Source organism: Elaeis guineensis, chromosome 11 (genome assembly GCF_000442705.2).
Source record: "Elaeis guineensis isolate ETL-2024a chromosome 11, EG11, whole genome shotgun sequence".
Taxonomy (NCBI): domain Eukaryota; kingdom Viridiplantae; phylum Streptophyta; class Magnoliopsida; order Arecales; family Arecaceae; genus Elaeis; species Elaeis guineensis.
In genome coordinates, this window is record NC_026003.2 from 112,399,938 (window position 1) to 112,469,890 (window position 69,953).

General features: G+C 37.1%; 1 protein-coding gene and 1 long non-coding RNA gene across 5 annotated transcripts; one reads left to right on the forward strand and one right to left on the reverse strand.

Annotated features, from left to right (window-relative positions):
- Positions 1–31,817: 31,817 nt before the first annotated feature.
- Positions 31,818–37,965, forward strand: LOC105054138 (uncharacterized). Of its 4 annotated transcripts, none has more exons than XR_012135310.1 (6): positions 31,818–31,997; positions 32,624–32,828; positions 32,932–33,063; positions 34,507–34,719; positions 34,826–34,890; positions 36,075–36,422. It is a non-coding gene; the product is annotated as an uncharacterized lncRNA (long non-coding RNA). The 4 variants fall into 4 exon arrangements; XR_833559.4 differs by adding an exon at positions 37,714–37,965 and having other exon boundaries at positions 31,831–32,828; positions 36,075–36,189; XR_833557.4 differs by having other exon boundaries at positions 31,835–32,828.
- Positions 37,966–38,015: 50 nt separating this feature from the next.
- LOC105054136 (F-box protein At4g00755) lies at positions 38,016–48,738 on the reverse strand. Its single transcript, XM_010935578.4, has 6 exons — positions 48,554–48,738; positions 48,288–48,424; positions 41,121–41,537; positions 40,851–41,029; positions 39,494–39,612; positions 38,016–38,904 (listed from the first exon to the last, which is right to left on the reverse strand). The coding sequence occupies exons 2-6, from the start codon at positions 48,412–48,414 to the stop codon at positions 38,691–38,693; spliced, it is 1,056 nt and encodes a 351-aa protein (XP_010933880.1). The 5' UTR covers positions 48,415–48,424; positions 48,554–48,738; the 3' UTR covers positions 38,016–38,690.
- Positions 48,739–69,953: the final 21,215 nt, after the last annotated feature.

Below are 69,953 nucleotides of genomic sequence, written 5' to 3' on the forward strand. Positions count from 1 at the left end.
AAATGGGGATATTGGTGGCATTGGATGTAATATTTGTCGACTGGGATGGGTTTTTTCTGCCTCCACTAGCGGGGACGCTCTCCTGGTCCCGGATACCGGACCGAGGCTGGGACCCCGCTGCATTCTAGGATTAGGAAATGCCAACGGTAAATATTTATGACAGAATTCTCGTTGATCTCGCAATATCTGCCGTGTAACTACTAATAAATGTAAAACAGGAGTTGTACCCCAAAAAAAAAAAAAAATAAAGAGGGGGGGGTGTGGGGGGTTGTAAAATAGAAGATAGAGAGACGAATAACATGCACGTGTCCCTACGAGGTGTACAAATGATGTACACGAGACGCAGAACGATCTCGTATTATTAGTACTTATCCTGGATCTGGGTTTTGATTGCAGCCCCAGAGTACAAAAAATCCATAACTTTTCCGTGGAAAAAATCTTTTATAAAATCGATATAAGGAGTGGACTAAAGAGTCTTGATAGAAAAAAAGATATATAAAGCGCAAGGAGAAAAGTTTGAATTATGTCACTGCGCATGTTAGAAATTTGGGTGGGCGGGAGGGAGGAGGGGGACTTTCTGAGAACTTTTGAGCTCTGCCATAACAGAAAAAGGGAGAAGAGAAAGTGGACTTCAGAGACAAAGAGCCCAGAAAAAAAGAACAAATGCTGATATAGAAAGAGAATAAGAATTTTAGAAGAAATTAGATGGCAAGAGATTTATGAAAAATTTTAAATTTAAAAAAAATAAAAAATAATTTATAAATAATTTATAATCTATATTATATATAAAATATATTTTTTATTATTTTAATTATTTTTTAATATATATAAAATAGATATTAATAAATCAATAAAATAAAATATTTTTTAAAAAAAAATTATATACTATGCATGATACAAGATTATAAGCTAGTTTTGTTGTCTGCCTTCTTCTCACGAGATGGGACAAAAGGATCCTACCACCGATTGATTTTTCAAGAGGTGCTATTTTTTGCGAAAAAAAAAAAAAGTAGCAGCTATGAAATTATCCTATGATTTAATATCTGAAAAGTAAAATAGATAAAAGTATATAAAAGATAAAATAAATGAATTGATGACTTGTGATTGGTGAAAAGCTCTTTCTCTAAATTATATTCTAATATTCAAGCGATTCATCATTAACCACCAGATGGTTGTTTGCTTATTCATGTTCATATTTCTCGCCATTCGTCCTTCCACTTTCTTATAATGGTTGCAACAGTCAGTCCTAGCTATTCATTCCACTTTTCATGTCATGTTACCTTGAAAGTCATCTATGTTTAATATCTATGTTATAGCTCTTTTGCTGGACCAGTGGTTTAACGTATATAAGTTGGAAAATATGATTAGCCTCAAGTCCTAAGTTTCACCTTTCAAAACTCGATCTTTTCATCTTTTAAAACTCAATCTGTACTTTGATCGACCTCTCAGCATGATTCATCAATGCTTTTGTAGATGCACTTAGCCTGTTAGGCATCCATGAGAGCTTGATTAGAATTTTCAATCATTTTCTTTAGCCTATTCAACTTATCCATGTGGCGTAGTTTGAACACAATGTAATTCTAACATTTCGACCATCTATGCTTGTCCTCCTTAATCAATTTTAAATGCTCGATCTATCTTTTTTTATTATGATCAGAATCTTTAATCATTATTGGACTTTGGTACCACCACGTGGCTGCAAGTGCATTGGCTCTTGAGCTTCGTTGTATATTAGGATGAGATATAAATAATAACTAAGTTGTAATAAGAATTATAAAGGATCAATTGCTATCGGAGGATTTATAAAGCATAAGAGTTTTATTTTATTAGAGAAAACAAATGGTTTAGCATGTTGATACGGGGCTAGGTGTGTCTTGTTACGACCAACTCCCTATCATATGTCGTCGGTGAAGAGTATCTGTAAAACAAAGTCTTCATATATTGGAGTTATGTCTGACGGAGACCCTCCGATACTTAAGTCAGAGAGGGATTGGTGAACAACAAATAAAAATGTGTAGTGTAGCAGAATCTTGATCCAGAATTTTTTTATCCATGCTGCTCGTTTATCTTTCTTTTTATAGATGATTCTGATGTAACCGTTGAGCACGTGGTCTCACTTTTTATGGCGCTAGATTATCGGGCTATAATCGCAGAGTTAGTGGACCGTTTATTCTCATTAATGGCCGTAACACGTAGTCGATAACCGTTCATAACGGTTAGAGTATGTTGAGCAGATAGGCCGACTATATGTCGGTAATACTGATACGTCGGTAGAGGTAAGTTGGTAGAAGATCCGAATGATCATCAGCTAGTAACTCTGATATGCTGATGGTCTTCGGTAGGAGGTTGATCAAGTCATTTGTTGTTGGTTGACAATAGCCGACTGTCGGTTGGTCAATCGATTATGAGTCGGAGTAATATGTTTATTCGACTGATGTAGAGTCGGAGTCGGGGGTCGGTTGATTTGCTTCAATAGTTACCCCCCACTCCCAAGTCCAAGGTGGTCTGATGTGTATATATCATGTGGTTTGTCACGTCGGATGAAGGGAGTCGTCACATACTATCTCGAGCTCCGACTCAGCTGTTGTCCTCTATGGATTTTTTGAAATACGAGAGTTCTTCGGCTGTTTTATCGTTTCAGTGGCTACAAAATCATTATTAGACTGTCATGTCAATAGGACAATTCGGTATCAGACGTCCGTATCGGACATTATTTCAGAAAGATAATTCGGCATCGAACGATATGATTCTGACTAGTAGATTTTATCCACGTGTTCGAATGTCATTGGGTCGGAACTGTTCACACAGATGACGGTGAGGTGGCACGATTATAAGCAGGTGCGTCGAACCGTCCGACCAATGGTCGGTCCGGATGTTACCATGTGTCATTGTCTGATGAGACTCTAATTTGATCGCTTCCATCCTGGCCATTGAGGGATTATATATATATAGGGTCGCTTTCGGCCAAATTTTTATTTTTCATTCTCTACTACAGAAACTCTATCGGAAGGTCGCCCCAGTGCCAAAAGACCAGGGTTCCTTCTCCACCTTCTTGCTTTTAGCTTTCAGGTTAGGTGTTTTTGTCCTTCCTTTTTGGGTCCATCTCCTTTTTGTTCTCTTTAGTCTTCTTCTCCCATAGCTAGGGCTTCTTCTTCTCGGGATAGTCGGTCTAGGAATCTGACCGACGACTCTCCATCAGGTCCGAAAGTGGAAGCTTCTTCACTATTCCAATCCAATGTTGAGTGGCTCCGAAAACAGTATCGTATCTCGGAGCAGTATCAACTCTTTGTGCCTGGTGCCCATGGTTGGGTGAACTCTCCTCCTTCGGATCAGGTTACTTTCTATGTCGAAGACCTTAGGATTAATCTTCGATTTTCAATTTTAGAGTTTATCCGAAATCTTTTAGACTATTATGGTCTCTGTCTCGCTCAACTGGCATCGAACTCGATCCGGCTTATAATTAGCTTTGTCTTGTTGTGTCAGTTAATATTGATCGAGCCTCATCCTTCTCTTTTCCGTTCTTTCTTTGTTCTCCACCCCCATCCTAAGGCCAAGGGTTGGTGGCTTTTCAATCCAAAAAAAGGCATTTTCTTCATCACCGATCCTCCATCGTCTATTTATGGATGGAAAAATCAATTCTTTTTTGTTGCTTTTTCTCTTCCCTAGGGCTTCTCTTTGCGCTGGGGTGATCCAAGGATCGGCCCCAACGAGAACAATCGGATGGAGGTCAACGATCGGGAAGACTTCCATCGATTGAAGGATATGGCGGTCCCGTCGCAGAGAGAGCTAATGATCGAACAATCTCTCTACGATGTCGATCTTAGTTCGGTCACCACTTTAAATATAGCCTAGTCGATCACTTTCATTTTTATTTTATTTGTTTCTGAACTGTGCAAATTTTTTGTTCTGATTGTAGCTATACAGCCGAGGGTATGAGTATCGTCCTCCGATATTCGTCAACATGCTGCTAAAAAAAGGGCAACATCTGAAGCTGGACCTTTCCAACCACCGAAGAAGGGTCGGACAACTACATCTGCACCGGCAGGGGAACCTGACATACCATCAGCATCGGTTCCTAAGCCGGTTCTGGCACTGTCAGCCCCGACAGTGCTTCCGGAAGTGCCATCTACCAAAGATGGGATGGTAAGAGAAGACAGAGTTGCTGCAGCACCATCGACGGCTCAATCAACAGAGGTTCGGGTCAAGGCAGAAGTCACGGCCGAACCTAAACAGTCTGCAACTGCGCTGGTCATTCCTTCAGTGGAACTTTCTCGAGCACAATCAAGCTCTAGTTTCCTCGCATTCTCAAGTGCGGGACTGTCGACAGAAGATCGATGGAAGGCGATGGTGACTTCGGTTGACGACGTATCACCGTCAGGGCACACCGTTCACTTCGACATCAGGCTTTCTGATGATGAGTCGGCCTTGGCCAATCCAGAGTTGGCCAAATGGCTCATTCAAGCTGCCTTTCTCCTGGCTGATCGGGAGAATAGGAAAAGCCATACCGTCGCTGAAATATTTTTCTCTTTTTATCCGTTGATACTCGAGATAAGTTTTCCTTCACACATTTTTTTTGATTGATCTGACTTATCTTCTGCTTTCAGTTGGCATATGATATGTTTGACCTGGAAGCTGGCTACCGAAAGATTGTAGACTTCTATCGGACATGGATGGATAAAGTAGCGGCTGCCAATGCTGAAAAGGCGGCTGCCCTTGAACAACTTCGGGTGGCGATCGAGTGGGAGGTGAAGCTTCAGGAGGAAGTCTCCTGTCTGACCGCTGACCTTGAATCTTCTGGAGCCGAACTTAAGTTGACTCGTCAAGGCATCTTGTCTCTTGAGATAAAGATCAAGAGCAAGAAGCATTCTATCCATCGGCTTCGAAGGGAAAGAGACGGATGCATCATCAAACTTGAAGCCGAATGTGTAAGACATCGGGCCAGCCTAAAAAGGTTGGTACTGGCCAATGACGAATCGACTTCTGCAAGGGCTGATGCAGAGTTGGTGAGAGCGAAAGTAGAGTCGGTGAGTGAGGCTTTGAACCATGCCATTGAGAACTTCAAGAATTCAGAGGAGTTTAAGGAAGAGATTCTCAAAGGTGGGTTTTCCTACTATGTCGGGTACGAGGATGGTCGAGATGCGATCAAGAAGTTGTACCCAAATTTTGACTTGAGTAGCATCATCCCTCTTGCACCAGAAGATGGAGCTGCTGAAGAAGAAAAAGATGCGCCGACTCAAGATGGAGCACCGACAGCATCAGAAGTTGTCCAAATCATCGATGCTACACTAGAGCAAGGAGATAGGGACGACGAGTTATGATCGATGTAATTTTTTATTTTTCTTTTTGTAATCAAAATATTTTATAATTGAACTTCAATCTAATTTTGTAATCTTCTTTTCAATGAATGAAAAAAAATTTTATCCAAGTGTAGACCTTTTCTTTGTATATCTGCAATGTCGTAGTATTATTTTTCAATTACCGAATATCGATCGGTAAGTCAAACATCCGAAGATAATTATAGGATTCATTCATTAGTTGAACATCTATTGACATACTTAGGTATTAGGATAAATGATAATAAGCCGAATATCCTTCGTCTGATCTTAGTCAGGTTTAGTACATTAGGTTATTTGATAATCGATGGCAAGCTGAATACCTTCGACTGACCGTAGTCAAGTCAGTATAATTTTAATCCGATCTTGATCGTATTGGCATAGCATTCCGCTTAGTTAAGACTAAGTCTGCATAATAATCATTTGACTATGGTCGGCTTTTATAGTGAAAAGTCGAGATATGTTCGATATCGAGACACAGTCGGTATTGTGGTTTTTACAGTGAAAGCCAAAGTATAATTGATATGTCAATTTTTACATTAAAAAATTAAAATATAGTCGATAGTCGATGAATTGACCATCCATCTGTCGGTCCATTATCACTTTATAGTTGACTGAAACTTATGATTCTGAAATTCAATATTTCATTCTGAATGATGTATACACGGATAACTTTATTGATAATACATTTTTAAGTTATCAGCATTCCATGTTTGGGGAATGGTTATTCCCTTCAGAGTTTTTAGTCGATATGCGTCGGGTCAAAATATTTTCATTATTCTGTAGGGTCCTTCCCAGTTTGGAGATAACTTTTTTTGGTCAAGAGATCTTGAGACTTTCACTTTTCTTAGGACAAGGTCTCCTGGACGGAAGATCTTCGGTTTAATTTTTGTATTATAATATCGGATTATCTTTTGCCGATATATTGCCATCTGAACTTAAGCTTACTGTCGGACTTTTGGAAGTAAATCTAGATTGGCTCTTTGACATTCGGAATTGCTCAGCTCACTGTATTACTCAACTCTTGTTGAAGGTAATTCGATCTCAAGTGGGATCATTGCTTTTGTTCCATAGGCTAAATTGAATGACGATTCTTCTGTTGGTAAACGAAAAGTCGTTTGGTATGCCCATAAGATCGGATATAGTTTTTCTACCCAGAGGCCTTTAGCTTCATTCAGTTTGATTTTGAGTCCATGCAGAATTATTCGGTTGGTTACTTTCACCTCTCCATTGGATTATGGATAGCCGACTGATGTGAGTTTATATGTAATATGAAATTTTGCACAGAATTCTTTAAAGTTCTGATTGTCGAATTGCTGACCATTATCAGTGATGATGGTGTGTGGCAAATCAAATATGTATATGATTAATTTCTGAATAAAATCTTCTATCTTACTCTCAGTGATTTGTGCTAGAGGTTCAGCTTCCACCCACTTAGTGAAGTAATCGATGGTGACCACTATGAACTTTCTCTTACCAGATGTCAGAGGGAAAGGATCAAGTATATCAATCTCCCATTGTGCGAAGGGCCATGGTGCGATAATTGATGTTAACTAACTTGTCGGTTGGTGTTGTATATTTGTATATTTCTGACATAGTTCACACTTTCGGACAAGTTCAACCGTATCTTTCTTCATGGTGGTCAATAATATCCTTGTCGTAGGATCTTGTAAGCTAGAGCTTTGCCCCCCAAGTGATTTCTATAAATCCCTTCATGAACCTCCCTGAGTGTATAATCGGCATCTGTTGGTCCTAAACACTTCAGTAAGGAAAGAGAGAATTATATTTTGTATAGATGATCATTCATTAAAATATATTGAGAGGCCGTCCATCTGAGTCGTTTGACTTCTGAGGGATCCATAGGGAGAGTCCCATAAGTCAAGTACTGGACAATCAAATCTATCTAGCTTGGTTCATTAGTGAGTTGTAACACTTTCTCGACTTTATCAATACTCGACTATTCAAGGTATTTGACGAATATCCGACCCAGCGAGTTGAAGAAAGTAGTTGCGAGTCGTGAAAGTGCATCAGCACGAGCATTCTCTATTCTGGAGATGTGAAAGATTTCAAAATACTTTAATATTGAAGTTAGATCTTTCATCTTCTGAAGATACTTCATCATAATAGGGTCTCGGGCTTCAAACTCATCCTTAATCTATCCAGCAATCAATTGTGAATCGGTGAAGATTTTTAGGCTGTCGATATCAAGCTCCTTGATAATTTTTAAGCCGGCTAAGAGTGCTTCATACTCGGCTTAATTATTCGAAGTTTTGAAATTAAATCGAAGGGCGTATTCGGTAATAACCTCTTCAAAGTTTATGAGAATGAGACCAGCTCCGCTGTCCTGTGCATTAGATGTTCCATCAATATGTAGCACCCATATCGACACTAAGTTGGGTTCGAGAGTTGTGGCCTGCTTTATTTTGTCCTTAGCTTTATCCTCAGATTTATTATCTGGTATTGTATATTCAGTGATGAAGTCGGCTAAAATTTATACCTTCATTGATGGACATGGATGATATTGTATAATAAATTCACAGAGTTTTATTGTCCACTTTACCATTCGACCCAATGTATCAAGTCGATGCAAGATTGCCTTCAACAACTAGTCTGTCAAGACAACGATAAGGTGTGCTTGAAAGTATGGATGAGGTCGTTGTGATGATATAATTAGAGTGTAGATCATTTTCTCTGCTCTTGAATATCTCATTTCAGTATTGTGAAGTATCTTGCTGGTGTAGTAGATCGATCATTGAATTAGATTTTTATCTTCTTGGATGAGTACCGAACTGATCGCTTTCATTGAAATTGCCAAGTAGAGATACAGAGTTTCTCCCATCTTCGATTTTGTTAGTAGTGGCAGGGATACAAAGTATTTTTTTAGATCTTCAAAGGACTGTCGGCATTCATCCAACCATGAGAAATTCTTTGTCTGCCGCAGGGTCTTGAAAAAAGATAAGCATCTTTTGGTCGATCTCGAAATGAATCGATAAAGTATGACGATCCTTCCATTGAGTTGCTGTATCTTTTTCTTTGAGTTCGGATGTTTCATGTTGATGAGAGCCTTTATCTTCTCAAGATTGACCTCGATTCTTTGTTGTGATATAAAAAATCTAAAAAAAAATTTGAAAGTCACTCCAAATGCAAACTTAGTCCGATTTAACTTCATCTGATGTCATCAAAGTGTGCTGAAAGCTTCCTCCAGATTTCGAACATAATATGAGATTTGAGGACTTTTCACTAATATGTCGTCCACATAAACTTTCATGTTTTGCCCAATCTATGCTTTGAAGATCTTATTAACAAGCTGTTGATAAGTGGCTTCGATATTTTTTAAATTGAAAGGCATTACTTTATAATAGTAGATATCTTTATCGGTTACGAAGGCTGTATGTTCCTCATCTTCGGATGTCATTTTAAATTTGATTGTAGCTTGTAAAGATATCCATGAAACTTAAGAGTCGATGACTCGAAGTCACATCAATTAGTTGATCAATCTTCAGCAAAGAAAAACTGTCCTTTAGATAAGCTTCATTCAGATTTGTGGTCGATGCAGATTCATCATTTTTTATTGATCTTTCTCACCATCACTACATTGGCGAGCCAATTGGGATAAGTAGCTTTCCTGATGAAGTCAGCTATGATGAGTTTGTCGACTTCTTCGTCGATGACCTTCTATCTTTCAGGAGCAAAAGACCTTTTCTTCTGTCTCATCGGCTTGACCTTTGGATCAATATTGAGTCGGTGAGTTATTACTTCTGAAAAAATTTCTGACATGTCGGTTGCCGACCAAGTAAAAATATCGGTATTTGCTTTCAGTAGATTTATTAATTACTGCCACTCCAGATCAGACAGCTGTGATCCAATTTGGACTATCTTCTCAGGATTTTCTTCTTTTAATGGGATGAAAACCAGTTGTTCGACTGGTTCATCTCTCTGTTTATTTTTTTTGACATAATTTATCAACAGATAAAGAGTTTTCAGATTTATTATTTTGTGTAAAAATTAGGAAGCAGCATCGAGCAAGTTGTTGATCTTCATGCATCTCTCCGACTCTATTTTTTGTCAGAAATCAGACTAACAGATAATATATCGAGACTACTACTCTCAAGCATTAAGTTTAGGTCATCCGAGTATGGCATTATAAGTTGAAAGAATTTGGACAATCGTGAATATCACGAGAACAGTTCTCCATTGTAGTTCAGTTTCTGCAGTTAAGAAAAGAGTGATTTCTCCTTCTATAGTAACAGCATCTCTAGTGAAACCGATCAATATCGTCGAGACTCTTCTGAGTCGATCAATCGGTAGTCACATTCGAAAAAAAATTGAGTAAAACAAAACATCCATCGAGCTTCTATTATCTACAAAAAAAATTTTTATATCATAATTATTTATCATTGCCGAGACAATGACAACATTATTATGGATGAATTCTTCGAACATCTTTTTTCGAAAACATAATTACATTGTCAATTCTTCATTTCTTCGCCGACTCTTCTTCGGAAGTTGCCCTCCAATTTGGTCGCTCGGAGATCATATTGATTACTATTACAGTCGATCGATTGTTGATAGTCTCCTCAGTTTGTGGCTGAGGTTGTCGGTCAGCAGGAGGTTGAGTCAGTTAATCCCTTTGAAACTTTTCAAGGTAGCCTCATCGAATCAGAACTTCTATCACGTCTCTGAGCTGAATACACTGTTCAATATCGTGACCATGATCACGATGGAACCGATAATACTTCTTCCTATCTCGGCTCCTCGATGGTGCTTTCATTGGTGGGGGGTGTCATAAGTATTCTGCCCCTTCAATCTCCATTAGGATCTACATACGAGGAGCAGAAAAAGGAGTATAGAAGTCATACCTACCATAGTTTGACTTCAGACTCTGTCATCTAGGTGAAGCTCTTTTGTTGACAGTCGACCTACTTGATTCGGTTGGAGCTTCACTTTTTTTTTGTTTCTTCTTCTGACCTTTTTCATCTATTTGGCATTGGTCAGAAGTAGCTTCATCCATACGAATGTACTTATACATGCGCTCCAGAAGTTCAGCATAGGTCCGGAGGAGAATTTTATCAAGAGAATAAGTAAATCTGGATCCCTTCATACCCTTTTTCATGGCCGATATAGCCATATCTTTATTGAGGTCCCTGATCTTAAGTGTGGCTGTATTGAAATGAGCCACAAAGTCTCTTAGTGTCTCTGTCTCACCTTACTTGATTGAGAAGAGACCGTCGGATGTCCATAGCAGCCTTCGACTTATGCTGAAGTGGGCCACGAAAGAATATTCAAGCTGCTCGAAAGAGTTAATGCTCCTCGATCGAAGTCCAGAATATCAGGCTCAAGCAGCCTTCTGAAGAGTTGTCAGAAAGTCAATGCATAAGAGGGCATCAATTGCCCTCTGAATCATCATGAGAGTCTTATAGCTCTCCAAATGATCGATCAGATCGGTAGAGTCATTATATGACTCCATCTGCGGTATCTTGAATTGAGAAAAAATTGATTCATCCAAAATACGTCGGGAGAGAGGCTGGGCAATGTGAAAGTTGTAGTCATTAGAAGACTTCCGACCTTCCACCTGAAGTTGGACGAACTGACGATCAATTTTTTAAAATTTATGTTCATAATCGTCAAGCCGTCGTTGCTGAAAAAATCTCAGGGTGGAACCCCCTGAAGAGCTCAAAAAAGGAAAAGTAGAAGGTGTCTGTGGTCATTTCTCCTTCTTAATACTGTGTGCACGAGAAGGAGAGGAAGAACATCACGAATGGTAGGTGGCATGGTGAGAATGTCGAGAATGTGGTTGTCCATCTCGATGGGAGTGTCAAGACGGTCGCTCCGGAGATGAGGAGGGTGAGCGCTGCAGAGGACGGCGGCTATACCTAGACGGCACTGATTGAGCCATCGATTGCTCTACTGGCGGCTGCTGTTGCTGCTAGATTTGCTGCTGTTGAAGGCTTTGAATTGCCTCCGTCAAAATTTTTATTTGCTGCATGAGGGCAGCAATCTGTGCATCCGTGGTATCACAGGATGTGAAGAACTAGGCTCTGCTACTGGAGGTGGAGGAGGAACATCTTTTTGATGGAAAGACTATCTTACTGATCCAATCGAGTGTTGAGCTCTATTTCTCAACATGGTTGGCTGTATTCTCCCCCTACCTAGTGCGTCAATCTATTGCGGCCAACTCTCTGTCGTCTGTCCTCGGTGAAGAGCACCTGCAAGATAAAATCCTCACAGACTAGAGTTGTATCCGGCAGAGACCCTCCAATGCTTAAGTTAGAAAGAGACTGATGAACAGCAGATAAGAATGTGTAGTGTAGCAGAGTCTTAGCCCAAAATTATCTTACTCATATTGCTCATTTACCTCTCCTTTTATAGATGATTCTGATGTAACCGTCGAGCACATGGTTTCACTTTTTATAGTGCTAGATTATCGAGCCATAATCGTGGAGTTAGTGGATCATTTATTTCCATTAGTGGCCATAACACGTAGTCGATAATCGTTCATAACAGCTAGAATATGTTGAACAGATAGGCCGACTATATGTCGGTAATACTGATACATCGGTAGAAGTAAGTCGGTAGAAGATTCGAATGACCATCGGCTGGTAACTCTGATATATCGATGGTCTTTGATCAGAGGTTGATCAAGTCATTTGTTGTTGGTTGATAATAGCCAACTGTCGGTCGATCAACCGATTATGAGTCGGAGTAATATGTTCATTCGATTGATATAGAGTCAGAGTCGGGGGTCGGTTGATTTGCCCCAACATGTCTAAAAGCCCAAGCTTACACTATGAGTAGCAGATCCTCTACCATCCAAATTATGTCAATAGGCATATAAAGAATTTTGATATACCAACGAAAAGAATCAAATTAAATTCTTAGACAATTGGAAGAAAAGTGAATTTGTTTTCTTTTGATTTTAAATTGATCTATCACATAAATCAAAAACCTTTTTATTTTTGATACAGGTAGGCCATCACATCATTCTAATATGAGTATAGCTCAAAAAATGAGAGTACAAAATACTTCACGGGGCCTGAGAGCAATCATCATTTGATATCAGGTCCAATCTCTGATATACTCACAACAAAACATATGATCTAATCTATAGCATTGTTCATCTCCCAAAATATGTGCCCGACAAATGTCGCGGTGGTATGACGAAGGGACCTCTAAATATCGTAGAGCAGTCGATGAACCTCCAGATGTTTTGTCTAGTTTTGGATCCATCTGATAACTATGGTCGAGTCGCTCTCATCGAAGACCCTCTCTGCTCGAAGCTCATGTCTCATGCAGATGATGTCTACCCAAGCAACATGGAGCTCCACTTCAGAAACAAACAGCTTGAAGAGATGAGAACCCCAAGCAGCCAATAGCCTAACGTTCGAGCCCCGGATGACATAGCCGCACCATTCCTGCCATCCCTAACACTCCCAAGACCTTGATAAATTCAGGAGAGTAAGAGCTCTCAAAAAATCAAAAGAACCCTCTAGATCCCAAAAACTGGAGGTGATAAGGGATATGGCAATAGTATCAAAGCAGTAGTACTCCTTAGCTAAGTAGCATGCTCTCTCCAACACCCGATGCACAGGTGCAACCTTAACTTTGAAAATTAGGCTGTTCCTGGATAACCAAATATGATAGGCAATGTACGCTATCTTAATGCCATAGGGTGAGCCCTCAATCATAATCTGATGGACCATACCTAGGAAGGATGAAAGCAAAGGATCACTATCAACCCCCCAAGGTTGGCCACCAGCCATGCCCTAGATCAAATATGCCCTTGGGCAACATAACAGAGCATGCTCCATCAACTCATCCTCCTGTCTGTAGATCAGACAGGCAATTGGGAGCTCTATGCCTCTATCTCTGAGACGTGTCCGAGTCAGTAGTCGATCCATAGCAACTTTTCAGAGGAAAAGTCAACCCTGGGGTGGACAGCCAAGCGCCAGATCCAAGTAGCGTCGATCCTCTTATTAGAGATTGGCCTACTCATCACAGTGAGGTCCCTGGTGGGAACCTTAGGGCAACAAAATTGGTCCCATACCCTCAAGTCATGGTGCCGATATATAGGAATCGGGATGGCAAGAATCATATTCGCAAACAGGCCACCAAAAAGATGGGTGGCATCCTGAGTCCTTCAAGCTCTGCCATCAATAGTGATTAAATCATAGACCCATATGTGGTCATCCACCTCCGTGCTAACATAAATCGGCCAATATGAGAAGAGCAAGCTAGAAAGCCAAATGTCCCGGCTCACAACAATCAAAGTTTCATCTCCAATCTGCCATCTTTCTTGGGCCATCACCTCTAGGTTGCAGATGCAAATCTCCTTCCATATGAAGGAGCAGCCTCGATCAATCTGGATCTTGGACTCCGGCTCCAAGCCCCATGTCGAGCCCTCATCATCCTGCTCCATAAACAATCAGGCTATATAAGGAACTCACAGCATCTCTGACAATTATAGCCTCCATCCTAACTAGTAGGGATTGGATCTCTAAACCTATATCCCGTACAGATCGATAGACCACCTTCCAGGAGAGCAGGTGAAACCCCTAACTGCTCTATCTAGAAATCCATAGAAAATTCTCGAACTACTGCTCCAGGCCTCTTAGGCAAGCACATGGCACAACAGTATTTGCTAGAAAGTAGATCGGGATGGAACTCAAAACTAATCTGACGAGGATAGTCCTCCCTATTGGGGGAAATTTCATATGGATCGATGATAAGAAGAAGCCTAAGGCCCAAGATGTCCAAGCCTAGTAAGCCTACCTGGTAAGCCTCCACCGACCTATCATTGGTCGTAACCTTCATCGCTTCGTTGCCAACTAGTTCTCGACTTCTATCTTGTCAGCACTCCGCAACCTGAGCAGATGAAGACCCACCAACTGGCGCTCGATAATTTTCATCTGGGACCATTGATATTTTCTCGATGGCCGATCCCTATAGGCTAGGTTGAAGAGTCATCGACGCACTCAAATGATTAGCTCTGATCAGATGATAGTCTCCAATCGAGCACATCCGATCGATCGGCCTTCCACTGTCGAACGGGCCCCTAGCACTTGATTTTTCCATCTGAGGATAGCATAGAGTATCCAACTCCTAGTCATGACCGATCAGTCTTCAGCTCGTCAATATCAGTTTGGCATACAAGCTCAAAATTTAATATCCGCTAGACGACAGCTATCACGAAACAGATAAGATAATCACAACCACCATATCTCAAGAGTCTCAAACGATAGTTCTGTCACTATGCTCAAATTACATCCCGATCAGATGGAATCATGCCAACCGACTTACCAACCAAAGCTTCCACCTTCGTTCATAAAAGGAGGCCCAAAAGGAGATCCTAAAAAGGTACATCGTTTACTCTGCCTCTTATGCTTTTTCATTTATTGAACAAAAATTCTAACTTGAGTGTCGAAGGATTTCTGTCGGAGCAACCTTCAATCCAGACTTTTGTATAAGTCACACCCCTGGGAGACCCATCTCGCCATCCACCCCAGCATTTCGATGCCATACGAAATTTTGCACCAACACTTCCCATTATGGAAAGGGCGTTGGCTTGCTAGTCCTCAATCCTAGACCAGCTGCTCCATAAAACTACAGTCAGCCTTCCGAAGTCTCCGTCCCATGATAGGAACCCTTAAATAAGTTAGGATCCTGATCTACTCAAGAATCCCCAGTTTATCCCTGATCGCCTGCTTCATGTGGGCCTTCATCTTAGGGCTAAAGGTGATAATAAATTTTTACAAATTCATCATCCGACCAAAAGCCTGATAGTAGGTCTCAATAATAATCATGAAGCACCTTGCATTTGGATTGAAACTGACCAATCAATAGGTAGTCATTTGTGAAGAGAAGGTGCGAGAGTGGCTGAGTCCCAAGGATAGACCAGTAGGGTTCCAACTTTGCCCCCTGGACTACTGTCCGAAGAGCACGTGACAAAGTATCAGTACATAAAATAAACAGGTAGAGAGAGAAAGGGCACCCTTGATAAAGACCATCCATTGAGTGAAAAAAATATGTCGGGATGTTACGGATTAGGATGGAAAGCTCGGGGCCTCCATATAATTTATGACCCAGTCAACCCATTTGCCCTGGAAGCTGAACTCATGAAGTGTCCGACGCAAAAACCACTAACTCACACGATCGTATGTCTGCTCCATATCCAACTCGATCACTATTAGGCTCTAGTGAATGGGGCCATGCCACAGATCATAAATAAACTCTTGGGGGAGCAAGACATTATCAGTGATGCAACAATCACTAACAAAAACACCCTACTCCAGACTAATCAAGTGAGAAACATCCAGCTTCAGTCATCCAACCAGGACCCTCACACACACTTTGTAGAGAGTGGTGCAAAGGTTGATCAATCTGAAATTGCCTAGAGTTGATGCATCAGATCTCTTCAGGATGAGGATAATCAACATCTTTTTTCACTCCATAAGGATACCTCTAGACTCAAAAATGACCTGCAATGCCTCGACCACCTCTCCATCAATGATAGTCCAATATCGACAGAAAAAGAGAGGAGAAAAATCATCTAGCCTGGAGCTTTATCCTGTCCAAGAGATCAAAGGGCCCCCTGCATCTCCTCCATAGCCATAGGATGAGTCAGAGCCTCATTCTTCTCATCGATAATGCTGCACACAGGCTGAGACCCCTAAAGGAGGCTATCCTCATCCAAGAGAGTGGTCTAATGCAATCTGAAGAATTATAGATTTGGTCCCTGATCTCATCCCTATTCTCCACCACTCTATCGTCATCCTCTCTAAGCTATCTTATGTGATTAGTAGACCTCCAGATCATCGTCGAATGGTGAAAAAATCTTATATTTTGATCATCCTTTCTAATCCACTATATTCTAGATTTTTGTCTCCACAACATCTCCTACTGTCTTAACAAAAAATGGTGCACAAAGAGTTTACGGTGAAGCTCCCATAAGTCAGGCTCCTAGAGTCCCTACTCCTGATCCTCTCTCCTCTGGAGCTCTACAATGTTTGCCTCCACCCCCTCGATCTGCTTGAAGATATCTCCAACCTCAAGGTGGTTCCACCGGATGAGCCTAGGCCTCACAAACTCAAGCCTCCTGATTACCTGATATCTCTTATCACCATGGATCGGTATCCTCCAAATCTCTCTAATTAGGTCCCATGAAGTCGGATAGAAAGTCTAAAACTTCTCAAATTTGAATGGAGCCCTAGATAAGCATAAGCCGTTGATAGTGATGAAAAATAGATAGTGGTCCGAAGCAATCCTTGAAAGGTGCTGCACCTGGTGTCCAGAAAATCGCTGGAACCAATCGACGGTGGTAAGCACCCGATTAATCCTCTCCCAAACCCTGACAGCCTCAAGATGGTTGTTGCACCAAGTGAACCTGGGTTCAGCATAGCCAAGGTCAATGAGGCCCAAGTCATCAATGAACCCCTTGAACTCTCTGGAGTTAATGTTATCTGTATACTGCCTCCCTCTCATCTTCTCATGGGACCCCATAATACCATTGAAGTCCTCGACTATAAGAGAAGGTCGACCATGCATCACCAATCTGAACACCTCAGATCAAAGAACCCTTCGCTCTCTGTACTCATTGCTCGTGTACACTCCTGACAGAAGTCAGGGACCTCCGATCTATTCCAAAATGATTAAAGCCATCTGCTTCTTGTACATATGAATTGCATCCACCTTGATCCTTCAGAATACTATAATACCATTATAACACATGAATTGCACATGAGAAACCTACAATTTTAGATACTATATAGCTTTACCAGTGGTTAGCTTGTTAGAAAGAGAGAAAATAAAAAATAGAACTTTACATCAACAATATAAATCTATTTTTGTGACTTCCCTTCGTCATGCAATCATTCTACAGTCTATATTGATTGCAAGAATTCTTTATAATTAGACATGGGCATTGGGCCATGCTTAGCACGGCCCGACCCAGGCCCATCGGGCCAAGGTCTAATAGACGGTGCCAAGCACGGCCCGTTTATCCCGAATCTTGGCCCAGCATAGCTCTAAGCCCAAGGTCTGGCGGGTCGTGTCTGGTCCGTTAGGCTTGCGGGCTTGATAGGTGGCACGCGAGCCTGATGGGCAGCTTTTTTTTTTTTTAAAAAAAAAGCAACCCAAATGAATCATACTAGGCACAGCCCGCTTAAGGCCGTTACGGGCTAAGCATGGCCTGTGATAGCCTATTTCGCAAGTGCACGAAATCGCTCAAGTAATATAATGATAAATAAGAGATCGTTTCCACGAGGACTGAGTTTAATTACCAAAAATGAATGCTAATTTTACTAATATCTAAACGATCGAAACTGAATGATAGTGGAAAATAAAATTAACTCTAAAGAACTCAATGAAAGCTGAAGCAAAATTCGATTGATAAAGCACTAGGGTATATCTGATTTCACTTGGACCAATTATCAATTCCAGCTATTCCGATTAATAATCCAAATTTAATTATTAATGCAAGGATAAATAATCCTAAATTATTTAATAATCTCTCCCGAGTCTTATTAAATATACTAATTAAAACCTATAATCTATCTTCCAATAGTAAAATAGATTTCAATTAGTTCAATAAGCACAGTGATTATTTTCAAGATCCCACAGGTCAAATCTTCTGCTCCCGCTCCAATTATTATTCCGATGATGTTTGTTATTAACTCCAATTTATAATCTTCCTTCCCAGTACCAATTATAAATCGAAATCAATCAAGTACCAAAGATAATAATACTTAAAAGCATTAAGTGCAAATAACAAACAATTGCATTAACAAAGAAAATTAATACAAGATTCTGGAATTGAAATTAAATCCAAACTACATCAGGTACCCTAGCTAGAAATTTAGCTTTTCATCATATCAAAATCAAACTCAAGTTTACTTGAATAAAACTCCAAAATCATCCTAACAATGAGTTCTAGAAAATAAATGCAAAGTAAACAAGAGAAAGAATTAAAAACTCTGAAGGAATTGCAGAGCCGAATGAATCCTCTCTTCAAATCTTCCAGATACTCCAAACTCTCCTTGCTTGATCTCTAGCTTTCAAAGATGATTCTCCTCCTTTGGATAGGCTTTAAGCAACCACCAGCCATCTACTCCTTATGCTGCCCAAATTTTCTGATTTTATTATGATTTCCATAGTAAAAGAAGGAAATGAGGCATGGTTAATTAGAGGAGAAGAATTTCTTCCTTTCTGGGTCCACAAAATCTGCAAAATAAGGTAAGGTTTCGGCTGCCCAAATCAAGTTTTTCAAGAATTAGTTTCAATTCTTTCTCAGTTTGCTCCTCATGCAGAATTAGTTTGGACTCTGATTTTCTTCCATTTAATTCTTTCCAAGATAGCTCTTTGCCACCCAAAATTAGTTGCCATATCAGATCTTTGTGCCAAGAAATACTAAGAAGAATCTGGGTGTATCGGGTGTTTCTTGTTGTGTCCAACATTGTTACCAACTTCAACCTATTGTAGCCACCTCATCTGGAATCCAAATTTAATTCTGTAAATTATGTTCCTTTCTTGCTTCTCTCAAAATTCTGTAGGATCTAATCTTGCTCAATTTAGGGTCCTGTAGATTGTCTTTTAGGAGTCCTTACACCAAAATATCCAAAATTTAGATTGGTTGACTAGATGGGAGAGATTAACTGCTTGATTTATTTTTTGCATCTCTAATTTCTTTTCTGGCTGATGATGCCAAAAAGGATAAGGTGTGGGGTCCATTGATATCTTGATTTGATTATTCTGCTTTGAGGTGGACTCTGATTTTGATACAAGACCTGATAACTCTGGATGACAAACCCTGCTGAATCGGACTCAACCAATTTCACTTAATTTGACCTTTAAAATATGGTTAAGCCCAATTAGGTGTGACCTGGCTCAATTACCTGCAATTGACATAAAACATATCAGGTTCTTACATTTATTTAGTTAATTATTATATCAATTTCATCAAAATCATTAAAACTAATAATAATAATTACTATAAAAATGCAATACATCAAATACCCCCAAACCTAAGTTTTTGGTTGTCCCCAAGCAAAAGAAAAGTCCAAATCAAAAATGGGGAATCTCAAAAAAATTAATGCTAAAAATTTTATTTAACATTAATATACTCAAAATCCATCTAGACACAAAGGAGTAATACCCAAATGCCATGGCTTAACCACCCCAACTCAAAATCGAAAAGCAAACCCACAAGCTAACTATTCCAAACTCATTCATACTCAAACAAAATTACGCACAATCAATAGCTACCCTGCTTCATTTAGGTTTTAATAAAATAATTCAGTTCAAACATCCAATCCTGAATGCAAAATCCTATCAGCCCATCTCCACTAGTGCAAATAACGTACTCAAGAGATCAATAGGACTTTTTCGGGTAAAAAAAATGGAAAGCAAGCAACAAGAATGATGGTTATGGTCACATAAGTGAAAATAAATTAACCACAATAAATCAGAGCATACTCAATTACTTATGCTTTACATCCCTTCCTTTATTTGTTTTATTTTATACTTTTAGAACAACCTATACACTTTGGCACTCTTCCTTAAGTCATCATTTGCCTTTTTACGCGAATACCGACATTGGTGATGAAGGCACCCGGTTACTCAGCAAGTCATATACTCAAAGTGCTTTGCATACTCATAATTCAAGTCACTGTTTGACGTAAAAGCAAACATGGGGCTCATGAATGCTCCTAGTTACTAGGCAACTTGAAACAGCGGAGTAGATTGTGCTTTTTTTTTTTTCTTCTTTTTTTTTTTTGAAGGGAAGGAAAACTAAAAATTCAGTATGCTCTAACCATTATAATCAATTTATTCTCAAAAAATATGAACAGTAGATATGAGATAGGATGAAAAGAAAATACAAGGGGTCAAAAAGGATATGCCAAAGGAATGCCTATATCATTTCTCCCAAGTAAATTGTCTACATTTTATTGCAACAAAGCTCACAAATAGGATTGGCGAAGCAAAGTAACTATCTCCTATACGAGATTTTATTTAAGTATTTACAAGTTTAAAACAGTCAATCTCTGAATTTGACTTCCAAATTTAAAGCTAAGATAGCCAAACAATAATACAAAAGTAAAATTGTCCCCCTCTATATCCTTACAAGTGATCAATGAATCAACATTCTAATTTTTTTTTTTTAATTTTATTATTAAAAAATAAAGATAAAGATGCAAACATAATGGCAATCCTATATTATTAACACGAAATGCTCATGCAAATGCATCCCCAAATCTGAATTGGACATTGTGCTCAATGACAAGATCATGATCACAATACATATTATAGCAAGGCATTCTTAAAGGTTAGGGGTACTCCCCTTTGTAGCGTGCCTATGCGCTTGTGTGAGTTTGCAACTCGTCCTCAGTCATTTCATCTCTCTTATCTTCTTCAATGTGCCTCCCAAGAAGCGCTAGTTTATAGTCGTTAGCTTGACTATCCTAATGCATTATGTCAGTGCTATAGAGGTTTTTGGTTGCTCAAATCCTCCATCTATGTATTCCTTCAACTTTTGCCCATTGACTTTGAAGGTCCTATCACCACTCTTCAGCTCAACAGCTCCATGTGGAAAAACTTGTATAATCTCAAATGGACCTGACCACCTAGACCGGAGCTTGCCTGGAAATAGCTTTAGGCGAGAGTTATACAGCAACACCTTTTGTCCTGCTTGAAATTCATGCCTCACAATATGTTTGTCATGCCATCTTTTCGTTCTCTCCTTGTAAATTCTTGCATTTTCATATGCATGGAGGCGGAACTCATCAAGTTCATTAAGCTGTAATAACCTTTTCTCCCCAACAGCTTCCATATTGAAATTTAGCAACCTAGTTGCCCAGTAAGCTCGATGCTCTAGCTCCACAGGTAAATGGCATGCTTTTCCATAAACTAAACGATACGGGGACATCCCAATTGGCGTTTTGAATGCTGTTCTATATGCCCATAACGCATCATCTAATTTTAGGGACCAGTCCTTTCTTGATGAGTTGACAGTAGTCTCCAATATTCTTTTAATTTCACGGTTGGAGATCTCTACTTGTCCACTTGTTTGAGGATGATATGGTGTTCCTACACGATGAGTAACACCATATTTTATCAATAGAGAATCCAAATAACGATTACAAAAATGCTTACCTCCATCCATAATGATAGCTCTTGGAATACCAAAGTGTGTGAATATGTATTTCTTTAAGAACTTGAGCACACTCTTGGCATCATTAGAGGGAAGTGCTACTGCCTCAATCCATTTGGATACATAATCCACCGCCACCAGGATGTATTGATTTGAATGAGAAGGAGGAAAAGGCCCCATAAAATCTAATCTCCACACATCGAACAGTTCTACTTCAAGGATATTGGTTAGTGGCATTTCCTGTCTAAAAGAAATATTTCCAGTTCTTTGACATCGGTCACAAGAAGAAACAAAAGCAATAGCATCTTTAAACAGGTTAGGCCAATAAAAACCACACTGTAATACTTTAGCAGCTGTTTTGTTGGATCCAAAATGGCCTCCACACTCTAATGAATGGCAGTGTTTTAAAATATTTTTAATTTCATCATCAGGCACACATTTCCTAATAAGCTGATCTGGACAATACTTATATAAATATGGATCCTCCCAAAAATAATATTTTGCATCATGTAAAAAATTTTTTTTTTGCTGATAATTAAATTCCGGAGGAATAATATCACATGCCTTAAAATTAACAATATCAGCATACCAGGGTATACTAGATGTGAGTAATGCAAATAATTGCTCATCAGGGAATGACTCATTAATGGGTACCTCAGTGTTCTCAATTTCTTTACTTAACTCTAACCGAGACAAGTGATCTGCTACAAGATTTTCTGCTCCTTTCTTATCCCTAATCTCCAAGTCAAATTCCTGCAATAAGAGCACCCAACGAATTAGTCTCGGTTTCGCATCCTTCTTTTCAAGTAAATATTTAATTGCTGAGTGATCAGTATAAACTATTATTTTTGCTCCTATAAGATATGGCCTAAATTTATCAAAAGCAAAAACAATGGCGAGCAACTCTTTCTCTGTGGTGGCATAGTTCAACTGTGCATTATTCAGTGTTCGACTCGCATAGTACACCACATGAAGTCTATTCTCCTTTCTTTATCCCAAGACTGCTCCTATAGCATAGTCGCTTGCATCACACATGAGTTCAAATGGTAGATTCCAGTCAGGTGCAGTGATGATAGGAGCTGAGATTAACTCTCTCTTTAATCTGTTAAAAGCAACCAAACACTCATCAGTAATTTTAAAAGGTGCATCCTTGATCAATAAATTACAAAGAGGTTTGGTAATTTTAGAGAAGTCTTTTATAAATCTTCTATAGAAGCCAGCATGCCCTAAGAAACTCCTCACTCCTTTAACAGATGTTGGTGGTGGTAATTTCTCAATGACCTCCACCTTTGCTTTGTCTACTTCTATCCCTCTAGATGAAATCTTATGGCCTAAAACTACTCCTTCCTGCACCATAAAATGACATTTCTCCCAGTTCAACACAAGATTAGTTTCTTCACAACGCTGTAGAACTTGGGAGAGGTTAGTCAAACACATATCAAAAGAAGGACCAAAAACTGAAAAATCATCCATAAAGATTTCAATGAATTTTTCAACCATATCAGAGAATATAGACATCATACATCTTTGAAAAGTTGCAGGTGCATTACATAACCCAAATGGCATTCTCCTATATGTAAATGTTCCATATGGACAAGTAAATGTAGTTTTTTCTTGATCCTCAGGTACAATAGGAATTTGAAAATATCCTGAATAACCATCTAAAAAACAGTAGAAGGGATATCCGGACAATCTCTCAAGCATCTGGTCAATAAAAGGCAAAGGAAAATGGTCCTTTCGTGTGGCTTTGTTTAACTTCCTATAATCAATACACACACGCCAACCAGTGACTGTTCTAGTGGGTATCAGCTCATTTTTATTATTTGTAATAACAGTCATCCCCCCTTTCTTAGGAACTACTTGAACAGGACTCACCCAATTACTATCAGAAATAGGGTAGATAATTCCTGCATTAAGTAACTTCATTACTTCAGCTCTAACTACTTCCTTCATATTAGGATTTATCCTACGTTGATGCTCAATTGAAGGTTTGTAGTTTTCTTCCATTAAAATTTTATGCATGCATATACTGGGACTAATTCCCTTAATATCATCAATAGACCAGCCTAATGCTCTCTTATGCTTTTTCAACACATGTAACAATTTTTTTTCTTGCTCCGTAGACAAATGAGCAGATATAATGACAGGAAAAATAGATGAGTCTCCCAAGAATGCATATCTTAAGTGAGAAGGGAGCTGCTTAAGCTCAAGCTTGGGGTTTGGCTTAGCCTCTACTGAATCCTGTATTTTCTCAACATCATTTAATACATCAACATGCTGTTTATTTTTAACACCATCAATCAAGTAATATTCAGAATTGTCAATTATTTCACTAACAAATTTATTAATCACATCTAATCTAAAACATTCATCATTCTCAAGAGGATATTTAGAAGAATTAAGCACGTTAAAAATTACCTCTTCTTGTCCCACTCTTAAAGTAAGCTTACCCTCATGGACATCTATAAGTGCCTTGCCAGTTGCAAGGAATGGACGCCCCAATATCAAAGGAACCTCTCTATCTTCCTCCATATCCAAGACAATGAAATCCACTGGGAAGATAAATTTGTCCACCTTGACTAATACATCCTCCACTATGCCTTTAGGATATGTCACCGATCGATCAGCTAGTTGTAATGAGACACTGGTTTGTTTCACATCCCCTAGTCCAAGCTTCCTGAAAACAGATAAAGGCATTAAGTTAATGCTAGCACCTAAATCGCACAATGCTTTAGTGAATTCGATATTGCCAATATTGCATGGAATTGTAAAACTCCCTGGATCTTTTAATTTTGATGGCAACTTGTTCTGAATGATCGCACTGCACTCTTCGGTGAGCATGACTGTCTCATGGTCCTCTAGCCTTCTCTTTTTGGAAAGGATGTCCTTCAAGAATTTGGCATAGCTAGGCATCTGAGCTAATGCCTCCGCAAATGGAATATTTATGTGTAGTTTCTTAAAGACCTCTAAAAACTTCAGAAAGTTTTTGTCATCCTTACTTTGCTTGAGCCTTTGAGAAAAAGGAACTGGTGGATTGTAGGACTTTACTGGCTCTTCCTTTTTCTCTTTTAGCTTCTCTTTGACCATAGTCTCTTCTTGAGTTTGTTCCTTTACTTGTTCTTTAACAGGCTCTTTCCCTTGTTGTTCCCCTAGTTGTTTTCCACTCCTCAAGGTAATTGTCTTCACATGCTCCTTCGGGTTCGTTTCAGTATTGCTAGGCAATGATCCTTGAGTTCTGTTAGCTACCATATTGGCCAACTGTCCCATTTGTATTTCCAAATTTTTAATGGCAGCTTGCTGGTTTTGAAAATTTGCCTTAGTTTCACCCATGAAATCAGTAGTGGCCTTGGTGAGAGTTGCAACCAATTCTTCCAGGTTAGACTTCTTTTCTTGCTGTGGAAAACCAGGTGGTCCTCTATTCTGATAATTCTGTTGTTGCTGTTGATTTCCCCAGAAAAAATTTGGATGGTTCTTCCAGGCAGGCGTGTAGGTGTTTGAGTATGGATTGTTCTGTTGCCTTCCTTGGTTTGCCACATATTGCACTTGTTCTTGTACTGGAGGCATGAATGAGCTGTCAATCGGGCAATCTCGAGTAGCATGTTGCCCAGTACACATCTCACAGGTCTGCACACAAGTATTGACAGCATTAATAGACAAATGATCTAATTTTTTGAAAAGAGTGTCTACTTTTGCATTGAGTGCAGTAATAGCGTCTATCTCATGAACCCCAGCAGGTCTCCTCGCCATATTTCTCTCATTGGGCCATTGATAATTGTTGTTGGCCATTTTCTCCAAAAGATCATAGGCCTCATCAAGCGACTTCCCCATCAATGAACCTCCAGCAGCAGCATCAATATTAATTCTGGTATGGTTGTTCAGCCCATTGTAGAAGGTTTGCACAACCAACCATTTAGGCAGCCCGTGGTGTGGACACCTCCTAAGCAGATCCTTGAACCTTTCTCAGGCTTCATATAAGGTCTCCATGTCAAATTACACGAAGGTTTGGATATCAGTCCTCAACTTGGCAGTCTTAGTAGGTGGAAAAAATTTTGCTAAAAATTTTTGTGCTAAGTCATTCCAAGTGGTGATCGAGCCAGCAGGAAGAGACTGTAACCATGCTTTAGCCTTGTCTTTAAGTGAAAACGGGAACAATCTTAACCGAATTGCATCATCTGACACTCCATTATGCATAAGGGTATCACATATCTCCAAAAAGTTTGCAATGTGCGCATTAGGGTCATCATTGGGCAATCCTCCAAACTGAACTGCTGTCTGGATCATTTGGATCAAAGCAGGCTTGATCTCAAAGTTGTTTGCTTGCACAGGTGGTCTTGTGATGCTAGATGAAGCTCCATTCATGGTAGGCATGGCATAATCCCGCAGTGCCCTGGGGTTTGCCTCTCTAGCAACCTCATTATTCCCTACTAGGATTACTTCTCTCCTTGGATCTTCAGCCATTTTTGGATCTACTTTTGCCTCAGATTTCTTCCTTTCTCTGACTGCTTTAATGTTTTGTTTACAAGTGCGTTCAATTTCTTGACTTGAAATGGGATTTGATTCAATTCTTACCAGTCGACCCGATTCTCTTTTCCAAGTTGTAATTTTGAAAGATTATTATCTTTTTTTTTTTTTTTTTAAGAGAAGAGAGAAGAGGAAAGAGAGAGAAAAGAGTTCTAGAGATGAGTCCTAAGGAGTCCTAAATCTAGAGATGAAAGAGAAGAGTGTTTTAATTAGGTTTAAATTTTAATGGCAAACAAGTTAGCACAAAATGGACTTTCTATCCTAGGGTTAACCTAGATCTAGACAGCTCCTAACTGTTCCAAGATCACCTTCAAGCACTCCAAGCCCAAAACTGACTAACTGTCTCGGCCAGGTAAGTGTAAGATGTGGGAGGTCCCCTGCTTGTTGCTTTCCTTAGACACCAACTGAGTTGGCCAGGTCAGACAACGGAACCAATTGAAAACCACCTTTTTAAACCACTTGCCTTAGACACCGAGCAATTAATCAATTCGAACCCGGTCTAACTTTAGGGCTTTCTTGTCCTATTGAGCTCGAATATCCTAGGGCCAACGTTTAATTGATTTTAGATTAAGGTCTAGGTTATGCAGAATGAAGGATGTGGTTTTTGGGCTAAGGAAGGGTGATCAAATCCCCACCTTATCTGATTAATGGGTTAAGTGCCCTTAAAGTTAATTATGGAGATGCAATGCAAAGAAACAAGATGTCCAATCAAGTTTGATTTTTTTTTTTTTTAATATTTTTGGTTATACTATATTAGTTAAGCGTTATGAAATGTCAGTAATTTTTTTTTTTAAATATCTAAGAAATAAAATATCTAGATTACTAGTAAAATCAACTATTCTTGATATTAAAGCACCAGTCCCCGGCAATGGCGCCAAAAACTTGATAGCCTATTTCGCAAGTGCACGAAATCGCTCAAGTAATATAATGATAAATAAGAGATCGTTTCCACGAGGACTGAGTTTAATTACCAAAAATGAATGCTAATTTTACTAATATCTAAACGATCGAAACTGAATGATAGTGGAAAATAAAATTAACTCTAAAGAACTCAATGAAAGCTGAAGCAAAATTCGATTGATAAAGCACTAGGGTATATCTGATTTCACTTGGACCAATTATCAATTCCAGCTATTCCGATTAATAATCCAAATTTAATTATTAATGCAAGGATAAATAATCTTAAATTATTTAATAATCTCTCCCGAGTCTTATTAAATATACTAATTAAAACCTATAATCTATCTTCCAATAGTAAAATAGATTTCAATTAGTTCAATAAGCACAGTGATTATTTTCAAGATCCCACAGGTCAAATCTTCTGCTCCCGCTCCAATTATTATTTCGATGATGTTTGTTATTAACTCCAATTTATAATCTTCCTTCCCAGTACCAATTATAAATCGAAATCAATCAAGTACCAAAGATAATAATACTTAAAAGCATTAAGTGCAAATAACAAACAATTGCATTAACAAAGAAAATTAATACAAGATTCTGGAATTGAAATTAAATCCAAGCTACATCAGGTACCCTAGCTAGAAATTTAGCTTTTCATCATATCAAAATCAAACTCAAGTTTACTTGAATAAAACTCCAAAATCATCCTAACAATGAGTTCTAGAAAATAAATGCAAAGTAAACAAGAGAAAGAATTAAAAACTCTGAAGGAATTGCAGAGCCGAATGAATCCTCTCTTCAAATCTTCCAGATACTCCAAACTCTCCTTGCTTGATCTCTAGCTTTCAAAGATGATTCTCCTCCTTTGGATAGGCTTTAAGCAACCACCAGCCATCTACTCCTTATGCTGCCCAAATTTTCTGATTTTATTATGATTTCCATAGTAAAAGAAGGAAAGGAGGCATGGTTAATTAGAGGAGAAGAATTTCTTCCTTTCTGGGTCCACAAAATCTGCAAAACAAGGTAAGGTTTCGGCTGCCCAAATCAAGTTTTTCAAGAATTAGTTTTAATTCTTTCTCAGTTTGCTCCTCATGCAGAATTAGTTTGGACTCTGATTTTCTTCCATTTAATTCTTTCCAAGATAGCTCTTTGCCACCCAAAATTAGTTGCCATATCAGATCTTTGTGCCAAGAAATACTAAGAAGAATCTGGGTGTATCGGGTGTTTCTTGTTGTGTCCAACATTGTTACCAACTTCAACCTATTGTAGCCACCTCATCTGGAATCCAAATTTAATTCTGTAAATTATGTTCCTTTCTTGCTTCTCTCAAAATTTTGTAGGATCTAATCTTGCTCAATTTGGGATCCTGTAGATTGTCTTTTAGGAGTCCTTACACCAAAATATCCAAAATTTAGATTGGTTGACTAGATGGGAGAGATTAACTGCTTGATTTATTTTCTGCATCTCTAATTTCTTTTCTGGCTGATGATGCCAAAAAGGATAAGGTGTGGGGTCCATTGATATCTTGATTTGATTATTCTGCTTTGAGGTGGACTCTGATTTTAATACAAGACCTGATAACTCTGGATGACAAACCCTGCTGAATCGGACTCAACCAATTTCACTTAATTTGACCTTTAAAATATGGTTAAGCCCAATTAGGTATGACCTGGCTCAATTACCTGCAATTGACATAAAACATATCAGGTTCTTACATTTATTTAGTTAATTATTATATCAATTTCATCAAAATCATTAAAACTAATAATAATAATTACTATAAAAATACAATACATCAGCCTGCAACAGGTTTTTTTATTTTTTTTGATTTTTTGGGTTGGGTTACGGCTATTTTTTAAATTTTTACCATTTTAACCCTCCTAACAGTCATAAAATAACTAATTTTAAGGATAATTTAAAAAAATAAAAATATTAAGATTCCTATAAATATCCTTTTCTTCTTTCATTTTCATCGCACCAAATCAATTCTTCTCTCTTTTTTTACTACTCATTTTTCTCTTCTAGCAATATTTTGCAAGTGTTCAATATTTAGTAGTTAGCAATTAACAAGTATTTAAGTGCTGCACAAGAGGAGAATTAGTCCACCTATTAAAGTCTTGGAGCTTGGAGGCCCTTGTTGAGGTCTTAAGGAGCACAAGAGGAAGCTCACAAATCTCTGACTCTCCGCCTACCTCTATTCAATTTTTTTATTTGGTATTTTGGTTAATTTTTATTATTTATATAATTCATATTTAGATATGACATCTTTTAATGAGAGTCATTTTGGCATCCTTTCGATTTTTGAGGAAGAAAAAACTACTGTTTCTACTCCCTCTGAAATCAATATTGAAAGTCAAGTCTCTGCCTCTTCTTTCTGTAAGAGCACTAGTGCTGTATGGAATGATTTTGAAAGAGTCATGGTAGATAGAGTTTTAAAATATATATATATATAATATCAAATTATATAGTTGTACTAGTAGTGGGGGAGCTGACAATTTGAAAAGACATCAAGAGAGCCATATGGTGAGTGATGCTCATCTTCAAAATATCCTTAATACATAAGGAGGTAATCTTGTAGGTAATTTTGCATATAATCATGAAAATCAAAGAAAAATATTGGTAAAATAGATAGTTAAGGATGAATTATCTTTTAGCTTATGTGGATCTTTTAATTTTGAAAAATATGTTCAATTAGCCCTACAACCTGCTTACAAAAGAATTAGTATGTACAAATTTAGAAAAGTAGTTATGACTAATTTTTTAGCAATGAAATAAAATTTAATTGGAACTCTCTCTGTCCTAAATTCAAAAATATTATTAACTTCTGATATTTAGACAACATCTGTTAGTAGTTATTATTTTATTATTATTACTGCTTATTATACTGATAATGATGACTATTAAATAAATATATTTTTATTTTTTATATTTTTGATTTTCTACATTCTGGATAACAAATTTCTAACGCTATTTACCAAACTGTGTGTATATATGATATTAATGATAAAATCATATCTATTACTTTTGATAATGTATCTAATAATAATTCTATTATCAAATTATTGAAGAATTCATTGCATCCCATTTTAAATAAAAATTTATTACATATTAAATGTGTATATCATATTTTAAATCTCTTTATTCAATCTGGTATAGGTATGTTTTAAGATATTATTGTAAAAATTAGAAATATAATTTTTTTTATTTATGTTTCAAGAGCATGATTTCAAGATTTAAGCAAATGTGTATAGATCATGATAGATGCTTTAAAAAATTTAAAATTAACGTAATTACTTATAGGAACTCAACATATATTATGATACATAATGCATATCTATATAAAAATTTATTAAGTATATATATTAATGACTGTGAATTAGATTTTATATTGATCGAAAATGATTGAAACAAAAATAAAATTTTTAGAAGAATTTTTGTTTAGTTTTTATAATACCTAATATTCTTTCTAGTGTTTATTATCCAATCTCTTATTCATTTTTACAACAAGCATATCTTATTAACCAAAAATTTTCATAATATAGATATGATGATATTTTAGAGCCTATTATTTATGAAATAGAATCTAAATAGAGTGAGTATTGGGACAGGATATGTTTTATGCATAATTTAGCTGTTGTATTTGATCCATGTGTTAAATTAAGTAGTGTGTTAATTTTACTTGATGTATATTGTGAAAACATGAATCAAGATCTCGAACCTGCTAAGGTTGAGATAAACTAACTTCTTCATGATATTTATACTTTATCTGATGAAAAAGTTCATGGATCTAGCGTTTCTCGTTCATAAACCTCTACCTCTTCTTCTAGTACTTCTTGTTCATTATCTATTTTTTCATTCATAGCATATAGGAGACATTCACATGCTTCTTCAAGTTCATCTACATCTTTATTTTTAAGTAGTGAACTTGAATTTTATTTACGAAATGATCTTCAATCTGCATATGATGAAAATCAAATAGAGAATCTTAATGTGTTAGCCTGATGGAAAAGTGTTAAAAATCAATATTCTGTAATATTTGCCATTACATGTGATATCTTAGCTGTGCCAATGTCCATAGTAGCATCGGAATCTGTTTTTAGTATAGATTGATGTATTCTGAATGAAAAGAGGAGTAGGATGACCAGCGAGACAATTGAAATGCTGCTTTGCTTCAAAGATTGATTGGATGCTGAGGTGAGACTTCAAGATAAAAGTGGATATGATACAACATCCGATGATGACGATGACACAAATACTATCAATGAATGACGATCAACAAGATTTTCAATTATTAATTTTTTATATTTGTAATTTAATTTTTTACTTTTTAATTATTGAAGTGAGTCACCTCTATTTCTTCTATCTCTCTCATTATATTTTAGAGATTAAGTTTCGCCCTCCTCCCTCCTTTATACCATTTTGATTGTTATTAATATATCGATAGGAATCCACGCTAAACTCCTCATCATTACAAGGTAGTTTTTTGTTTTTATAAAAAAAATCTAATATTTATATTTAATTTTGCTTCTTAATTTTTTTTAATTTATAAAAAAATTATATTTTTTAAATTAAAAAAAAAATCAGACCAGTGTGCGGGCTGTGCCGTGCCTGCACCATGTCAGACCGTGCTAGATCCATAGGTTGGGTCAGATCTGGCATGGGTCGTGCAAGTTCAGGCTCTTATGGATTGATCGTGATCGGATCATGGATCGCAAATTCTCAACTCAGTTTGATTTTTTTTAATGAATTGCATCTGGTATGATTTATTGCTGTAGCAATCGGACAGTGTCAGATACGACCCGAGTCATATTAGATCGGATCGTATATTGATCTGTTGCTCATGCCTATCTGCGATAAGGACTTTTGGCTCCATTTTTGCTCATACTTATATTTATATTTATTTTATTTTGATTTAGACAGATATCCCGCAAGCTCGCCTCAAAACTCCACGCGTCGGTCGGAGCCGGTGAATAAAGATGAAGGCCGACTTTGCTGCGAGAGAGAGGAGAGGAGGCGCGTCGTCGAACGAGAACAGGAGCAGAGCGTGGCTTCATCCCAGCTCGATCTGGATCAATGACTCTTAGAACTACTCCATTTAAATCGTTGGTCGCTATGTTTCTTTTTAATATGTTTTTCTCTCTCTTTTTTTTTCCCTCGTTCTCCGGGGTAAAAGATGCAATCTTTCCAATCGCAGATGCGACTGTCATTTTTCTTTCTAGTTTTAACGATTCCAGTGAGATCAGGATGTTGTATGGAGAAAACCACGGCGACCAATATTGCTTTCTTTTGCCCCGATTCTACTCGTTAAAGACGGAATCCGAGGCATTGGGGGTGTTTTTAGGGTTTATCAGGTTTATCTTTCTTGGGAGAGTGCATCCGTTCACCATTCCATCTGCGTTCGTTTCGTTGTTTTCTTGTATTTTTCAATTGAAAGTGTTCAGATTGCAGCATTTATGTTCAGAATCCTATGTTTTGCACGAGAGATGCGATTTGTAGATTAATGTCTCCTGATTTAAGTTAAAGACAGCCATTTCCCCCAAGTTGGCGACTCAAGGAGATGTCTTTTCTTGAATGCGAACCGCTTCCGATTTAATTTCTCTTTTGCATACTTCGTTTTCTCCTCGGTTGGAAGCGACGGAGGATAAGAAAAGAGAGATCTTGGCCTTGTTAAGGAGTTGCTTCCGGGGTTTTATTTTGTTATTATTAACTTCCTTATTCCTTACGTAAGGTTTGCGCCTCTCAGTGGAGCTCCTTGGATGGCCCTAGCCAGAGTGGCCGGAGGTGGAGGCCCGTCACAGTCTTCACCAGCTTCAGGCGTTTTCTTCCATGGTGATGGCCAGACTCGGGGAACTCCAAATGGGGGAATGATCATTGGTGCCACATGTGCTCAACGGCTTATGGAGTACATGTATTACCAGCGGCATCGGCTGCCTGTGAGTTGTTGGATTTTTTGGTCTTCATGTATCTGATAGATCAGTCCCTGATACTGCTATTGGCATATCAAGTTGGTCTAACCAAATTTGCTGTTGATTGTAGGATAATTCTATATTATACTGGAAGAAATTTGTGGCTGAGTATTTTGCACCATGAGCCAAGAAAAGGTGGTGTTGTGCATCATACTGTAATGGTGGCAATCGTGCCCCTGGTGTTTTCCCTCAAGAAGCTGTGGTCAGTTTTTGTGCTGCAAATCTTTCCTTTATTTTTAAGCTCCCACTTTTATGGTGTATCATTGGGTATTTCGTTGCTCTTGAACTTTCTTTATGACCAAATCATATGCAATCCTGTGTATCATGTATGGGGATATACGTGAACGAGAACAATAAACTCGTATAATTATAATACACATGTATCATGCACGCCTGCAAAATTTGATACTACATGGATGTGAAGGCATCTAAGATGAATACTATTTCATTGATCTTGCAGGATTTGTGGCACTGTCGTATCTGTCGTTCTAAATCTGGAAAAGGATTAGGCTAGTATATTTGTTACTTTTGAACTCCATCAGCAGATGCAACCAGAAAATTGGCTTTGTATAAGTTAGCTTTTGTATCCAGTGATCTTAATTTTTGTTTGACTACAAGTGAGGAACAGAGGTTGCTCGACGTGTTTATGGTAAGGATGTAACTAGATCAGTTACTCATCAGGTTTTCCTCTATTTGGTGTTGTAAACAACATAATGAAATAGAAGAACAGGGAGAAGAGAAGGTAAAGGTGTAAGGGGAGTTAGAATACATGAGAGAGAGAAGAAGTCAAAGACCCAGGGGGGTGGGGGGATTGGAGAGAGAGGATTGTTATCCCTAAATTTCAATCTATTCTCATCGACCTGAAACTGCAGATGGGGGTGGAATGTACAGGAAATCTGACTTTGGCACCATCCTGACATTTTATTTGTGGAAAGCAACAAAATCTTGTTTCTATTGGAAGCACCATTCCCTTAAATGAAGGGTATTATAATGCCACCTTTAGATAGGCGGAACAGGCATTCTTTGTTCCTGCGGGAAGTGCATAAGCATGTACAACATAAAAATAGTTTGAAATACAAAAAATTATAAATGATGGAAAGTTTTATATATATATATATATATATATATATATATATATATATATATATATATATATATATATATATATATATAATATTGCTATAGAATGTCTCTGTCCTTATTTTTGATTGATGAAAAGGCATATATACATGAACAATTATACATGACTCACAATTAATTAATTTTCTGTGGAACTTAATTAAATTCCACAAAAGAAATGGAGCTGAAATATAAAGCTGAAATCAAACCTAGATTCTATCAAATTTTACATCAAATGTGGCAAAACCATGTGCAAGCACAATATATCATCTTCTGACATTTTTTTTTTTCTTTTAGCTTTCTCTTCACATATTAAAATCATCAATTTTTTGTGGAATCTTTCCTTTATCAATCGATGGACTAGTGCCTCCTCATGGTGTTGCAATTTTAGAATGTTTGTTCATTTTTTGTTGCAAGTAATCTTATGCTTTCAACTTTTACATATTTAAATTAATGGACATCTTTGCTGAAACATCTGATGGATGTGATCTTTAGCTTAACTATTTCATTTATTATTATCAAGCAGAGGCGACATTTGAAGTACTTTCTCGGCTATGTCAGATCAAATTTGACTGTGGACGTCAATGAGATTTTATTTCTTGACATGACCCATGAGTTTAGGCTCCCTACAGGAATGATGGTGTTGGAGTATGCAAGAGCTGTTCAAGAATGTGTCTATGAACAAGTTCCTGTTGTTCATGAGGGTAAACTGCGAATCATATTTGTGCCAGATTTTAAGGTTATAAATGTTTGTGCCATACTATGTTTACAAATCTTTATATGCAGGCAAATATTAGATGTATCTAAATTTTTAGCGTTAATTTATGCTTCACATACTGTTTCAGGAGCTTTGTGCTCAATGCCATTAGGAATTGTTTCTTCGTCAGTTAGTAGCACCTCACGTATATAGGTTGGTTATACCTTTCATACTTACATTCACATGCATATGGAACTCTTTATTGAATGAAATAAGAAGTTTTTGGAGGCCACTCTTGTTACAACATTTTGCTTTATGATTCCTGGTAGCTTTCTTCCTTTTCTTTTCTTTTCTTTTTCTTTTTTTTGCCTTTCCTGATTTTCTGTAATGAGATTCTATAAACATATGTAGCATCAAGGCTGAAGAGCTTCTTTAAGATTTTGGTGTTATTATTATTATTATTATTTTAACTTTAGAAACCTTACTTTTTAGCTCCTGTTGGCACCTTTTGCTGTTGCATCACAATTAATTTTTACGGTTGAAATCTTTTGAATTTCTGAGATGATATTAACATGTGAAAACCATCTGCCAACACTCAACTATGCATGAAAAGATTGAACAACCATGACAAACCATTTCGAATTAGTACCTTCCTTTTAAAAGAAAAAGCCAATTCTGTAGAACAAGAACTTCAGTCAAACGTCAGTATAGCAGTCTGCCATCTTCCCAGTTAGTTATCTGCCTATGGAGCGTATTGTGGTTGTGCTTCAAAATTTAAGAATTCAAAACAATCTTTCCCATATTTAGTGGAAAAAATATTCCTTGACACGCTGATTGTACTTGAGCGGACATGTTTAGAAGCTTGGTTATTTTTCCTATATTTCTGAACAATCTGAAATTCGACATTCAGAATTCTGCATCTGCATGTTAATTTTATTTTGTTTTAATGCTTGTTTGATCTTGATCTGAACATAGATTTTGTCTTTTCATCACGTTTTGCGCCATGAAACTAAGATGCTCATTCATCCATATACATATGGCCATGCAACCATTTCTCCTTACTGAATGCAGAATCTTAGGCGCTAAAACACTTCAGTAATTTGTTTAAGTTAGGATGTTTTTCTCCCATATTATCATACTTCCTTTTTTCAATGTTTGATTTGTGAATTCTCTGCTGGGGCCAAAGGATATGTAATTAACAAGGACAAGGTTAGTAATCTAGCTTGCCTTGCCGTCAGAATTTCCTAACTCAAAATTCAAATAAAATTTCTTTTATCCATGCATGTAGCTTCGTTTTGTTATGATGATATTAGCTACACTCATACACCTTGTTCTATTGATCTTCTCATCACGGATTGATCTTTCAACCACATACTATTTTCTGGACTTCTTTGCAGTGCACCGGTGGCTACAACAAACATTGCTGAATGAATGGACTGACTATCATTAAATGCTTAGAAAGCATCAAAACATTTCTTCGTTCCTACAGCGATGGTGCTTTGTTTTTTCAAGGTTAACTAGTTTTCACTGAACTGTGTAGCTCACATGTTTTTTTTATTTTTTATTTTTTCTTTTTCTAGATAAATAGGCTCATTAAGAATAAAGAATGGTCCACCTTTGGAGCTTGCACCAGTAAGCTTGCCAGTTTTATAACAGAATTTTAGTTCTTCAGTTTATTTTGAATTTATAATTGGTGACTTTCAGAATTTTGAGATTATGAATTTTAGTATTTAAATTTGGATTTAGTTGCTTTGAATAAGTATTTATTTAATTATTTAATGAATGATATATTTTGAGATTATGATTATTATTTTTATGTTATTATGGGTTATATCTTTTGATTGTATAACCATATTATATCCCAAATTTGAGGCGTAATGCTAGTATATCATACTAAACCATACTGTGAACTAATTCAGAGTTCCCTTTTGATTTCGTAAATTAGATAGCTACAGTTTATTATCCTTGGATTGTTGCACGGTAGGAATATTCATAAACCAATCGTCAAAGAGTCAGAAAACTGCACAAAGTAAACCATAAATCTAGCATGGCATTCTATATGTTGGGCTGAAAATGTACTCAAACCGGTCTGACTTTGGATCGGATTATGCCTTAGGCTCAAAAGATTTCAGCATGGATGTTGACTAAAATATGAAGCCCATTTATTTTTTGGGGTCAGGCTCAGATATTTCATTGGCTCGAGTTAGGATCCAGACAAGGCCCAAAAAGGAAGCCAAATTTAGGTCTGAAAATCTTTGGACTCACGCCGTTGAATATTGGTGTTTTCAAACCTTAGTGGAGCCCTAAGAAAACATAACAATTTGATCAAATTTAAGATATGATCAAGCGAAAGTCTTGGTGCACTGCCTATAATGCAATAAAATAAATATAGAGTGCACTATCCAACGTAGCATATAATTATTATTTTTTAATATATATTTAATAATATATTTAATATTTATAATTTTATTTTTTTATTTAAAATTTTGAACGATGAAAATATTAATATTTTTTTAAAAAATAATGATATTTAAATTATAATTTTTTACGTACAGAATATCATAATTTTTTAAAAAAATTAAAATTATTTTATTATTAAAAATTTATAAATTTTTTAAATAATAAAAATATATTTTTTTTATGATATTTTATTTATAAAAAAATCATAATTTCACGATAAATATAATATTATCATAGAATATTATAATTTTTTTAAATTAAAAAAATATATTTTTATTATTTAAAATTTTAAATAAAAAAATAATATATTTTTTTCTACATGATATATTTTGCATAATCTAAAATAGTTTGTCTTTGAACCTTTTCAAAGAGACCGTAAATTCAGATTGGCCCAATCAGGCTTAGATTGGACCTAAGTCTGAATTAAGACCCAACTTAGCCCTCAATTTTTTATAAATTTTTTTTTTTATATACTACAAATGCATCACGGATGATTGGTTCATGCATGAAGCTGAAATGTAATATATGAAAAAAAAAAAATTTTTCACCGATCTCATACGGAATCAATGACTACAGGAACCGCACGTGCGCCACCTGCAGTGCACAAAAATTTTCGTGCATAGAGCAAGCCCAAAGCTCCGAAAATATTCGGACCAAGCTTAGGGAGGCGTGTGGCCCAGCCTGTCGGAACAATGCCAATTATTATAATGCAGGCGCAAGGTGATTGACATTTAGATGCAGGAATCCTCGCGAGAAGATTAAGCATCAAAGAAGAGGCATCTCAGAACTTCCGAGAAAAATCAAAAATTGGAGAAGAAAAGGTGTAGCAATATTTTTACATCTTTTACATAAATGAAATCATAGGCCAATGATACGGCTATGCTCAATCCATCCGAATAGGAGATACCATTATCTTCCAAATAAAAAAAAATTTCCATATAATAGCATCGTTGCAATAAAAGGCTTGGGAACGCTAAAGATGCAGCCCCTTTCAGAGAGGGTTTCTTCTGCTTCTTAATTTACACCTGTTTAAGGACAACACCAAGACATTTTCAACAATACATTCGAACGGCATGTCTACCTAAAAAGACATCTTCAACGGCATTAACAAAGAAAACCAGCATCCACAGCTGCAGCACCCACCTCCCACAGCAGGACCTCACCAGCCTATGTATAAGCTGCTTGCAGAATCACCAATTTCAGGGTCGGTGATAATACACATCCTACAACTACAACCAAACCAGCCAATTTGCCAGCTTGTGAGGAAGCTAGTTGCAGAATTAGCAATTTTCTGGCTCCAACGACCTACATATTGGTAAATCTGTAGCAACCAAAACAGCCAATTAAACATGTTCTTGGTCGATATACATAGTAGACCCCATAATAAATTGGCACGGGTTCCTTCTCATTACTTAAGCAATCCCAGAGGCAACGCTCTTAGCAATCTGCTACATCCTAAACACACGAGAAGATAAGGATTTTTACTAAAGCTGATACCAAAGTAAATCATGCAAATGACTCCTCATGTCGACCATCTGCATCATCAGATACGTTTATGGGTCAAAAAATGTGTTCAGATTCCATCCCCTTCCAGCTCCCAAATGCCTGATTCTTGCTGCAAATGCATGCCATCGAGACTCTCTTGCCTCATCTTCTCCAAAGCTAGCATCTGGGAAGTACTTCAAAACAGAATTCCCCACTGTTCCACGGATGTCCACTTCTAATACAGGTGACAGTGGGCGTCCCATCACTTGAACATGGCACACACTTTCAACATGCAAAAAAAAGACACTGGAGATCAGTCTACAATAACAAAGACCGCATTAATATGTCGATCAAGTGATACCTTTATCTGCAAAACATGCTCAGAGAAACTAGCACTAATATGTCAATACAGTGATACTTTTATCTGTGAAACATGCTCAGAGAAACTAAGCATTCATTACAATCACATTCCTGGAAATATACTAGTTATTACACATGCTACAAATATCATAAGGAAAGGTTTTTAGAAGCTAGTTTTGTACCAAGAGAGCAAGGAAATTGGAATATCTGGCATCATTGCAAATTTTGACCTCAGTTCAATCACGATGATCTTCCAATAACACATTCAAGAAGCATCTTCAAATACTCATCTATTACAGGCTTTCAAGCCTAGATAGCATATGGATGTCCAAACGCATGATCATTAAAACTGATAATCACAATTCACTAACGTGATAAGTTATTCCATACAGGAAAAACATGATAAGATAGAGAAAACCACCCCTTGCAGTATGGTGCTTAAAAGAAATCCATGGCCACACAAGTAATTATTGCTGAACAAATTTAAATAATCAAGTTTCTAGAGACTCACCATATGTAATATAAACTATCCATTGCTTGTTTCTGGACTCTACCTAACAGCTCAATCTGCACTATTCCACCTATACAGATAACCGGGCGTGGAAGCTTGAAAGATTGCAAAACATTTTCCTGGTGCATGACAAATCATTGTTATCAAAGTTAAATTTTGAGAAGGGGAAAAACTTCATGCAGGCTAGGTTGCTAATCATTGAACCAGTGATCGGATCAAAGAATACTAATGCCAGATGAGAACACCTGCAACTTCGAGCCACCTATGCATCAAAACTCAACCTGCTTGGATAATTATTATGAAACAACATATTCGCCTGTCTTCCAAGATTTACAAACCTCGTAGCCTCATCCATTTTGTAGTCTAGATTGCAAAATGCAATAATAAATTATCAATTTTCCCAACTTTCATAGCTGACTAGAGTATCAATGAAGAAAGGAGAAAATTATATATATACATACATATATATATATATATATATATAGAGAGAGAGAGAGAGAGATCAAGGCACGTTAGCATCTTCAACCTAAATATTATTAAACATGTGGACATTCATGAATACAAAAGATACAAAGTAGATCACGATCTCTCCCTCTACATGGCCCCTGCATGTGCAGGAATATCTGCTTACGTTCTTCATGTTATTCTTTTAATTCTTCTTTGAATAAATGGATGTGAATTGACGAAGAGTTATGTGTCTATATATTCTGACATTTCTGCTGTCATGAAGACAATGTGCCGTGACTGCTGTATATTGCTGCATCATGCAACAATAGTCAGTCATGTTTATATGTAGCAGCAAGATTGAATTCTAAGTTATGGGCTAGTGAGGATGGTCATTGCATGTGCACCTTGCATCAAACATACAGGTTTAATGCAACACCTTACCATTTTCCTTGGATCCTAAGCTATCTTAATATAAACATCAAACCAAGGCCCTCTTATCCTCACAGAATAATGTAAGTAAACTATACATGTTAAGATTCAAATGAAATTACCAAAGCAATAATTTTATTGCCTGCATGGTCAGATGACCATCTATGCAACTGCTTCAAGTTGTAAGTGCGGTACTATAAAACAATATTATTTCAAATCAGACACCTGGCAATCTAAGATTCCCTGCAATATCATGGCCCATGCTGGGTAAACTATGACAACAAGTTGCGAAGTTTAAGCTAAGAATGTAGTAGGATTTGGTAGGCAAACCAAGATCAAATTACATACTCAACATTACCAAGAAAAATGAGTTGCTTGCTACTGGAAGTTTTTTTAAGGCTATAATGAATTACGGTAAGGCCACAGCTTTTAGAGTTAGATTAAGCACAAGCAAAAAGAACCATGCAGCAGTTCAACTCACCTGCACCATTGGGAATTCCGGTGAAACATACATCCAGCTGTAGTTGTCATCAGCATCTGCATGACTTTTTGCATATCCGTCTGTGACACAACTTCCGGTCCCTTGGGATGGTCTGGAATAACCCATCCGAAAACGCACAGATTTTGCTGAATATATGGGATCACCAAACTGAAAGAATGCTGAATAGAATTTAAAAAAAAAAAATCAACAAGAGAATATAATCCAAGCAAAACAGAACTATGTGAACATGCAAAGTATCCAGGGGCAAACCTTTAAACGGCTGTATCTTTATTTCATCAACGATGCATAACCTGGAAATCAATCTGTAAGTTAAAGTTTCAGGTACTCCAGGATCTACTTGTCCTCCACTTGACCAGTAAGAAGGCCTCGTATCCACTTGATCTCTTGGTTCCAGTGTATTATCAATGCGCTCATCTGGATAATTATCAGTGCTAGAAGCACTAATGGCATCAACAATGCAATCCTTTTTGCCCTTGGGTGAAACAAGGCAGTAACTCAAATTTGTGTACACCTTGTGCTCCCTCTCTAGGCTTTCCCATTCAATGGCACTGCTCGATCCAACTTCCACAGACCTTTCTGAACTTCTTACTTCGATAACACGAGTAAAATTTGATATCTCCGGGCAAATTCTTTTGCACAGATTTTTGCTAAAACCATTTAAAATAACTGCAATACAGTTCGATTTTTTTTTCCTTCTTAGAAATAATATCTAGAACCAATATTAAGTCCACAACAACAACAAAACATTTATACAGTATTACATGCAATGCTATCATCCATTCTTAGAACCACTAGTAAGTCCTCTGATTTAAAAAATTCTTGCTGCATTTTCCCACAATTCTTTTCCTAGATGAAATCAAGGTTCGCAAAACTTCCGCACAATGGAATAAAATACTAGAGAAGCAGTAAAAAGAATTGTTTGCCCAAAAATAGCATGCAGAGAATCTTCATGCAGCGGGGACGGGAGGACAACCATTGATCGACTAACCAACATAGCCAACAACATCACTATCCAAAAGGAAAATCACACACCCATGGCAAGATGTTTTTGATTCCAAGTTAAATTAATTTATTTAACAACCCTCTATGAGATTAAGCTATTCAACAGGACAACTGAAGAAAGTGCTATCTTTAATTAACCAATGAACGGTAGCATCATCACCATGAAATTTTTTTCTTTTAATTTTTTTATATTGATGATTTATTAAAATCCAAAAGGTATAATATAAGGTCAGGATGTCAAGAAAAGATGCCTGCAACAAGTCACTTTACCTTGTTGTACTACTTTTAGCAAGTGCATACTCCATTCCATTGGCAGCCTTATATATATGGCCATAATTGATTCTCATCTCTTCCTACACTTCTCTCATCAACTGCAGAGTTTCCTTCCTCAAAGCCAACAAAAATATACCAAGTTCTCTTCCACATACAGCTGCTCCCACGCATGGATTTAACGATTTCTATTTCTTAACTTCCAGCAGCCCTAATTCATTGAGTTTTCAGCTCAATAGATATTGAATCACCCAATGGATCACTATCAAATGTCTGACATGGAAGTCATACATCATACCTCATTAGATGGGAAGCTAATCAAACTTGGAGCTGTTCTCAGAAAGTCATTTACTGCAAGTCTTTCTCCACTTCCTACCCCACATAAGGCTACAGAAAGTTACTCTAGGTTTCAACTTTCAACAGAGGAGTATTTTGTCAAACAACTGGAACAAGATTGTCATGTAATCTTCAACCATGCTCATAAAAAACCTCCAAACAATGCTGTATGGATCAAACTCCACATGTCCTTTAAACAGTTGCAATGTGATTAAATCATGTAATCTTCTATAGTTTTCATCTAAAACCCCAAAGCACTGCCTTAAGGATCAAACTCCACAGTTCTTTCCTACAACACTCAGTTAGCCATGTTCCTTAGGTCGTACAGGAAGGTCAAATGCATTTCTATAGCGTCATAGAAATCCATATCTTACTGCCAATCCTGCAATAAATGAAAAGACGCTTAGCCGATGCCTTAATATTTCTATATACAGCAGTATAAGATCAAAGGCCCTGTACACATATAATAATCACTAGTGAGATCCCTCTATGCTGCTGTCATACAGGGAATATGGACACTCCATACAGAAGTAAACTTGCATCTGAAAACGAAATGAAATAAGATAGGAAAAGTGTCGATACTCCTCACTAAGTCTATATAGCTCTTCTCAACCACCCCGTGGGGGGTGGGGGTGGGGGGGGGGGGAGAGGAGGGGTTGTGTGGGGTTTGGAATTTTAAGCAATTTCGAATATTTTCCTTATTGCTCCAAAACAGCCCCTTATAGAGACACTAATTCGAACAATGCTGTCACCAAGCTTCTTGTGCAAGTCTGCCAACTGGTTTTTCATCATGTGTACCAACCACCAGAGGTGACAGAATAATAAGCTCAAAAGGTGCCCTCCAAGCTGCTGATCACCCAACCTCTATATTCCTTCCCTCGGCAAACTTTAAATCTCCTGCATACTCATATTTCCTCATTCACTTTTGAAAACTACAAATTCTATTCAAGTATCCTCTAGGAGTCATATAACTCTAACAACATACTTCATTGCCCCATTTTGTTTCACAAGTCATCAAAGAAGTCATCGGCTGTGATGCCCTCAGCCTCCTTGATGGCCACCTAAAGTTCACAATCTCCTAAAATTTGTAGATATTATATAATATTTTATATAATCTTTTGGTAATATTTATTGAATCATATACATTTCTATATGGTTCTTAACTATAGAATTCATATAATTTACCAACAAAATAAGCCTTAAATTGCCATTTAATTTAGTGTACATACTAATGATCTTATAGAGCATATAACTTGCACTAATTTAACTCATAAAGAAAGTTCTATTTATTAAAAAAAAAAAAAAAAATCCTAACATACCCCATACTAGGCTACAGACTTCACAATAAGAGGTGCATACATGGTTACACTTCTTGCCTAGGGAATCAGGCAATTACCAATCTAACCAAAAAAAAAAAAAGGCAAAAGCCTACAAGTTATCCTCAACAACAAAACCTTCCCAAGAACATGAGACACTTGATGCAGCAGCATCAATCTTCAATTATCAGTCTATAACAAGATTAAGCTCTCTGCATCATGATAAGCCAAGAATCAATCCGTATCACCATTAAAGCATTGATCCCCATCCGACAAAGGTCACAACTTGGTCAACAAATTCACCACTTCCTTTTTCTGTAGTATAATATTCCTGTTCTCTCTTCTTTTTTCACATGTGCACTTTTGGGGGAAAAGAGATTCTAAATATATTTTTTCTATGTTCCGTCAAGTCACAAGTTAGAGAAACTTGAATTTCAAAAGTTGGGCTCCCATGAATTCATGTTGTATTGAGCATAAGAATAGATTCATTTATCAAAAAAATGCTACCATAAGGAATTGACCTCTAAGATTCTCCTAAGCACAAGAACTAAAATTTTGAATAATGCAAGCAAATCCACCACTTCCTCCCCCTAACAACATTTACCCCAACAACAAACGAAAATGTTCCATGAATAAGCATCCACACAACGCACCACAAAATAATCTCGAGTATAAAGGCATAAAACCATCTAAGGAAACATCTTTTCTACCTTATGCATTAATTTTGGTAAGTAAATAGTGAATCCCTTCACAAACTGCATATAATTCCAAATTTAACAATCCTCTCCTCTTGCATAATGGCCGCATCAACCAAAACATATTTGCCTGCTCCAAGGTTATAAGTCTTGGTGGGATAGAAGGTGTCCTAGCTATCTTATCCCGTTCCTATAAAAAAAAGTCCAAGATGGCTTGAAAGTTTGAAATCCATCCATGCAGAGAGAGAAGAATAAAGAGGAAAGATAGAAAGGACATAAAGATGAAGAAAAGAAAAAAATGAAAGGAAAGAAGAAGAAAAGGGAAAGAAAGGAAGATAGAAGAAAAACAATGGAAGGAAAGAAGGAAGAAAGGAAAGAGAAAGAAGAAGAACAGGAAACAGGAAATAAAGGAAGGGGTAAGGAAAAAAGAAAAAGAAAAAAAAAAGAAAGGAATGTAGAAGAAAGGAAGGAAAGAAAGAAGAAAAAAAAGAAAGAAGAAAGGAAGGGAGACAAAGGATGCCTACCGGGATATGAGATCGCTATTGGGACAGGACAAGACATCCGTTCTATGGAAAAACCGGATCATCCCCATCCTACAAGATTGAAAAACTTGGGCTGTTCTAATACCTCACTTATTAATACAAATAGAGCTAACTAAATGGCTTTCTAAAGGAATGTTTTTTCGTCTATGTTCAGCAAGTCCATATAACAAGCTTTAAAAAACATTCTAAATAAAATGGGTTAAGTACAATTTGGCATTCCTAGCATGAAGAAAATGTTAGAGTATGAAATTCGAAGCATATTCTCAAGCAGGAAGGCTCCTAGAAAAATCTACTTTAATAATTAGTTGTTTCTCCTCCAAAGTTGGCAAGATTCCAGATTCTAATTTATGACTATTCCAACATATAACAAAAGCCTCTTGTAAGTTCTTGTTTGAGCTTCTGCTCAAGGTGGTCCAAGACACTGAAAGACAATCTATTTACTTGGCTGAGAGACATTAAAAGGCTGCAATCCTTGCTACGTAGAACGAGGACATTAATCCAAGAAGTTTAGTTCCAAAAGCAAAGTGCAAGTTCTACGAAAAGTAGATCTCTTCCATGCTTGGGATGCTTCAAATTATCCATCCTCAATTTAGCTGCTAGGTTCCTGGAAATATTCATCAAAGAATTATAACAAACATTCCTGTCCCACATCAAGAGGCTGAAGATATCCATTCTTGCTTATATGTGATGAAACAAAAACAAATTTGCATAGGTCCAGAAGACAGCAGCCAAATGAAAGGTAGGATTGACCACACTGTATAAGCGCTCAAGAGAGCAAACAAAAGAAAATGATGATTTTATCAAAAATAAAACTATAAAAGTATCTCTTTGAGCGGACAAAGAACAAACAAGAGCATGGTTCCCACATCAATTAGAAAGGAAAAGGGTGGGAGAGGGAGGGGGGGTTTGATATGCATAACCTTTTATTTTTAGCTGAAGATTTAAATTTTAGCATTCACTAAATATTATATGTTTCCAAACATAGATTTAAAAATCATCAATGATTTCTAACACCCAGCTACCTAGTCAGAGATGATGAAGGGCCTTAATTTGCACAGAATTCTTTGTACGAATTCAAGATCATCAATTACTTGGGCATCCTACCAGACTTAATTTTTAAAAGAAGTGGCATTAAATTCAGCAATTGGTTGGCGATGGATTTTTATTTGGAAAGACCATCTTTGATTACTTATTACAATATCTGCACTTTTTATTTCTAAATGTGGTCTATGAGTCCAAATTAATGGAGAATAACAAGCACTTGGGATTTAATGGATGGATGATCTCTATCAAGGTTTGCCATACCAATCCATACCACCTCATATCGACTGAATAGTACCAATAGGGTACCAACCAAAGTTCGCGGACTAGGTACCGGAACCCGTGCTGCTTGCCAGCCGGTACGATATGGTACTGTACTTACTGTATTGTACCATACCGACAATAAAAAATTAAAAAAAAAATCCCACTCAACGACCAAAAAAAAAGAAAGAAAATCAAGCCAAATCAGATAGAACCGGTACCGTACCATACCATACCAGACCAAACCATCCAGTATCAGGCGGTTCGGTCCGATACCGTATCGAAATGACCAGTTCGGTCCGGTTCGAGCCACTTTCCGAAGAACCGGCTTAAACCAAACCGTTTCTTCATCGGTACGGTACAGCACAGGGTTTATCGACCGGTTCGGACTAGTACGGAATACCATGGTACCAATAATACCAAGATCTAGTTTAGTAATATGAGCCGAATCGGTTTGTATCGATCTGAACCAAACAAAATTGCCTGCTACCGTCCGATACCAACCCATATTGATTCGGTTTCTATGATACCATGGCTAAAAGTGAGAAAAACTATCAAAAAGCTATCTTGATACATGGTGCGCATTGTATCATGTCGACTGTACCTATCAAACCAGTAATGTTATCGGACAGTTCTTGATACTGGTTTTGCAAACCTTGTTATCTGAAAAAACATAAAAGAGGTCCTACATTTGCATTGGAAAAATTTGAAGATAGTTTGACATGAGGATCATTCTCTTTGTCCACTCCAAATTGAGTTGACAAATCTTGCATATTATACGGAAGTTGACATTAGAGTATCAAATTACTGAGAACTTTTTGAGAACCTATGAGAAATCTTTACTATCATTAGCAATGTCCACATTATAGCATCCAGGTTCCTACTTTTAAGAAAGGATAGCTTCAAATTCTTCTGCAATCTACAATTTCCCATCAGTGAGTTGAACTGATGCCGCATACATAGGCTTATTGAGGTATGCATTGCCTATCAGACCAAGACATATCAATGAACCATGTATTTACAGAGAAGTCTGGCATATACCATGCCTGTATGTGATTGGTACAGCCCTGTACCATGAGGTCCATGACATTTCAAAGCTTGTTGCTTACTAAATGATGGACTAAATCTCCACTCTATGACAAGGTGCAACTTAAACATGTGGCCTCTCACACAGACTTGCTCTTTGCCACTTCAATGGAAAATCTTAACCATGCTAGTCAATATGTTTTTTTGTGTTATGGATGAACAGAGAGAGAGAGAGCCATTTCTTTCTTCAATTTAGAAAAATAAAGAGATCTGACAGCCCCGTGCCAATTATTTGACAACATCCAGCTATTTCTTGATAGGTTTCCTTTATACTCTATCCTGAAGGACTGGTGGCATGAGGCCGACAAGAAAGAAATATATAAAATGTTTAAAGATCATCTGGTCTCCATTTTCTACCGCCTGAGGGCCAAAAACCTTTTCCCTTCCTGATTCAAGATAACGACAAAATGAATTTCGATTAATCATCCCCTTTTCTTTCGCCTATTGCACCAACAAAAAATTCACTACTCTTCCCCCCTCTCAGAAGTTTCCCATACAGCATAAAGCATTAATAGCAGCTGCAACCTTTCTGTGAACTATTACAAGGTGAATACATCAAATCAATAGCATCTCTGATCAACAAAAACACAGTACATGGAGTTTCGCACGTCTTGTATCAAGATAACCAGGAAAAAAATTTTAAAAGTTAAACAACAAAAAGTAATCTTTTTCTATTTATTATCAGGTTAGCTGACAACACATAAATTAATTCTCATCTACAGCATGAAACACACCCACGTAATTGAGATATAAACTAGGCAAGCCAGCAAATCAAAAACAATAAAAGATCAAGTTTTTTCCACTTATTATCAGATAACCTAAATAATATACATTAATTCTATCCTACAGCACGAGATGGTGTCTCACCAAATCGGCGCCAGGATCGGGACACAGCACTGGCTCGCACGAGATCAGACGGATCGTTCAGGCACATGAACACGCTTGTGGAGGTGTCTGGCCCCAGCCATTCCAGGACATCCCAGCAATTCTCCATCACCCACAACCTGATCGACACAAAAGCACAACAAGAAACCCATCACACCCCCATCCACCGGAGAACGCTGATCGATCGCGCTCCCCCCCGCGAAACCGAAGGAAAGACGAAGATAGGACACAAAGGACGCGAACTTTACCTCGAGACTGCCGCCGATGAGATCCGAAGAAGAGAAAAGAAGCAGAACCCCAGCGAGATCAAGAAAAGAGGAGGAGGAGAAGAAGAAAGGTAGAGAAAAAGAAACCCTACTAGAAAGGGATGGGAACCACCGACACCGCCTTTCCGAGAGATTGCAGATTCGCGGTATCGAGCCCCCTCACCCCACTCGCTTTATCGGTTTTCCTCAAAACCCTGCGATTATTTTTTCATTAATTGAAGGCGTCACCACGACAGGTTGATATAAATACCCCCCTTATTTCGCCAAATGCCTCTGCCCTTATTTCTGTTTCGCACTTCCATTACAAGGCGGTGGAGATAGTGATGATAAAGAAGAGTGGACATATCGACTTTCTTTGTACGATTACGATTATTTGTCTACTAATCCACGGTTTATCTGGGGTAATAATGGAGACGGTTCCAGGTGACCTGCGCTAGCCGGTTGCGGGTGGACCCGTTTTGGCGGTGCCGCTCTGGGGCGCCGAGCGCCCGCGGGGCCGACGCGTGCACAGGCTGTGGCCGGTGACACGGAGCGTAGTATTAAAATAAAATGGGCGCAAAATACTTTTATTCCTTGTTTTTTTTTTTTTTTTTGTAGAAATTTTATTCCTTGTTTCGGTAGCAGGCGAACTCTGTGAGGGCGATATGTCGGGGTGGCTTGGAAGCATGAGACATTGGATTTAGCCGGGAATTGAAAATGATAGGATTCGCATTAAGTTAGAAGATGGTCGTATTTGGTGACCATGTTAGTCAAAATGACGGTACAAAGCCAGTCTTCTCATGAAAGCTAACGTACTAAAAAGGTTCTCAAGCTACGACAAAAGTTCGTCATTACAGCATGGCTATTAGTTTTACCTTCTCTTTATCATTTCTATAGCTCAGGCCACTGCTGCATTTTTTTAATGCAGATTATCTTCTATCTTCTGCATTATGGTGCTTCTTATAGTATTAGGGTTTATATTTCAGGTTTTCTACATTCTAGATCATGGTTTGGTGTTCTATCTCGCAGCCACATCATGGTCTTTTTTGCTTAGGATAGCATCAACATATATATCATTTCACCAAGGTATTCAGTGGATTTGGCTTCAATCTTTACTTTTCATTAATGGTAGTCTGATCTGTTGTAGTTGATGCCAATCCCTATTGAAGTATCTCGGTGTTATGTTTTCATTTATTCGTGTTATGTCTGTGAGGGATAGAGCCACAATTCAACCATATCTTGTTTTTTGAAACATGGGAGGAAAAGCAAATAAATTGATTAAAAAAATTAAAATAAATATATTAAATATTTTCAAAAATTAGTTTCAGAAAATAATTCTCAATTTCTTTGATTTCAAAAATCTTAATTTCTATAGTAGTATAAATTAATGCTAGTTTGATAATCTAATAAATAACTATAATCATTGATTTCTTTGATTTCAAAAATCTTATTTTCAATAGCAATATAAATTAATATTATTTGATAATCTAATAAATAACGATCAGATCAGAAAATATCAAAATTGAATCTGATCTATTTATTAAATAGGTCAGATTTTTGAATCTAAATTTGACCCATTTAATAAACAGATCATCCGATCCAATCCGTTTAATCTGTTTCTTAAACAATTAACCTATTTAACCGATCTGACCCAATCTATTTAACCTATTTATCATTTAATCTGTTTATTAGATGAACAACCTATTTAATCGATCTGACTTAATCCATTAACCTATTTTTAAATAAGACAAACATCACAAGTAACCAGCATATGTAATTCAAAATAAAATATACCATTTGAAACTAAAAATTAAAGGAGAACAAATGCTGCCACTATTTAACATATGATTATTTTAAATAATATAATTATTTTAAATAATATAAAGTATGAGGAGAAAACTTACTTAATAAAAAAAGAAGAAGATACAACAATAGCATATACAAAAAATTTAAATAGGATACAATATTAACTCCAAGCCAAATTCCATCATCATCAAAAAATTAAAAATAATTAGAACATCAAAGAAAGGAAGAGGAAGAGGAGGCTCAGATTTAGTATTTCATCTATAACTAAATCAAAACAGCAACAATCAGTTGTTTGTAGAAGAAGACCATCCAAGATTATTATTGTTTTGAAATTTGAATCAGATATTCTAAAATAATCATAGTCTCCTTACACAAACCTTAAAACAAACCTTAAAACAATTAGCATCGGAGAAGGTGGAAGCATCTGTTGGCGGCCACCGACCAAATCTGCCCGTTTCCAATCAAAAAATCAAATCAATTGCAGTAATTCTTAAAAACCAACAGATCTAGTAACCAAGACCAAAAAACAACTCCAAATTGATCATCAATAAAGCTACAACCAACCTCATCAGATCTAATACGGCAAAATCTTTAAGACATCAGAAAATCAGCAATATCATCCACATCCGCACATTTATTAAACAAAACCCCAAAAAGCCCATCAAAAATCACAAAAATACAAGATTCTTAAGTAGAAAATAATTAACTGTACAAAATCCCATGAAAATAGTCAAAAAGTCGAATAAAAACATCATATTTGCAGAAAAAAATATAGATCCAAATGAAAATCGGAACAAGATGCTCTCATCGAAAGTGAAACAGAGAGAAAAATGCCCCTAAAGGGGAAGGTGGTGAAGGGGGAGGTGGTGAATGCGGCAGGAGGTGCAGGAATGATACTAGCCAACATGGCTGCGAATGGAGAGGAGCTGGTAGCAGATAGCCACCTACTACCGATGATGGTGGTGGAGAAGATGGTGGGGATCCTCGATCGAAAGGGGTGTTGAGAATGAGTTGGGATGAAAAACCCTAGAGACTAGAGCATCGAGAGGAGAAAAGTGCCGAAGTGGTGAATAGCAGAAGCTATGGAACCGATCGAATGAGTGGAATGACGGAACAACAGAACAGCAGCCCTAAATCCTGAAGCCCTAAAAACCCTAAACGTTACGGGTTAAACGGGTTACAATCTGATTCGACCTGATCTGACCCATTTATTAAACGGGTTAAATGGATCACCTGTCTAAAATCTGAATCCAATCTGATTATTAAATAGATTAAATAGGTCGATCTATTTATGATCCGAATCTGTTTAATCCAAATCCAAACCTATTTAAGATGGATCAAATATGGATCGGATTGGCAGGTTGGATCGATTTTTGCCACCCCTACTCAATCTTGATTAAGGATTTCATGAGCCCCTTTAAGAGATCCTAATAAATGTTTATTAATTGCAAAGAAAACTATAGCCTAGTAATTGCACACATTAGAGATTCTTCCATCATCTCTATTGAAAGATTGATAAAACTCCACCATGATTCTCGTAAAAGGATTTCTTATAGTTTAACAAGAAATGCGATATTTTTCTCCCTTCTACTTCTTTTGTCTACCAAAATCAAACCTTTTGTTATAAGTAGAGCTTCTATTAATCTCTGACATCAAATTTGAGGGAGTCCTTCTCCCTTAAATAAGTAGCTTGCTCTTTAGATGCTGGTAATCCCACCCTCAAATCTTCAAACAGGAATCATTACCGTAACATCAATGGATATTGTTCTTCTGATCCATTGCATAACAACAATTTTATGGTTTGATATTTTTCTTATGAATATCTTCTTCTTTTTTGAGTAAAATATTTTTTTGAATTATCAAAGCATCATCCTTATTGCTAGAATCTTTCTTTTGGAAATGATCATTCGGAATATCTCATTATTCTGATGTGCATAGGAAGAAGCTTAACAAATTCTTTCCTAAATCAACTTAGTCACTTTTCTATGCTGTAGTCATATCGATATGATAACTACAAATGTTTCATACATAATGCAACTTAAAATCATGAAATAAACACTTTTAGCTTATGCTATAGAACCTACAGAATATATGTTGATAGCTAAGCAAGTTTCATGGAGACATGTATATAGAACTACAATATCATAAATCTTAAATCTTATCTAAAATATTATAAATAGTTTAGTATAGTGTAATAAAGATAGATGGGTAGATAATCTCAGCATAATTTTTATCAGAAAAAAAGTCCAAGAGATTTCCATGTAAGAAAGAAGATATTTTGTAAGAAAGAAGACATTTTGAACTGCTGCTTACAAAATAATTTTTGATTTGTATTTATAAGGCTTAATTATTTTAAAATTTTTTGACCCTTTGGGGGTGTTCATTTTTATCTTGAACTTCGATTCATTGCAATCAGATCCTCAAACTTTTATAATATTGTAATTTCTTCCCTAAGTGCTATTTCCGTCTAATGACTGTGATAGAAATATAACGTGCTATCATGTGTTATGTAATGAAAGCTGATGTAGAATCCTAAATATCTTCTTCTCCATTTATTTATTTTAGCTAGGATTTTTACTTTTAATTTCATCACTTTCTCTCCATCGCTATCTCTTCTAAAACTCCACCACCTCCTACACCACTATCGGTATCTTTGTTTATGCCATCACCATCTCTAAACTCTTCTCTATGAAGGCAACAACCACCACCAAGAGTGCTTCCATCATCATTTTTTTTATCAAATATTGAAAAATTTGAACTTTGAGGTTATAGAGATCTTAATTGTCTTTTCTTTTTTAATTTACAGTTGCTTGAGAAATTATATGATTGATAGATTTTTTAGGTTTGTAATGATTCAAATTATTGATTCATTTGATCTGTAGCTAATCTTATAAACTTGCAAAGCTAATATTAGAGAATCTAAATTTTAAAAGAAGTCAAGAAAAAGATGAGAACAACCAATCCTACTCCTCCGTGCTTTATTCTCTCATCTTCTTCTTTTCAGGTGGATCATGCTCCAAAAAGATAGAGAAAAAATAATGAAATGGAAAATAAAAACTACAGCTAGAAGAAAGAAATAGGAAAGAAGAAGAAGTTTAAGATTTCATATCAGCTGATTCTAAACCACATCAAATTATACTGTGTCACATGATAGCACATGATATTTTTATCACGATCGTCAGATGGAACTAGCACTTAGGAAAGAAATTGTAATATTGAAAAATTTGAGGACTTGATTGCAACAAATCGAAGTCCTGGATAAAAATAAAAATCCCTCAAAAGTCTAAGATTTTTAAAGTAATTAAGCCTATGTATGATGAGTTTGTAAGAATTATAAACTCTCATGGGGTCATTCATTCTAGCTGGGATCTGGGTCAAGATTTTCATTTCCATTGGTATCACTAACCGATGGCCCCAATCTCATGTTTAGAATCTTTACGTGGCACAATCTTCACAGTTGTCTCCAATTCTAATGGATTAGGAAGTCCAAATAAACTAAAAAATAACTTTCATTGGAATTAATCCTGGCCATCCAAGCAGTCTCAGTAACAATTGCCATATTGGACTTGTTGAGCTTCATTTATTGGTGCTTGCACTAGAGCATCTTCTATTCTTGAGATAGGAGAGGTCTAGGAAGGGATCAGGTTAAAGGAAGACTATGCCCATGGGTTTACATTTCTCTTTTTCTCTTTTCTTTTTTTGACAAACAAGGAGAGTAATGGAGGTTTTCCCATTGCTCACCAAAGTTTATTAAAAATGAGAAAATGTACAAAAGATTACATACAGTAGAGAGAAACAGAAGATTGTACAAAATCAAAAACCTGCAAAGGGTATATAGAAATAAAGAAGTAAACCGAACGAAGTGTAAGTAAAGATCAAAAGAGAGAGGCTCAGTAGAACATCCATTAGTACAAGATTAAGACATCACAAAGAGTAATGTTGATAAATTATCTTCTATCATCGTCTCCCAAAGAATGGTAACCAAGAGAGCATAAGAAGAGGAGAGTAGGAGATGCCAAAAAAGAGAATCAAAGGTAGCATTGATTCTTACAAGACCATATCTTAGACAGATTGTTAGCCTTAAATGATTAACAAAAGCCTTCCTCCATCATTGTCTCTGATGAGGAACAAAAGTAGACCAGAGGGCAGCAACAACAAGCCAGTTATAGAAACAGCAAGAAAGGAATAATTGAGAAAAATCATAAGAGATCATTGCTAGTCAAAATAGCACCATATCCATTGGCCAGTGGAGATTTCAATTTATCACAAAGCTTATAGAACTCAGAAAGATCCTTTGGTTTAACCACTTATTCAAGAGCTATGAGATTTTAAAGACCACAAAACAAGGCTCAAAATTATTATGTAGAAAAATCTAGTAGTTTCTTTCATGCCAACAACTCCAAACTACAATAACAACCAATATGAAGATATAATGATGTAAATCTTTGACAAAAAATTCACATTTCCATTTAGAATAAAGATCCCAAAGGTCACAATCAGGGATATGCACATTAAGAGAATGACAGTGTTCTCCAGATTGAGGCAATAAATGAATAAACTGTGAAGAGATGATTTAAAAAGGATAACCACCCAAAAATCTTTCAATTTTTCTAAAAAGATTCTTCCTACTATTGAGTTTATTAAGAAGAAAAAGCCACAAGTAACATAGAGGGGACATTGGTACTCCACAGGGCCTTAGCCATTACTCATTTAAATCCTCTAAAATTAAGAAAGTGTTATAAACCACCACCCCGACTTTGGCTGACCATGTCCTTGATCATAACTGAGGTCTCAGTGGGCCCAATCCTCAGCCATACCTAAGACAACTAAAGGTCAGCTACGACCGACCTAAAGCCATTATACATAATGGTCCAAGACAGATTGCCCCGACCCAGTAAGGAGTCTATTCTTCTCACGACTCTGAAGAGATCAGATAAGAAAAACTCAACCATCGAGATCAGAATCTATGTCAGATAGCAATTAACGGTTGGATCCACATCACAAATGTAGAAATGTGATCTTAAACAATACGATCTATGCACACTTTCCAAGAACAGTCAGCCTCCTTGGTGTATACGACTCTTACTCTCCCTCTATAAATAGGGAGGAAAAAGGAATCCCAGATAAATTTTTGAGAGGTCTCAAAATGCTCCACTCTCTCTCTTTGTTCTCCACTTTTCAATTTACTTAGCGTTAGAGGGTCCTCATCGGAAAGTCCTCCGATTTGGGACTCTTTACAAGTTTCGCTCCAGCTTTTAGAGTTAGCCGCTTCAACACCTCATCCTAGCCGAGGATCTATCCTCTTTGTCCCCAACCAAGGAGTTTTCTAGCTAAGGAGGTCTTTATTTAGCCGCCACCTTTCAAGATCAGCTTTGATCTCTCTGACTTGGGACTTGTCATGGATTTTAGTGAAATCATGTAGTAGCAAACATGATCTTAAAAACTATATGAATGGCGAAATTCGGCTCACAGAGACTAAAACAAGCAGTCATTATGATGCTTGTCTGTTGCAGTGTCAGTTGTCTTTTGTGGGTCATGACCTTTAAACATTGGATTCTAATATGAGTTATTTTCTTGCTCTAACAAAATTATGTTAGCTTAATGATTCTTGAATCTAAATAAAAGTGCTTAAGATTCAACTTTATCAGCATTCATAGATGAAAATGTACCCTTAATAGCTCAACGATATGTGCTGCCTTATGCCGTTGGTCGGATACCTATGCTCTCTCTTTACATTTCTGTTCAATAACTTGAAAATATTGAAGTCTCTTCCATCAAAATTTTATTAGACCTTCCGGGTCCATATTCAAGTAGGCTACCATGGGATTTTCTTTCCCCAATTAAAAGGCATAATTCATGACAAAGATATAACCCAGATGATGTTATTGTTTGCCTGTCTTGGTGATTCCAGAGAAGACTTTCTTCACCAATTTGCTTAAAAATACAAAGCAAGCTTGAGTCTAAGGAGTTAAAATGGTTTTTAATGGAAACTTTTGTATAATGTAAGGCTCCATTTTTCTTTTGCAATGTGCATGCTTTCAAGAGTGCATTATCCACATTCTAATTTTATATGAGAGGAGAATTTTTCTACTGAAAATTTTGACTGGTAAAACAACTCATATTTGCTGTCATGCTATCTTAATGTTAGTGGGATCCGTTTGCGGAGGGTCTGAAGAAATATCCTCAGCATGCAGCAGCTAAGCATCAAACCTATAAATGTTAAAAGAGAAATGGAGTAACGTGGGGATTAAAACTTTGCTTCAAGGCGCGATACGATCACTTTCGCTAAGGTGTTATTGCCCCCACTACGGATGCTGTTGAAATTATGTGGCAATACACTTTCCAGGATACATCAATGCTCTGAAAATCAAAAGGACAGCATACCTTGAGATTTTCTCTTTAACGTTCGTACACTATTTTGGTAGAACAATGGAATACAAAGGCATGAAAATGAATGCTAAAAGTTGAAGTTTCATCTGTAGAAGATGACCTTTTTATGATGCATAATGTGTTTCTTTGATCAATCCACATGACAATTGTAACTGTTACAATGTTTTGACTAAATAACTACCAAAATCCCAAAGGACACATTCTCATTGAGTATAAAGTGAAGGATATGTAAAACATACTCAATAAAGGGGTCATACCACATCCATTCAATAAAAGAAGTCAGTTACACATAAGAAAAACCGCCAATGCCTTAGAAACCTCGACTTTCAAGTCTTTAAATTTAGACACCAAGATTTGCAATTCATCAACTTGAGTCATGATGGAAATATTATCAGCCACTTTGAATTCCAAGTATTTAAGAGAGAGAAACTTATCTGTTCCTTGCTTTTCAGTGTTGTACTTGAATTCGAGAGCATCCCATGTCTCCTTAGGCAACTTGTAGGACTTGAAGAGATCATAAAGCTTATCAGAGAGAGTGTTGAGGATGTAGCCTTTGTAGTGAACTTCATCTTCCTCACACTTAAGATGCTCTTTCTTTATCTCTGCTGTGTCTTGTTTGATTGGTGGGGAAAGAGTGGCGGTCACCAACACATAGAACACCTTCAATCCAGTGAGAAGGAATTGCATCTTATCCTTCTATCCATTGAATTACGAGCCATCAAAGTGATCCAATTTGAAGTCTTGATTCATCAACTTGAAGGCAACATCCGTGCCGGACTCCATTGCAGATAACACTTTAAAATTGTTGAAAGAGAAATGGAGTAATGTTGGAATTAAAACTTTGCTTCGAGGTGCGATATGATCACTTTCTCTAAAGTGTTATTATCCCCACTACGGATGCTGTTGGAATTGTATAGCAATACACTTTCCGAGATACAATGAAGCTTTGAAAATCAAAAGGACAGCTCACCTTGAGATTTTCTCTTTAGTGTTCACACACTATTTTGGTAGAAGACGGGAATACGAAGGCATGAAAATGAATGCTAAAAGTTGAAGTTTCGTCCGTAGATCATGACCCTTTTATAATGCATAATATGTCTCTTTGATCAATCCATGTGACAGTTGTAACTGTCACAACGTTTTGACTAAATAACTACCAAAATCCCGAAGGACACATTCTCATTGAGTATAAAATAAAGGCATATGTAAAACATACTCAATAGAGAGGTTATACCACATCCATTCAACAAAATAAATCAGTCGAAAAACTGTCAATGATAGTTATCAACATGACCCGATCGATCTCCAAAAATTTCGATTGATCCAAGAACCTGCGAGGTGACACTTTACATCATATGTTATATTTCTTTCAAGGATGTAAATCATGTCTTAACTTTAGAACCAAATATCACGGACCACCTCCATGTAGCTATAACACCCGGCCCATTTGGGCCTTGGACTTGGCCCAAAACCTGAGAAGCCCAAAGCATCAAAACCATATAAAAAAAAAAAAAAAAAAAAAAAGAGAGAACGGGAAGAAGGCTCCTGATAGAAGTCTTCTTCTCCGATGAATCTCGGACGGAATGGGAGTCCTAGGACCACTGGGGTCCCAGGACTCTCTATAAATAAGTCTTCCCCCTCCCTCAAGAACCTTCACCGATGATCTTCAAACTTGATTCCTCCTCTTTTTTCCTTAGAAGCCGCGGCACCCTCTTCTTGTATTCATCGAAAATCGAAGGTCGAAGAGGCCACCGGAGTTCAGGTAAGGGTTCAATCTTTCTTCCTCTCCCTCTTTTCTTTCTTCCCATGGTTGAATCCTCGCCGGCCATCGGGATCGCTAGAAATTCCATGAATCATAAAATCTCTGTTCGGCCGGAATTTTTTCCTCTCTTTTTCAGCCACCGATGCCGTCGGTTGCGGCGTCTCATCCCCGAGATCGGACCTCCATCTCTCTCTCTTCCCTTGAGTACTTGGCTACCGACGATCGGCCAATGACCGAAAATCATGAAGAAAAGGGATGGATCCCATATTTTTCGAGAAATAAAAAAAAAAAGAAGGAAAGCTTGCCGGTCGAACCCCATTGCTGGCCAGCTATGTGATCGACTGTCGCAGCTGAACCTCCGACCGAGCCACTACCCTCGTCAGAGCCAAGTCGAAACCCCTCAGCCCGTCTCCTGTTTCGACCCAAGGGAGGTCACGGAAAGAAGGAAAAGAAAAGAAGAAGAAAGAAGAAAAAAAAGAAAAAAAAAGAAAAAGAAAAAGAGAAAAAGAAAAAGAAAAAAAAAGAGAAAGAGAAAGAGAAAAATAGAAAAAATAAAAAAATAGAAAAAAAAGAGAAATTTTTCTCTCTCTCCTCTCTCTATCTTCTCTCTTCATCTTCTCTCTCTAAATTCTCTCTATTTTCTCTCTCTAGACCTTTCTCTCTCTTTATGAATTTTGTCTCTCTAGGGTCTTTCTCTCTCTCTGTAATTGCATCACGGATCTTAGGATAAACTTGAGATGAAAATATAATGACCTGAGATTGCTTCGAAATTCGTACCGTAGATTGGATCCCGATCCTGTCCTTATTCAAAATTTATAACATCGATCATAGTTAATCCATATTGAGTCACCTTGATATGATCTCTGATAATCTTAATCATGATTACCTCATCTGAAGGATACAAAGATTTTCTCTCTCTATTTTCTCTCTCCATTTTTTCTCTCTAAAATTTTATCTCTAAAATTTTCTCTCTCTTCATAAATTTTTTCTCTCTAGAAGTCTTGTAGACCAATGGCGGATCCAGATACTCAGAAAAATCTCGATTTTGGGTAATCCTAGGAGAAGTCCTGAATTTGTGTTATTATGATCGATTATCGATAATTTCTCAATATATAATTTTTATATTTGATCAGGATTATGAAGAGATATGATTGTTTGCATAAGATGTCGAGTGGAATATCTTATTTTCAAAATTCATAAAGCAAAGAAGACCATTGATTTCTGTATTTGGATCAGTCATCAGTAAAGGTAAGAATCCCTATACATGATCACCATTATATACATGCTATTTTACTGTTGGTCTTGCATCATTGGTTTTGCGTCGTCAGATTTGAGATCGATGAATCTATTATATCTGAGATACTGTTATTTGATTTTGAGCATGAGTATGTTATGTCAATATATATGTATCAGAGATTGATGGCATGATTATATGGATATGACATATCTAAATTGATCATAATGTAAGTCGGAATTGATTTGATGAAATCAACACATAATGATTAAATGAAAAAGAGAGATATGGTATGGACTAGCCTTGTCATGTGGAACAGTCCGTCAGGAGCTTATGCCTGGGACAGCCCGTCAGGAGTTTATGCCTGGGACAGCCCGTCAGGAGCTTATGCCTGAGACAGCCTCCACTAGCTTATAGGTGGATCAGCCGGCTAGAAGCTCATGCCTGGGACAGTCTGCTAGGAGCTTATGCCTGGGACAGGCTCTCATGGACTTTCGTACATGAGACAGCCGGCCAAGAGCTTATCTTGGGACAGCTTTGAAAAGCTTTTAAGTGAAAATTGATTTGGATGATGACTGAGGTATAGACTTAATTAGTCTAGAGCCAAAAAGAAAAATGTTAAAGATCATATGATAATCAAAAGAGAAATGAAAGATAAGACATGAAACAATTGTTGAACAAAAGTATTTCATCTGTTAACATATGATAATATATTTTTTTTTGACAAGACAGATAATTTATAGATGTTTATATTATTCTGGATATTGACATGAAATTTTATGTTTTATTGTCTATCCTTATTTTTAGATTATATTATTATATCAATGTGATATGAAAATTCTTATTGGGCTGTAAAGCTCGCATCTCTTCTTTTTTTTTCTTCTCAGAGTTATAGAATGCTCATGGTTGGCTATAGTTTGGATTTGCGGGTGAGCAGATGAATAGATAGAATGTCATGATATCTGATCAAAGGATTGAAAGAATTTCAATTATAATTATGCAAGTTTTACTAGTTATTATTGAAATTAGATATTATGAATGTTGAGGTGGTAATAAAATATTTTTGGCCTTGCATATTCTTTAGGACTTGCTCTAAGGAGTGTGCGGCCATCACGTATCCGACCCGAATGTTTGGTTCGGAGTGTGACAGAATGGTATCAGAGCTCAAGTTATGATCATTAAGGATTATAATATAAGTGGTTTGAATATTATAGAGTGATATCAGAGCATAGGTTATGATCATATGAGATCTATGATATAAGCGATTAGGATATGATAGAATAATATCAGAGCTTCAGTTTAAGATCATTAGAAATTACGAAGTAATATCAAAGCTTTATGTATGATCAATAGGATATGATAGAGTGATATCAGAGTATATGACTGAAGTGATATCAGAATTTTTATGATCATTAGGGACTGTGACATTTCTAAGATTATAATCAATAGAGTATGATAGATAATATCAAAGTTTAAGATTATGATCATTAAGGATGTGATAGAATGTTATTAGAGTTTAGGTTATGGTCACTAGAGAATATGACTTAAGTGGTATTGATCTTAAAGTTATAATTATTTAAAATTATGACTTTAGTGATATTTAAACTTAGGTTATGATCATGAGGAATATGATAGACATAAAAAAAATAATTCAATAATTAGATTTCGAATCAATAGATACTATGATGAAATTTATGCATAGATGGTATATGATAGAATTGACAAGTATATATTGGATTTCAATTAATAAGGTTGGCCTAAGTATGAGAAGTATTGACCCTGAAATAAAGTGGAAGGTATTGATAGGTTATGTTAGGTATACTCAATAATTTTGGAATACTAAACTTATATGGGTAGAGATCATGATAACTTTTCTGATTTTGATGTTAATTATCTGAGTATTATAAATTTTAAATTTATCAGAAGAAAGTTAGTTAGGATGTGGTCTAAGAAGAAATTTCATCATATGAGAGAGAAATATTTTGAGATTGAACCTATAGAAGGTCATATATGAAACTCAATTTTTGATGAAGAATGTATTTGAAATTTATTTTAAGAATATGAGATATATATCTAGGTAAAATTTTTGGTTATTCAAAATATCATATTACATTAAATTTTAAGTCAAAAATTTGCTTTTAAGTGGATCAAAGGTATTTTGATATTGTTGTTAAATTGAAGAAGAAAATTTGTTTAGTATGATATATAAGTTATGATGAAATCTTTAATAAATTATATTTTCATCTTTGGATTAGATTTCTTCTTTTTTTTCTTATGATTATTGAAGATTGTGGACTGTAATTCAAATCAAAGTTCGAATTTCTGAATTGAACTAAGATATTTTGCTAGTGTTAAATTTTGAATGACTTATACAAGGGATAAGATTTTGTATGAATTTATTGATTAATATTAAGGATTGTGATGAAGAGAGCTCTACAAGAAATAATCAAGTTGATTCTACTTATAAGGATGTTGGCTTGAGTTCTTCTAGTTTGTCAAGTTGAAATTAATTCTTTTAAAAAGAAAGATTGATTTGAGAATTATCCAAATGATTGTAAGGTAAATCTAAGGTTAACTCCAATTGATTTTAAATATGTTGGATTCTTGAAAAGTGATGATACTTATGCAATAATTTCAAACATAGGAAGTGGATCAATATTTAATTTTGATGTGCTATGCCCAAGGAGCAATAAAAACAAAGAAACTTAAAATTTTATCAAAAGTCTTATATGAAATTTGAAGGTTGGATCTATCTTTAATTGATCTAACATATAAGGATATTCTTATCTTCTAATAAACCTATATAATTTGATAAATTAAGATTAGAGTGCGCATTAAAAGTGTAATGGATTAGATTGATTAAAAATATTAATTCTTTGATTCAAAAGATATTATGGAATACATTAGTTGTAAATAAGGAATGATTTTATTGATAATGAAAGGATATTACAGATCTTGATTTAATCAGATTATAACTGAGTAATTTTTGTTAGTAGTTTATTTCATTACAGATAATATCAAGAAGAACCCTAGATATTTCAAGCATATTGTTAGTAGCTTGATAGTTTTATTATTAGTCCAAAATGTTATAGTTCTACGAAAAAGTTGAGAAATCAATAAGAAGAGATGAGTTTGAGATTTCAAATAATTTTTGTTATAACAAGATCATGAGAAATAAATAATATGTAAGACATTATTGGAAGCATGAGAATGACATGATGCATGTATATATATATATATATATATATATATATATATATATATATATATATATATATATATATAGAATATATCTCAAATAACATAATTTTGAGGATGAAATTATTTGAAAGGGGAGAGAATGTAACACTCGGCCCATTTGGGCCTTGGACTTGGCCCAAAACCTGAGAAGCCCAAACCATCAAAGCCATATATATATATATATAAAAAGAGAACGGGAAGAATGACTTCTGATAGGAGTCTTCTTCTTCGATGAATCCTGAACGGAATGGGAGTCCTAGGACCACCGGAGCCCTAGGGCTCTCTATAAATAAGTCTTCTCCATCCCTCAAGAACCTCCACCGGCGATCTTCAAGCTTGATTCCTCCTTTTTTTTCTTGGAAGCCACGACACTCTCTTCTTGTGTTCGTAAAAAATCGAAGGTCGAAGAGGCCATCAGAGTTCAGGTAAGGGTTCAATCTTTCTTTCTCTCCCTCTTTTCTTTCTTCCTATGGTTTTAGACTCCTCGTCGGCCATCGGGATCGCCGAAAATTTTATGAATCATGAAACTTCTGTTCGGTCAAAATTTTTTCCTCTCTTTTTCGATCACCGACGTTGTCGGTTGCGGTATCTCATCTCCGAGATCAGACCCCCATCTCTCTCTCTCTTCCCTTGAGTGCTTGGCTGCCGACGACTGGCCAATGGTCGAAGATTATGAAGAAAGAGGACGGATCCCCTATTTTTTGAGAAATAAAAAAAAAAAAGAAGATAAGCTTGCCAGCCGAACTCCATCGCCAGCCAGCTTATGTGGTCAACCATCGTAGTCGAACCTCTGATCGAACCACTACCCTCGTCAGAGCCAAGTCGAAACCCCTCAGTCCATCCTCTATTTCGGCCCAAGGGAGGTCGTGGAAAGAAGGAAAAGAAAAGAAGAAGAAAGAAGAAGAAGAAAAGAAAGAAAAAGAAAAAGAAAAAGAGAAAAAGAAAAAGAAAAAAAAGAAAGAGAAAAATAGAAAAAAAAAAAATTCTCTCTCCCCTCTCTCTCCTTTCTCTCTCTTTTCTCTCTCCTCTCTTTACCTTCTCTCTCCATTTTCTCTCTCTAAATTCTCTCAATCTAGACCTTTCTCTCTCTTTATGGATTTTGTCTCTCTAGGGTCTTTCTCTCTCTCTTTGATTGCATCACGAATCCTAAGATAAACTTGAGATGAAAATATGATGACCTAAGATTACTTTGAAATTCGTGTAGTAGATTGGATCCCGATCTGATCTTTATTCAAAATTTATAATATCGATTATAGTTAATCTATATTGAGTCACCTTGATATGATCTCTGATAATCTTAATCATGATTGCCTCATCTGAAGGATACAAAGATTTTCTCTCTTCACTTTCTCTCTCTAAAATTTTTTCTCTAGAATTTTTTCTCTTCATGAATTTTCTCTCTAGAAGTCTTGTGGACTAATGGAGGGTCCAGATACTCAAACAAATCCCGATTTTGGGTAATCTTAGAAAAAGTCCTGGATTTGTATTATTAAGATCGATTATCGATAATTTCTCCATATATGATTTTTATATTTGATCAGGATCATGAAGAGATACGATTATTTGCATAAGATGTCGAGAGGAATATCTTATTTTCAAAATTCATAAATCAAAGAAGATCATTGATTTCTATATTTGGATCAGTTACCGGTAAAGATAAGAATCCCTGTACATGATCACCATTATATATATGCTATTTTACTGTTGGTCTTGCATCATTGATTTTGCATCGTCGGATTTGAGATCAATGAATTTATTATATCTGAGATACTGTTATTTGATTTTGAGCATGAGTATATTATGTCAATATCTATGTATCAGAGATTGATGGCATGATTATATGGATATGACATATCTAAATTGATCATAATGTAAGTTGGAATTGATTTGATGAAATCAACACAATGATTAAATGAAAAAGAGAGATATGGTATAGACTAGTATTGTCATGTGGAACAGCCCGTCAGGAGCTTATACTTAGAACAGCCCGCTAGGAGCTTATGCCTGGGACAACCCCCACTAACTTATAGGTGGATCAGCCAGTCAAGAGCTCATGTCTGAGACAGCCCGCCAGGAGCTTATGCCTGGGACAGCCTTTCATGGACTTTCATACGTGGGACAACCGACTAGGAGCTCATCCTGGGATAGTCTTTAAAGGCTTTTAAGTGAAAATTGATTCGGATGATGACTGAGGTATAGACTTGGTTAGTCCCAAGCCAAAAAGAAAAAGGTTAAAAATCATACGATAATCAAAAGAGAAATGAAAAATAAGACATGAAATAATTGTTGAACAAAAGTATTTCACCTGTTAACATATGATGATTTATTTTTTTTGACAAGACAGATAATTTATAGATGTTTATATTATTCCGGATATTGAATATGAGATTTTATGTTTTATTGCTTATCTTTATTTTTAGATTATATTATTACATCAGTGTGATATGAAAATTTTTATTGGGCTGTAAAGCTCAAACCTCTTTCTTTTTCTTTTTATTCTTAAAGTTACAGAATACTCATGGTTGGCTATGATTTGGATTCGTGGATGAGTAGATGAATAGATAGAATGTCATGATATCTGATCAGAAGATTGAAAAAATTTTAATTATAATTATATAAATTTTATTAATTTTTATTAAAATTAAATATTATAAATATTAAAATTATAATAAAATATTTTTAATTTTATATATTTTTAAAAATTTATTTTAAAAAATATATGATCATCGTATATTCAATACGAATGTCGAATTCGAGGCGTTGCAGTAATCCAAGCTAAAATACAAAACACCGGATGTTGATCCACTGATGAATTATCAAGGCCAAAAAATAACCAATCTGCCACGAGTGGAATCCAGAACAACACTGTTCAAAATGCAATGGCATTGAATAACTACCACTACTTACTAAGGTCCTCTGCAAATCCAAATCAGAATGCACTGCGAGCGGTCACTTCATGTACCTCTGCAGGTCCTCATCATTCACAGCCTGTGCCTTTCACAGAGTCCTATTCCATCAACTCTGAGGAGCCCATTTGTTGATAGTTCATCGCTCCTCGAGAAGCACCAATCACCACAATTGCATAACAGCAGTATGCAGTCTTCACAATCAAATCGAGCAATTGGAAGGACATGTGATTCAGCAGCTACTGCAAGAAACAATGGATAACAACGGGGGGCACCGCAGCAAACCTTTGGTGCACCGAATTTGAACGGTAACGTGGGATCTGAGGCTTTTGGTAGTGGAATTAGTAGTGCAGGAGGCTTGCCATCCAGGTTTAGCTTGGGGCTAGTCAGGAATGCAGTGTTGCTGGACAATAACATTAACCATGCATCCAACAATGTCACAAGGAAGATAAACGGGAACAACAGCTTCAAATCGATTGTCAGCAACAGTGCCTATGTTACGGGCAATATCATTGATCTTAGATATGTTATACCTCATGTTACGATGATTATCGTAAGTATCTCGAAGTAGTGCTATATCACAATACATGTCAAGCTTTTAGATCATCAACACGACCACCGACCACTGTATAAACTGAGGAGTCCATCTCCATACTGAGCTGAGATATCCTCGAGATCTGATCTGTGTATGAGCTACTCAGCCGACTTATCTCTTCAACTTATGTGATAGCTGTCTATCTCGAATAGATAAGATTTAGCGTAATCATCTCTTTTGATCTCGCAGGAGCGATTAAGGGATGAATTATCTGGTCCATTTTGACATGTCCAACAGTCCAGCAATTTCGGGATCGTGCAATCTCACAACTAACAATCCAACTATCCGACATTCTTTTATATAAGCAACCAGAGCTCCGAGGACTAAGGTAAATTCAATCGAATCTCTCTCAGAGAACTCATTGCTACTTTTTTGTTCTTTATTTTTTTGATTTGAGTATCGAAGGGTCCTCGCCGAAGCCATAACCTCCAGTTTGAGACTTATTTTGCAGGTGACTCCAGCACTAGCATCTCCGCTCCAGATTTTTAGATATCCATTTTCCGACCTCGACCGATTTAAGCAGCAATAGATAGAAGAAAGGCTTGCATTCGCATTCATGGCTCCAAAACAGACATCTTTTCGGCTTTTCAATGCCGTCGCTTCCCGACAGGCGGCCAGCCAGATTGACAATCAAGTTCAGCCACTGATGCCGGAAATCCCTCCATCGGTTCAACTGATCATCTCTCTACCAGTTCAACCAGCCCTACCGGTGCTAGTCATGATCGATCAATTCGGTCAACTCTTCCAGCAAGTTCAACATCTGACGACCGCAGTCCAAGTGGTTCAAACTTTTCTCGTGCCCTTTCAGGCGGTGCCGCAGCCTCCCTAGACTGTCTCTACACTTTCTACAGCGGTGCGTCATACAGTTCTCTCAGTGGTACCGTCTGTGCCTTCCGCAGTGATATCTTCACAAAATTTTACTTTGACTGTGGCTCTAAAGCCACCACCTCAACCAGAGCCGCAGACGCCTCCTCAAAGTTTGGAGAGGAGGTTGACTCATCGAAATCACCTTAGAGCCCAGCAGCCGGTCAGACGGTGATCTCCAAGCCCACAGTCAGGTCATGACTCAACCCCCGGATGTCGATCTTCTCTGCTCTTCGAGATTGGTACTGTCCATGAGGTTGATTTTAAAAGATGATTTCAAGATCTCAACCAGCAGTTGGATCAAAAAATTGAAAAGACTCTCAACAATAATGGCTCCTAGGTGTTGCCCTATGAAGGGTATAACAGTCAGTCATCCTTCATCTCGAAGATTGTGCAGGAACCACTCCTCCTGTACTTCAAACTACCTCAGTTGGAGGTCTATAATGGGACCACCGACCCTATCGATCATGAGGAGACCTTCAAGACAGCCATACTTCTTCAGGGAGCATCAGATGCAATCCTCTATCGAGCGCTCCCTCTAACCCTTAAGGGGGTCGCTCGACAATAATATTCGAGTTTGAGACTGGCATCTATCCATTCCTTTGAAGACTTATGCCGATCTTTCATCAGTCATTTCATTAGTAGTTGGCGACAGCAGAAGCAGTCCAACTACCTCCATACCATCAAGCAAAAAGAGGATAAGTCAATCTGCTTTTTTATGAACAGATTTAACGTGGTGACCTTGAAGATTCAAAATCTGGATCAGTCGACCACGATGGCCACTATGATGAGCGATCTGTTGAAAAATGACTTGAAAAAATCGTTAGTTAAGATTTATCCTCAAGATCTCTCCGATATACTTGTCCGTGCGGAGAAGTATGCCCGCATGGAAGAGGTCTTTGTCGATGATACTCCTGTTTGTTCAGTCGTTGTGGGATCCAGTAAGGAGCACCATCCAAGGAAAAAGGAGAAAAGATGTCAGCGCTCCCGGTCTCCGCCCATGAGGCAGAATAATGGGGGTCGAAATTGTCGATCCCGTAGTTCTCCAAGAAGGATTCGGCAACCATTACCTCCTAGATAGTACGATAGCTACATGCCCCTGAATGTTCCTTGAAGAGAGGTATTGTTATAAGTGGGGCTTGAGTTACCTAAGTCCCGACTGATGAGAATAAAGGTGGAACACCGTCGAGATCCGAATAGATACTACTTTTACCATCATGATCACGGTCACGATACTGAAGACTGCCACCAGCTTCACGATGAGATCGAGAGGCTTGTCAAGCAGGGGCGGCTGAATCAACTTATTCGAAGAGCGGCCCCTCAACATCAAGCTCTGAGAGTTCAGCAGCTGTCCCTTCTACTTCAACAGCCTCTCCCTCAGCCTCAGCAAGCACTAGCACTACAGGAACGGTAGTAGGTCAAAGTGTAAATGGCGGAAGAAGAGTGATCCATCCAGAGAGAAATCCACATGATTACTGGGAGATCGTCTGGGTCAGAAAAAATCTCTCGATTTACAACACCATCCCAATCGAGGATCTTTTAGATGTCTCATTGAGAAAGGAGAATCCAAGCCAGATGGTGAAAATCAGCTCATATCTAGATGAGATAACTAAATGCTGACTAATTGATCTTTTACAGAAAAATACAGATCTTTTCATCGATGACCAACTTTGATCTAGTGATCTGATGCTGCGGTGAGCCAAAGTCTCACAACCTATAGAGCAGGTGCTAGAAGGAAGGCTATCGCCCAACTGAAGGTCCTTACCAAATGGATGAAGTGGCACGCCCAAAAATTTATAGGTTAAAGTAGCTCGACGGGACTTCAATTTCAAGATCATAGAACTCGATGAACCTCAGCATATATTACCAATAACGAAACTATTTTTTATTAAAATAAAATTTATAGGGCCATCAATTTGTGATTGGCATCCGAGTTCTCCAAAAGTTGCCTCTTCCTTTTACTCAAGAATCTGAACTATAACTATGGTCAACTAATGTGAGGGCTAACTTACAAGATCCTCGAGAAGACCTCAGCGACTCCTAGGTGGAGCTAACTCACCAGATCCCTGCAGAGCCCGATTCGCACAAAAAGCAGAGGGAGACCCTTAAGGAACCTCCGGAGGACTAACTTACCAGATCCTCGAGAAGATCTCGATGACTCTGAGATGGGGCTAACTCACTAGATCCCTACAGAGTCTGAGTCGCACAAAAAGTGGAGAGAGATCCTTAGAGAACCTCCGGAGGGCTAACTTATCAGATCTTCGAGAAGATCTCGACGACTCTGAGGCAGGGCTAACTTACCAGACCCCTACAGAGTCCGAGTCATGCAAAAAGTGAAGGATGACCCTTAGAGAACCTCCGAAGGGCTAACTTACCAGACCTTCGAGAAGACCTGATGACTCTAAGGTGGGGCTAACTTACCAAACCCTTGTAGAGACTGAGTCACGTGAGAAGCAGGGGGAGACCCTTAGAAAACTTTCGAAGGGATAACTAATCAGGCCCTCAGAATATCGTCGAGAGTGCAAGATGCCATAGGCACAAGCTCATTGCTGGCACATACTGCCTCTCGCGTAAAGATAAGAAGTGCTAGATGTTATAGGCACAAG

Bases quoted from the DNA above. Each gene is read 5' to 3' on its own strand.
- LOC105054136 (XM_010935578.4), bottom strand. From the start codon at position 48,414: ATGGAGAATTGCTGGGATGTCCTGGAATGGCTGGGGCCAGACACCTCC. The intron at 39,613-40,850 runs GTGAGTTGAACT...GTCATGCACCAG, and splicing joins CGGAATTCCCAATGGTGCAG to GAAAATGTTTTGCAATCTTT. The intron at 38,905-39,493 runs GTGAGTCTCTAG...GCATGTTGAAAG, and splicing joins GATAGTTTATATTACATATG to TGTGTGCCATGTTCAAGTGA.